General features: G+C 42.8%; 1 protein-coding gene across 1 annotated transcript; it reads right to left on the bottom strand.

The window, feature by feature from the left end:
* Positions 1–43937: 43937 nt before the first annotated feature.
* Positions 43938–71518, bottom strand: TEAD4 (TEA domain transcription factor 4). The gene is made up of 10 exons (XM_075708100.1): positions 71453–71518; positions 70459–70521; positions 66537–66671; positions 65645–65688; positions 62736–62791; positions 61820–61950; positions 60677–60850; positions 48399–48539; positions 46787–46939; positions 43938–44051 (listed from the first exon to the last, which is right to left on the bottom strand). Exons 3-10 carry the CDS (start codon positions 66645–66647, stop codon positions 43938–43940), a joined length of 924 nt encoding a protein of 307 aa, XP_075564215.1. The 5' UTR covers positions 66648–66671; positions 70459–70521; positions 71453–71518.
* Between the last annotated feature and the right edge of the window lie 571 nt (positions 71519–72089).

Here is a 72089-nt window from a genome sequence, read left to right as displayed (position 1 = left end):
ACAGGTTCTTGATTTGGTTTGTTCATGTCCACTGAGAGTTCAGCACGGTCTAAATTCATCTGGACACACAAAGGACATTCTTTCTCACTCCTCCCAACCTTTCTCAAATTCTAGCAAAAGGATGGGTTGGAGATTAGGGCTGACTGACTTATAAACAGTCCTTTTACTTGCATTTCATTTGTCAATAAAGGACCTATACCACAAAGTATGCTCTTATAGAGTTTCAATAAACACAACCTTGCTATAAAAAAAACCCCAAAACACCAAACAAAACCTTTTTAACCAAAAACCCTTTACCCATGCAGATATTCTGACCATCTCAGCTGACCACTAAAGCAACCGAGAGCACTGGATTTCACTTAGTAGTTCCTCTGTGACAATCATCACTTCTAGTTCAGTTTTTTGGAAAAGTGTTTTGGAAAGAATTGCCAATTTTGCTTTAGTTACTTCCAGTTAAAGATGTTCAAATCCATTTTGAACCAATACAATCACCAGAAATTCATTAAATCACTAAAGGAATAATTAGCACATAAATCACCCACTATCCATCCCTATAATCACATAACTGTCTACGTATCTCTTGTTTTATACGTAAGAATGTGATGGCCCCTTTCAACATAAAATATAGTTTACATCTCCAGTTAAAACAGAGAGGTGCCACTGACAATCCTGTTCTGTTCCTCTAACAACATGTAATTTAAGTGTATTATAAAAATGCAATAACCTACCTCTTGAAATATCTTCAAATGCTTCTACACTCAAAGCTTCTAATAAAATCTTTTTAAAAACCACTCAAAATAATTTTCATTATTAAAAAAATGAATTATTTTTTTCCTCATTCAAAACACTCCCACCATTTCCCTTCATTTTTATAACCTGCAGTTAAAAAAATCCCAGATATTTCTTAAAGTCTAAGCTATTTCCTACAACTATTTTCCTATGACACACAGGTCAGATTTTAAGCAACTGAATAGATAAATTACAAGCAGATTTATCTTTGTACAGAAGAAAGCTATAGGACTACTTTAGGAACAGAGTCACATAGTACAGATGTGCTGATCCACAGCATCCTATCTCACAAAGAAGCAGGTAATATCTGAGTGGTTTAGATACCAGCATTACTACTACTGATTTCCCCACATTCTTACATATGGGAAATACACTAAGCAACCATAACAGAGTTCATCTGTGAGAAGCTCACACACTGTATGACTCATGTCAAAAAGAAGTCTTGTTGCAAACACATTTATTTTGGGGTTTTTTGATTTTTATTTTTTTTTAATATGGTTTACAATCATTGTATATGACCCAGAATAAAACTCACTATGACAGGGTTGGTTTTGGGAAGCTGTAACTAATCACAAGTCAAAGCTGATCAAAAATAAAATGCTTGTAGTTTTGCCTCATTCTTAGAGAATGACCTTATTGTGCAACAAATAAACCTATTGTGCACTGCTCCCTTTTCCCCCAAAAATCCTCTACAAAAATGAAATGTAATATTATGCCACTTGGCAATATATCAGGATTTATTGCCTGTAAAAGGACAGCTACAGGCTGTACCAGATGCTTCTTTATCAGAAACCTAAGAGAAACTGAAGCAAGACAGAGGAAGCTTTTGTTATTGCTAATGCTTCCATGTTTGTTCTCAGGAGCTTGACACCCTTAGGGAGGAAGAGACCATTACATTAGTTCCTCACACACTTAACTAACTTATAAGAGGAATTTAAGCTATTCACATCACCAGCCAAACCAATGCAGTGGTGCTGCTACAGACAGCAGTCCAACTCATTTTATATTGAAAGAAACACAGGGGCAAACAAGCAGTACCTAGTTGCTGCTGCAAAGTCTTCTACTGGGAGAGTGTTTCTCAACTCCTGATCTTCCAGGGATGGTGTGATTGTGGAGGAAAGTTCACATATTTCACTCCTATAACCTCCTCATACACAACCACGCCACGCAGTACAACAGAGGAAAAATGGCTATTGCCCCGCTGTCCCCATCCCATCCAGACAGACTGCAGTGGAGTACAGGAAGATATCCAACATCTTCCTCACACTGTGCAGAGAAGACGTTTGAGGTGGAAAACAACAAGACTCATGGCCTACCACAGGACTTTTTCACCAGCTTGATTTTTTTCACTGCTCCTGACTGCCCCGGTCTAGCATGCTTTATAGAATCATAGAATCATAGAGTCATTTAGGTTGGAAAAGACCTTTAAGATCATCCAGTCCAACCATTAACCTACACTACCAAGTCTACTCTAAGCCAATCAAGAGTAGACTAGACTAAACCATGTCCCGAAGTGCCATGTCTACCCGTTTTTTAAACACTTCCAGGGATGGGGACTCCACCACCTCTCTGGGCAGCCTGTTCCAATGCTTGACCACCCTTTCCGTAAAGAAATTTCTCCTAATTTCCAACCTAAACCTCCCCTGGCACAGCTTAAGACCATTTCCTCTCGTCCTATCACTTGTTACTTGGGAGAAGAGACCAACACCCACCTCACTACAACCTCCTTTCAGGTAGTTGTAGAGAGCAATAAGGTCTCCCTTCAGCCTCCTCTTCTCCAGGCTAAACAACCCCAGTTCCCTCAGCCACTCCTCATAAGACCTATGCTCCAGACCCTTCACCAGCTTTGCTGCCCTTCTCTGGACATGCGCCAGCACCTCAATGTCTTTCTTGGAGTGAGGGGCCCAAAACTGGACACAGTATTCCAGGTGCAGCCTCACCAGAGCAGAGTACAAGGGCACAATCACCTCCCTGCTCCTGCTGGCCACACTATTCCTGATACAAGCCAGGATGCTGTTGGCCTTCTTGGCCACCTGGGCACACTGCTGGCTCATGTTCAGCTGGCTGTCTACCAACACCCCCAGGTCCTTTTCGGCCAGGCAGCTTTCCAGTCACTCTTCCCCAAGTCTGTAGCGCTGCATGGGGTTGTTGTGACCCAAGTGCAGGACCCGACACTTGGCCTTGTTAAACCTCATACGGTTGGCCTCAGCCCATCGGTCCAGCCTGTCCAGGTCCCTCTGCAGGGCCATCCTACCCTCCAGCAGATCGACACGACCACCCAGTTTGGTGTCGTCTGCAAACTTACTGAGGGTGCACTCAATCCCCTCATCCAGATCATCAATAAAGATATTAAACAAGGCTGGCCCCAAAACAGAGCCCTGGGGAACACTGCATGTGACTGGTCGCCAACTGGATTTAACTCCATTCACCACTACTCCCTGGGCTCAGCCACCCAGACAGCTTTGTACCCAGCGAAGAGTACACCTGTCCAAGCCATGAGCTGCCAGCTTCCCAAGGAGAATATTGTGGGAGACGGTGTCAAAAGCTTTGCTAAAGTCCAGGTAAATGACATCCACAGCCTTTCCATCACCTACCAGGCGTGTCACCAGGTCATAAAAGGAGATCAGGTTGGTCAAGCAGGACCTGCCTTTCATGAACCCATGCTGGCTGGGCCTGATCCCCTGGTTGACCTGCGCTTGCCTGTTGAGTTCACTCAAGATGAACCTCTCCATAATCTTTCCCGGCACCAAGGTCAGGCTGACAGGCCTGTAGTTCCCTGGGTCCTCCTTCCGGCCCTTCTTGTAGATGGGCATCATGTTGGCAAGCAAACATGGCACAGCAGTGTCCGGGTAAGCAAAGCTCAAACTAGATCAAAATAGAAGCCGATGGTGTAGGAGAGGTAAATGGTAACGAATGGCAGCACAATTTCCTATGTCAAAAACATCAAAGCTTTATATTTTTGGAAAAGAATTGTTTCCTTTAAATTCTCACACACTAGAGGAAGCTGTAATGGACTATCAAAATCTACACTTCTGTAAGAACTTTTCTCCTGAGAGCACAAAGTAACCGCTGCCAAGACATTGCATAACCAGGCAAAAAATGAAGCAAGCTACTATAAGAGGCTAGTCTCCCAATCGCTCATATTTTAAATAGGAAAGGAGCAAGGGGAAAATACTGAAGCAAACCTTATTTATCTACTAGGACCTTTAAATATAAAACCTTCATATTAAAATATAGAAAGTGCCTACTACAAAGTGATTTCTTTTACAAGAGCCACATCTGAAGAAGGATGGCCTATTAAGCAGTCAAGCTCAAATCCAATCTCTTCTCAAATGTCATCAGAATAGCAGTGTCTTTCTACCAGGTCTATTCCCTACATACAGCTGCAGTTTCATCTATTAAATATAAGGATAAAAAGAGCCAATGAAGGTTTATCGCTCCTTTTTGGCCTATGAACGCAATGCAGTTCAGAGAGGGAGCAGAAGTTTACCCTTGACTGTAAGTCATCAAAATAATTTACAGCTAGTTTAATTTCTGCACATCTACAAACAATGAGATTGCATAGTGACAATTCAGGGTATAATCACAACCCAACAATTAAGCCTCACAGGAAAAAAAATTTGGCCCTCAGCAACTTCTCTTCTATTGGTTATACATAAAGCCTACTATAATCTCTCAATCTGCAAGGCTGGCAGTTAGGAACAAAATAAAAATTCTATGGTTTTGCTCATTTTAATTGGTTCCCTCTTGTGAACCAGAACCAATAAGAGAAAAAAAAAGCACTCTACTAATGCATTTTTTTTAGAATCACTTCTATGGAAATCCATCTCTTACTAAAGTAGTACTATGGCACTGTCCAAAAGCCAAGCAGCTCTGTACTTTGCAAAACCCCATATGAAAAAATTAAGCAGGCATCAATCAACCATTTCCAAAATCTGTCCAATCAATCAGCACAGGCTGGTGAGAATGCTTATGTTATGTCCACAAGTGCCAAGGAAGTGTCAGAGATAATTGATATTCTCTGCAACATAAAAAGAAAATGATGGGAGAAACCAAGCAAAGGCACAGAATCTGAAGCACTTTCAGGATATCACAATTAAAAAGAGATAAAGCCATTCCATTCTCAGTGACTCCAGCTCAGGCCTTTCTCTCCTCAAACCTGGGAAAACTGCAATACATAGTTTTGCATCAGTGTCAGCATCACAAGCCAAACCACCTAGTCCACTGTCTGAAACCAGTCTTTTTTTTTTCTTTTGTCTCCAATATAATAAAACTATAATTTTTTTTTCCTCTTATTGCTTGTGACTATAGCTTAGGTATTTTAATGCTTCTCTCCACCTCTGAAAGCTAAGGAAAAACTGTTCATAAAAATAGACAAGATTTTCTTACAACTACACAATTCCAGAAGCTTAGTTTGAAAGAGAAAACACTGTGTTCTTACTGTCACTACAAAATTGCTAGGGTGCAGTATGTCCCCAAGAGAGGCACGGGTTACTTTTCCGATCACATAATTTGTAGAGAAGGAAACAAATCATCCGACACCAAGTCAAGGAAAAATCAGATCAACCTCTTACATTAATCACAAGAGACAAAGAGTTGTTTTCTTAAAGGCTTACTGATACTATTTTGTTACTGTTCCAAACACCATTCAAAGTTCAAGTGCAAATAAATATTTGATCACTCAGCTGCTGTTCAGCACTTGCAGTGAGTGTAATGCATTCAAAATAGGAAAAGGGGGGGGGGGGGGGGGGGGGTGCAAAAAGATACATAAGCAACCAACTGACAAGATTCTTACTTCACAGCCAGAACAGATGAGTATCACGTCACTGACAATACACCCTTGAAGCAACTTACAGAGAGTACCATGTTTCACTATGTATTTCACCACACTTTCTTAATAAAAAATTAAACATTTCCAATTTTAGGTTTAAGCTAAGAACAACTGTGGCAATTTTCACATGAGCTCTGAAAAGAATCGATTTTAACTCTTTAGACCTTTCCTTTCTAAAGTCTTCATATTGGATTATGTTTTCTGATTCCTGAGAGGGTAGAATAACCTCTGGAAGGACAGACATTGCCATTTTGAAGCTCTGCTAGGGAAAAAAGATTAATTTGAAGCAAAGCATAGAATAAAGAAAGATCAACTAAAGTATTTTGGAATTTAATTTAAAATTATATACCAACTATATCACTACAAAATGAATCGGAAGTGCTATAAAACAAACTTCTTCTTTCTTGAGAAAAATTAACAGCAGAGATCTTTAATACATTCCTATCTCTGGCATCTTCTTGTTTCTGAAACAAAGTGGTTCAAAACACCCATCTAATAACACAGGAAGTATAAGCAGGATGTCTTCATAGCTAAAATGTGAAACTATTCTCCTTCCTTGACTGCTGATCAGTCAAACTGTATGATAGAGCTATAAAAGCACATAGAAAGCTAGAAAGTTAAAAACTAGATTTTCAGTTTTTAAAAGGACTGAAATAAATAAAGCAAATTAATTGCTAAAAATAAACATTGGGCAATAGGTGGTTAACAAAACTCCTTTCTTCTTCCGGTAATGAAAAATGAAAGCTGTTCTCCTAAAGTTGGTTTTCCAAAAGAACTGAAGTGTTTCAACTGCCCTCTAGCGTTAAAATTAATGCAAAGGCTAGCCAAGAGGAAGACAAAAGATACTTGAGTTAAAAAATTATTATGGTGTCTTGTTAACCACTGTAAAGCTAAAAATTAAAAAGCAGATTTTTAATAGAGCAGTGGCCCAATTTTGTCTTTAAAATAAAGGTTTTCAAACATCTTTGTCAGATGCAATTCTGCCCCACAGCACCTGGCTACATGAAATTATGGGAGGTTTTTTTACTCAACTTCAGACCTATATTTCTATGAAAACTAAAAACCGTGGCCAAGGAAAAGTTCTGCTTGATGCTAAAGAAGGAAATTATTAGAATTTTAAAAGAGAAAAAAAAAAAAAAAAACCCAAACAATTATCTATTTCCATAGCCCAAGCTGTAAGATAAGGAAACATTAAAACTAAAGGAAAACTACGGGCTTTTATAGTTCACTTTACGTAAGATATGTTCACGTATAAGCACAGCTGAAAAATTCTCCTTTTCCTCCTCAGGCCCCCACATTGTAATTTTAACTTGAGTTTAACTAGCATGCAGAGAAAGGAAAGCTCAGAGAGAAACCACCTCTGAAGGGCATAAAGTCCTTTAACAGCAAATTAAATGAAATCTTGAGCACCAATAATAAAGAATAAAGTACATATGCCAAAAAACAAGACTTTCCTAAGAATATTAGGTACTCATAGAAGGAAGATAAATGTTGTAACAGATAAGCTCTCAAGATAAGCTATCTAATGGACTAGAAAAGGAAAATACAGATCAAGGATTTAATGACTAGGGAAAAAAAAAATCACCACCACACCTGGACTGCTACATCAAATTCAGCCAGGGTTACTACTGAAGGAGTCAGGGCCCAGTCTAGAGCAGGATATAATGCACACAGAAATCAGCAGGTCCATTATTGATGGGTGGGTTTGTTGTATGAAACACAGAGCTTTTACTCTGATCTAGTACTGACAAAGTTTGCTGCAGAACCAGCGACAGCATAATTGCACTAGGACAGTGCCGTTCCTGATCTAATTAATCCTGCTGAGAGATAAGCGTGATTAGGTCAGTTGTAACACTGTAATAACACATCTACTCCAATTTCAGGGCTTAGATAGTATCTCCACATTATACCGTAGGTGTACTACTTCAGTCAGCAATAGCTGAGGATTTTCTGAACACAGTGTCTGATATTACATGTGTACTACTGTCTTTGCAAGATCAAGGATTGTATTTACTATAGCCTACCAGCAGTCCTGTCATATCACTAAAACCTGTATTACACCTAGTCCAGGCCTGCAGTCTCAGGGAAGTCAGGTTTGGAATGAGTGGCCTTCTAGCACTTAACCCAGTGAAGGAGAGGCTGGCAGGTCTTTGACAGAAACCTCCTCAAAGCACAAGAACAGTCTGTTCTACTACTCAGGAAAACAAGTATACATGTAGGAGACTGGCTAAGCTAAACAAGGAACATAGGACTGAGCTCTAAGGCAAACAGGACATTCACAAAAGACAGAAATGAGGGCAGACTACACAGGAGGAATACAGAAGCCCTGCCTGTGTAGAGTACTGCTAGGAAAGCCAAAGCTCACCTAATGGTGAAACTGGCAAGGGACATCAAGGACAAACAAGAGAAGCGACATTAGCAGCAAAAGAGTAGATGAGGAAAACACAGGCCTGCTGGTGGGCAGATGATACAGTGTCAGCAGATACAGATAACGCTGAGGTTCTTAATGTCGTCTTTGCTTCAGCCTTCACATGGAAGGTCTCAGGCCTCTATGTCTAGAGACAGGGTTCAAGGAGGATAAGAACTATCAGTAGCAGAAGAGAACTGAGTCAAGGATCTCTTAAAAAAATCTCAACACATAGGAGTCCCTGAGACAAGATAGGATGCATTCTAGGGTGCTGAAAGAATCAGTCAATGTAACAGCGAGACTGCTTGCTGTTTGAAAGCTTGTAGAGATCATGGTAGGTGTCCCACAAGTGGAGAAAGGCAAACATTTAACCTATCCTCAAAAAGGGAAAAAAGGACAATTGAGGCAACTACCGGCTGGTCAACCTCACTTTGGTACCTGGGAAAAATCACAGAATCACAGAGGTTGGAAGGGGGCTCTTGAGATCATCTAGTCCAGTCCCCCGCTCACACAGGGCCAGCTACAGCAAGTTGCCCAGGATTGCGTCCAGCTGGGTTTTGAGTATCTCCCAAGATGGAGACTCCACAACCTCTCTGGGCAACCCATTCCAGTGTTTGACCATGCTCACGGTAATTTTTTTTTTTTCTTGTGTTCAGATGGTACTTCGTGTTCTAATCTGTGTCCATTGCCTCTTGTCCTATCAGTGGGCAGTACTGAGAAGAGTCTGGCTCCCTCTTCTTCATTTTCCACCCAGCAGGTACTTATACACATTGATAAGATTTCTTTCCCCCTTGAGCCTTCTATTCTCCAGGCTGAACAGTCCCAGCCCTCACAGCCCCTCTTCATATGAAAAATGCTGCAGTCCCTTAATCATTTCTGTGGACTTCTGCTGGACTAGCTCCAATATGTCCATACCTTTCCTTTGCTGAGGAGCTCACAACTGGATACAATACTCCAGATGTGGCTTACCAGCGCTGAGCAGAGAGGAAGGATCACCTCCCTCGACCTGCTGGAAATGCTCTTCCTAATGCAGTCCTGAATGCTGTTGGCTGTCTTTGCCATGAGGGTGCCTTGCTGGCTTATGGTCAGCTTGTCATCAACCAGGACCTCAAGGTCCTTCTCTGCAGAGCTGCTTTCCAGATGGTCAGCCCACAGCGTGTACCGGTGCATGAAGCGGGGGGAACACTTGGAACACATTTCTGGGCCTATGAAGATGCTGTTGGTGAGTGGGAACAGTCAACACAGATTTACCAGTGATAAATCATGCCTGACCAACTTGATTGCCTTATATGATAAAACAACTGGATTTGTGGACAATGGGAGAGCACTGGATGTCATTTACCTCAGCAAGTCTTTCAGTCTCTTGCAGTACTCTTGTTATCCAAGTTATGAATTACAGTCTGGATGGGTGGACATACTAGATAGGTAAAAAGCTGGTTGGAAGGTTGGGCTCAAATAATAGTGGTTGAAGTGTCATACTCTACACTGGAGGCCAGTAACAACTAGAATACTGCATGGGTCTACCTTGAGGCTTGTCCTGTTTAATGTCTTTATCAATGACCTGCAGAAGGCGACAGTACCCTCTCACCAAGTTTGTAGATGACAGCAAACTAGGGGATGCAGTGAATATGCTCCACAGCAGGGCTACCATTTTGAGGGACCTAGACAGGCCAGAGGAACAAGCCATCAGGAAAGGACTTCTGCTGAAAAGGATTTGTGGGTCTTGGTGGACACTAGGCTAAACAGGAGTCAGAATTACCCTGTGACAAAAATAAAGCCTAAAGGCTTACTGGACTGTACCCATAGGAGCATATACAGTAGATAATGGAAGTGATTATTCTCCTTTACTCAACACTGTACAAAATCTGGGTTTGGGCCATCCAGTACAAGAAAGATGTTCATAGACTTGAGCGAGTCCCGCCAAAGGCCACCAAGATGCTCAGGGAGCTACAGCACTGAACCTGTGAGGAAAGGCTGAGGAAACTGGGCTTGTTTAGCCTGTGAAAGCTTTGGGGGAATAGAATAGCAGACTTTCAGTTCCTAAGAGAAGGTTACCAAGAACACAGAGCCAGGCTTCTTACCAAGGTATACAGCTGCAGAACAAGAGACAATAAATTGAAGTTGCCACAGGACATAAAAAAATCACTGCTATGAAGTACTGTAACAGGTGTCCGAGAGGTTGTAGAATCTACATCCATCTAGATTTTCATGACCCACTTGGGCAAAGTCTGAGCAACCTAGTCTGAGGTCAGCATTGATCTTTCTTTGAGGAGGATCTGGGCTACATAATCCCTGGAGGTCCCTTTCAACCTTAACGATTCTGCAAGTGACCTCACCTTATAATCCTAACCACAAGGGAGTCAGGGGTATCATAGATTCAATGCCCTTTCTGATAGTAACATCACAAACATCAATATTTATTTATTTTTATGTGCTCACCACTCTGAAGCAATTGCCTTTATAAATGTTTTTAAAATGGTATTTGAAATGGCATTAATATCTAGCAAATGCCTATACCAGGGTTTCCTGTTCTGCATTCACAAGGAGTGCTGGCATATGTTTGTAGCACTGAGGAATGTTTGGGCTGCTCACCCACAGCTTACATGCTTAGTTAGCAGCATTTGTTTCAAGAAAATTTAAATCAGTGTCCCCACTCCCTCCGTATGCTTCCTTCAGTACCAACATATTGATATGGGTACCAAGATGCATCGGGTCGTATAGACACAAGGCTTTTAATCAGGCTGGAAGCAAGTCTTTAGAAAGTTTTCATGATACAGATGGGCGCCCTTGGCCTGTGTATCACCTCTATAGTGCTATTACCCTTACCGTATCTGTTCCATAAGAACCATCATTAGCATGAAGGCTGCCAGTTGTAGAATAGTGTCAAGTATCTGACCACAATAGTCAATGATGGGACCCACATTTAATGTCATTAATCTAGATTAAAACTTCATGTCAGTCATGAGTAGACTTGCTGACACAAACTCTGAGAGCAGCAATAACCCAGCAGGGCCAAACCAAATCGCTGCCTGGTATAGAGAGTCTGATGTAATACTTGGCTTCAAGTTGCTCCCATGACTCTCAGTTACACATACAGAAACAGTCACCCACATTACACAGCTACTTTTGTTCAGTAGTTTTGTGAAATCTGTCAAAAAATTCTATGCTGTTCACACCAGTATCAGCAGTAGGCATTATGTCACAGTAAGCACGCTGGATCTCTGAAGCACAGTTAAATATTTAGGAGAACAGAAGATAAATACAGTTTTAAAACAGAGAATTATGTTTATAAATATTTCATGGGAATGCCAAAGTCTCTAAAGTAGAGGAGACCAGAATTCATCAAGTACAGAAGTTTCAAAATCAGTTTGCTCAGCTACATAAGCTTCATGGCAATGCTGCTGCCTTGTGGCATTATGCACATTCTCAGCATGATAATATAATTCTGCTGCATGGGCATGCTCACATATCACAACCAGTACATGTACCATCCTTTGGGAATCTCTGAGTTAGTACAGCAAGTAGTCTGGCATCCATCCACTTTTACAAAACTACTGATCTAACCTAAAGGCCATTTCCCATCATCTTTGTTGGCTGTCCCACAGCTGTGGGCAGACTAATTCCCCACGGGCCTGCAGCCTGTTTCCTTTCTCTCTTTTTCCTGACACTCCCATAGTGCACTCCCTTTTCATGGCAGAAGTTACTGAAATGGGAAGAAAATGCCCCTGTTTTTGCTGAATAATAAACACGCGTCCAATCTCATGCGACAACCTTCCCGTCACATGGTGATGCACTCATGTGCATGTTCTTACAGTACCAGAAGTTCACCGGTCCCTTGACAGGAAGTTTGTGGGCACCGTGGTCAGATCAGAGCAGACACACCATGATGCAGAGCCTGCTGGTGCTTCACTTAAGAAAATATAAGATCATGTGCAGTCTTGAAATGCCAAGTGCTATACTTTCACAGGAAGGAACAAGAATCTCATAGCAGTCAGGAAAGAGAGAAATTCTTCCCACTTGAAAACCTCTAGTTGAACTTAATAGGTGGAGAACAGACTTAAGAGCTGAAATCAAACTTGTAGTATCCCTCTCCAAGTAGGATTTCTTGAGTATTCTATTTAGGTATTCACTACCTAACTGTACCCCCAAACCGTTTTAAATGCACTAAACTTACAGCCCCACCATCAACCTTATTGATGACTTCTAGAGTCTATAATAACGATATGCTATATGAAAAGAAGTACATAATTTTCTTTCATTGTTTTTCCCATCTTTGAGTTTCAGTGAATCTCCCCTTCTTGTACGTGACAGAAAGCAATCAAAAGCTTTCTTTTAAGAATCTTGGAAGACTACCAAATCAAAAGATAGGACGGCATGTATAATACTACTATATATTTTCAATTTTAAGTACTTCATATGTTTGTTCTGAGTGGGTATCTGACCATGGAATTATGACAATTCAAATAAAAGTGCATAAGGTGAATTAACAGATGTTACTTTGAAACAAGGGTACACAAATGTATCTACACCTTTCTGTAAATTGCGTGCAGAGAACAAAAAGTGGACAACCTCACTAAACAGTGTCAGGATTTTAACCTATAAAAATCTTGAAGACTAGTCTTTTTGTCTCTCTTTACACACCGTCCCTTAAAAGAGAAAATTTCCATGCCCATACTACTTTATTTCTTTCCACATACTGCTACCATCTTCTCATTCATCTAAGGTTCATCAGCCTCATTTAATACATTTCAAATTCGGTAGCTGTGGATGCTTTAACAAACAGGAATTTGTCTGAGCTTGGCTGGATTCCCTCAACTGCACCCTTATCCACCAGTTGTAGATGACTGGTACTAGCCAACTGTAAACCACTGTTCCTGAACAAGTAACAATTGTTAAAAAAAAACCCCACACCACACCAAAAAACAACGTAGAGTTTAATCTGTGTATTGTTCTGTGCTGCTATCAAAGGAAGCACTCACATGAAAATACAAAAGCAGGAAATATTTAAAAAGTACATTCCTTGGCACCAGCTCTTTGCCGGTTTAAGTCTTCATTGCATAGTGCATCATACCACTAAATAAAAGATGCACTGTGGGCAGCTTTAAAGCAAAAACAAACAAAACCAAGCCAAAACAAAAACCAAACCAAACAACCACCCACCCCCCCAAAAAACCAAACCAAACAACAGGCAGACTGAAGACTAAAGCAGCAACCACTTGCGACTTGTAAAAAAAAATCTTAACAAAGGTCAGTGTTGCCCCCAAGATTTTTACTTCAGCCATTAGCTTTGAAAGCCAGACATATACAAATGTAAGTAAATGCCAAAGGTAATAAATAGTACTCTTATACACCCATACTCACTGGCTTTCCACAAATTATCTTTTTTTTAATTAAGCAACAAGTTTATAATAATAAATTACAAGGAAGGATACCAGTTTTGCTAGCACACTAATTTTCTTACTCAAAACTGCAAAATATCAATAATCAATTCACTCCTGGAGTCCTCTTCCCATCTTGCATGGATGGGAATGACCCAAACAGCACCAAGTATCATAGGTGTGGCTGGACAAAGAGTACAACTGACAGTTTTTCTGTGTAAAGTCTCCCATACAAAAATCAGCTCTTAGCACGTCTTCACTCTCCAGTAGGTGAACAGAACTTAGAATCACAAGCCACAAGAAAAAAAACAGGTTTAATGCATATTTTAAGCAACACTGCTCACAATGCTTTAAATTGTATAGCAACCATTAAAACTTAACATATAACACTTAAACATAGATTAAATACCCAATATTATTTAGGCTAAAAATAAATCCCTGGAGACAAAACTAATTGTTAGACAAAATTAATTGTTAGACATTATCTTTTTAAAAATATGCTTATAAAAAAGCAAATATATTTTAAAATGTATAAAAAAAGTATAAAAGACCACTTTAAAAAAAAATGACATCTGAAACTACCTAGTTTTCTGTTTTCACCTTAAATTGCACAAACACTTTAAAAAGATTATAAAAATTACTATGACAAAAAGATATATGTTGTGATATGAGTCTTGCCCACTAACTGGTATTAACATACTTGTTATTTTCAGCAGTGCTGTGCGACAACTCCATTACCCTTCAGCTTGTTTAGGCTGAGAACAATCCAAAAACTCTGTGTGTGTTGATGCTTATGTCAGAGACAACCCCTGCAAAGTCTGACAGTGCTTTAAGCTTACATGCTACTCAAATTCAAACTAACTTTTCTGTAAGGATGAGTTCGTGCTTTTGCAACTGCTCCCCACAAATCTGTGTCATCTGTCCTGCTCACAGCTGCAGGCACCGAATTCCGTTTCTGTTCTTAGCCACGCACAGTTCACTCTCGATGCCCACCGTGTCTCCCGTCATTCTTACCACTGCTGGCAATGTACAGTCAAGCCTGACTTAATGCTCATCCCTGGAACAAAAGGTAAAAATAAACACACAAAGGCAAACTAAATGCTAGCTACCTTGAGTTCAAATTTTACCTATCTTGCATAGCATCAAATAGGCCAGCTCAAAGTGTTTGCTGCTTAACCTCCTCCTGGGTCCATGTGATGGGCTTTTGTCAGTTGGTATGTCTTTCAGTTTCCATCTGACTTTATTCATAGAATCATAGAATTGTTTAGGTTGGAAAAGACCTTTAAAATCATCCAGTCCAACCATTAACCTAACATTACCAAGTCTACTCTAAACCAATCAAGGGTAGACTAGACTAAACCATGTCCCAAAGTGCCACATCTACCCGTTTTTTGAACACTTCCAGGGATGGGGACTCCACCACCTCTCTGGGCAGCCTGTTCCAATGCTTGACCACCCTTTCCGTAAAGAAATTTTTCCTAATTTCCAACCTAAACCTCCCCTGGCGCAGCTTAAGCCCATTTCCTCTCGTCCTATCGCTAACTACATGGGAGAAGAGACCAACACCCACCTCACTACAACCTCCTTTCAGGTAGTTGTAGAGAGCGGTAAGTTCTCCCCTCAGCCTCCTCTTCTCTAAGCTAAACAATCCCAGTTCCCTCAGCCACTTCCCTGACTTTGTAACTGAATACCTTTATCAAAATTCAAACAGGTTTTATCAACTGTCAATTCAATCAAATAATTGAATCAGATAAGGGTCTGGAATTTGCTTGATGCAGCCCCCTCAGAAAAAGAAGTTTCCTGGTGAGTTACTTTGGGGAATCCCTCCATGAGTCTCTGAAACCCCCTACTGAGGGCAAATTAGAGGAAATACAATAGGCTTTCCATCTCTCCCATCCTGAGCTCTATATAGCAATAGTGCATTTATGGCATACTTTCCCCATTAATAGTATTGCTTTGTGTTCTCTGTCCTCAGATGTTGTGGACCAAATACTAGCTAACTGAGCATTTGTTTCCTAGTTCCCCCTTTTCCTTCTTAAACATCCCTGGATTGAGGACTTTAAAACAGGAAAAATTCTACCATACTACGTCAATCAATCTCCATGTCAGCCTGAGGGTAACATAGAGGCAGGCAGTGAAGGAACTGGCAGGATGGAAAAGATAAAAACAGCTGAATAGCATAGTGTCCTGGTTTTGGCTGGGATAGAGTGAGTTTTCTTCCTAGTAGCAGGCATAGTGCTGTGTTTTGGATTTAGTAGGAGAAGAATGTTGATAACACACTGATGTTTTTAGTTGTTGCTAAGTACTGCTTATGCTAGTCAAGGACTTTTCAGCTTCCCATGCCCTGCCAGGTGCACAAGAAACTGGGAGGGGGCACAGCCAGAATAGTTGATCCAAACTGACCAAAGGGCTATTCCATACCATATGATGTCATCCTCAGTATATAAACTTGGGGGGGGTTGGCCAGGGAGCAGCAATTGCTGCTTGGGAACTGTCTGGGTATCGGTTGGTGGGTGGCGAGCAATTGCATTGTGCATCACTTGCTTTGTATATTGTTGTTATTATTATTATCATTATTATATTGTTACTATTATCATTACTATTTTACTTTATTTCAATTATTAAACTGTTCTTATCGCAACCCAGGAGTGTTTCTCACTCTTGCTCCTCCAATTCTCTCCCCCATCCCATCGGGGCAGGGGGAGTGAGTGAGCGGCTACGTGGTGCTTAGTTGCTGGCTGGGGCTAAACCATGACACATAGTTTAGCCAACAGCACAGGGCTGAGTACAAGCTAACAGCCTCCCAGTACTGCAATGGTCGGAACATGAAGAGGAACATTGTTTAATTAGCTTGATAGAAGGGAAAGAACTAGGATTAATGGCTATTCTCGTTACATACATATATCCCCAACTTTTGAAAAAAAAAAACAAACCTGAACTGTCAGCCCAAGCGATGGGCTTGGCAAAAGCCTTGGCAATGACTTCTACAATCCATAATGATACGTTATACAAGAAGTATAGACTATATCAGGAAGAGACTTCTGTGCTTCCACGGGGGGAAACCTAGCCGCCTGAGGGGCACGTAGCTACCTGAAAATCCACAGCAACTGAACCAAAGTGCCAGGAAACACATTAAATAGGAAGCAATTTGATATTGGCTCTACAGAGGACTGGAAAGTTTAATGTTTTCCCCTCACTGCCATCTCTAACCTCTGTGATACTAGAAATGCTTCTGCTGAGTGAGAGGTATCCCTTTGAAAATGATGGGGAGGAGATCAGGGCTACTAGCAAGGAAAGTAGTGCAGCTCCCAAAATCCCACCTACGTCCACATGGAGCTACAGATACATGACCTAATTTCTTTCCTACACTGAAGGAAATTGTTCAGAGACTAAGGGCAATAATTTTATGCAAAAGAATAAAAAGAAAGAAAGAAAGAATCCACTGATAATGAAAGTTTTGGTATTGTGATAAGTTCATTTGCTTGGTTCTTTAAGACAAATACACCTAAACATCCATAGCCTTTCTGGAGCTGAGCAGCGTAAGTACGATGTGCAGAGCAGACATGAACAGCTGGGTCAAGAATTTAAATACAGCAGCTGAAAAATCAAGAGTGCAAAGTGGGTTTGAATTGACTGTATCCTCCAGCAGAAAATGCTTAAGGTCTGATAATAGAAAGACTGAAGACTACTGCTTTAAGAAATTAAATTTAGTTCACAGCTGTCCAATAGGCTAGCATATGAACATATACACATCACTATTAAAAATTAGGCCTTCCCATTTTATCACAGAGATGCAGACAATAGGCTGCATGCAACAAAACACGTACCATGGACCAGCTCAGACCAGAAGGAAGCACCTCCCAGCTGCTTTCAGAGGCAGCCATGTTCAAGAACTGCTGTATGGAAGGCAGCCGGGGACCACAGCTCTGCAGAAGCTTGGTGACAAGCAATAGGGACAACAAGCTAAGGAAGAGCAGAAAATGGTGCTCCATCAGTGATCACATTCCTCCATGCCTTCTCTCACATGACAAATGAGTAAGACAGCCTCACCTTATCATTCATAAGGAGATTTGGTTATACATGTCACTAAAGACTCAAGTGAAAATTTTTCTCTGTATTAAAAAAAACTTTTAAAATCTGCCTGTGGGAGAGAGCCACAAATCTGATCTTCCAAGGGAGCAGAAGTAGTAAGAAAATGGGTTTTCTTGGTGACAGTGGTAGCACCAAAAAGAACCTCTGAAGTTAATTAATGATGGAGGCAAATATTCCAGGTTCAAGCAACCTGAGAAGAGCCAGTGATTAACTCCTAACATCTCTGGGACAAACCATTTTCCTTTCCCCATAACTAATTTATCTTTTGCCAGTGGGGTGCTCTCATACATGGAGATTTAAGTTTATGGCATATTAAAGCTTAGCTATATCATATTACTTAGTAACTTACTGGACAGGATCATTTACAAGTTCTGCCTCAAGCCCTCAGAATCCAGTTTAAAACAGACCACTGTAAATGAAGTTACCCTGACCTGGCCAAAGGCCAACGCCAAGGCCACTGCCCAGAGGAACTTGCTTTTCCTCATGCTACCTTAGCAGGGCTTCTAATAATGTTCCTGAACACCTGATCTAACATTATCCATTTAATTGGACAAGCTCTTCATATGACAAAGAACAGAGACCTATGCCAAGAAGTCACTCAAATCAGATACAAACGAGGTGTTGGCCTAACTGTGGAGCACCCCAGCACATTTTATAAATATGCACCTTTGACACAACTGGGTCATCAAGTTATTTCTGTAACTGTAATACAGCCAAATAAGTTAATGAAATCTGTTTTCATACTTCTCTTTCTCACCTTGCTTGTCTGATCTCATTTGGGATTAAACTTTACAGCCCATATTTGTACAGTACTTCCCAGGCTCTTGCCTCTGCGCCTCACTCTGCCAGGCGCAGTACAAAGAATTTGGGAGTAATAACCCCACTCACAGTCCAAAACAAACTAGACAAATGAAAAATAGACCTGTCCCAATGAGGTATCCAGGGTCACCCTAGAAGATCCCACAGTCCACCATATGGGTAAGGCATAGTGCCAACTTGCCCCCATACAACAGCACCTCAAATGTTTAAACCCCATTATTCAATACATCCTATATGTTAAAATGTCGATCTTATTTAAGATGGCTGCCTGCTAAAAACATACCATCACAAAGCATCTCACAAGCCCTTTTTGATTCCATTATGCAACAGTGAGAATAATTAGGGTTTACAGTGCTTTACAGACATCTAAAAAAAAAAAAACAAGTCAAAGTGGTGGTTTTAAGATATAACTGAAGACCATCTCCACTAATCATCTAGGTCTGACTTCTCTGCTGAGCAGCTTCCTACAATAGCTTTTGCAATACACTGCAGTTAATTTTGAGTGATGAGTAGGAGTATTTCACTCAACTTCAACACCACATGCTAGCAAGGCATTCAATCATTTTACTTTAACAACAAATTTATTGTTCAGATACTAGAAATTCAAGTCTGGCAAGCTTTTTAATACACATAAGTACCTTTCATAGAAAGTAAAAAGCACATTTCCCATTCTGCTCAGCATGACAAAGTCCTATCTTCTTAGTAGAAATGCACACCTTTGAAAAGAAAATCCTTGAATTACAGTAAAGGGTATCTGAAATCCCATAGTTAACGCTGATCAACAAGGTAAAGAAAGTGAGGTAATTTCAAGACCTCCATTAGAGATGGGATACTAATTTTTCAAACTGCTGTGAAACTGATTCCAGTAACATAATGGAAAGGGGAGAAAATTGCGTATTACCATGCATGCAAGAAAAAAGTTTGAAATATCCTATTTATCTTCTCTCTCTAAGGGATGTGGATTCTTTTGTACTCCTTGATGATGTGATTCACAGATCAGCATTCTGGGAATCAAGCCTGTGCCCATTTACCAGCGTAATAGGATCATTTAGCGTAATTAGCATATGATATTTTGACACTGCCATGGACTTGGACCAGATTTGAAATGTAAATATTTGCCAAACAGTACATCCTACTGCCCAGTGCAACATAATGATGTAACTTAAGACACTCACTTGATGTGCTTTCTCCTCTGGGGGCAGAGTTAAGGCTGCTGTGGGAATTCTCACTTTCATAACATAAGGCAGTTTAAACATTATAGATAATGTTACATTAATTTCTGCAGTATCAAATTTTAAAGGGGTGGAAACAAAATGAAAGAGCTGACAATACAGCAATCATTTCAAGTGGCACAGGGATGAACAAAGGAAAACTCCTGGAACAAATAACAACCATTTCAAGCTTCCCCAACTACCTTTTCCCTGACATACTCCATCACCCAAGAGCACAGCCCAGCTTTCCTAGGACACAGGAATCAACACAGCACCACTCGGTATGATTCAGAGCATGGCACACACACAAAAAGTAATAAAAAAAATCATTGCAAGATGTAAACGCACAGCAGCCTTACAGGACAGACTTCTTATGCCTAAGCCAAGGCTTTTTATAACTGCCTTAAATTCTACAGCATGAAATTTCACAGGTTATCTTACATAATGTAACGTTTTGTCTCATCTACTACAAATACAGATGTTACCTATATCAATGCCTAAGACCCCCCAACTGTCTCTTCATTCTTTTTCTTGCAACAGAAATATCCAGCAGTTCATGTCCAATAGCAAATGTACAGATTTTAAGCTAATTGTACACCTCTTATTAATACATCTTATTACTAATTTTTTCTCTCAGAAACATACAGGTCCTACAAATGAAATCTTCCACGGCAGTTAGACAACAGAACTACTGCCTTGACATTGAAAAATCCCTCTCAGTATATTTCTCAGTTCTCCCTTACATAAACAGTATCCTAAGGTCAATGCATCTTTGCCATATCCCCAAGACTGAGACATTGCATGGCATCACCTGTAATGATGACTTACCCAAGAGTAAAGGAAAGCTTCAGCGTTTCTTTTTCTTAGCCTCACCTAACATGTTCTTAGCCTTTTTCAATTGCATGGAAATTTTTTTCCTTCACAGACCATAATCACTCATCCCAAAACGTACCACAGTAGATGTTCTTTGCCTGAAGTTGTTTTTACAAGTTTTACACAAAGTAGCACAGAAGTATGCAACAGTCCTTGACAAGCCAAGTGCATAAGTGGACTATTATCTCTTCTGCTGCTCCCATTGCTAGGGCCTACCAACCTGCACTCCTTGCAGCCTTTGGAAGAATACGTGGCATTCAGCAGAAAGGTGGCTCTCACCTTTCCTTTCCCTGAAGGGCCAGAAGTTGCTTCTTCTATTGTCAGAATCACAATGAAAGGTAGGCAGTGCCACATTTTCCACTCGTTTCTTAGCCAAGGATAAATCCCTGAAGAACATAGGGAATGTAAAAACACAAAGCAATAGGCTCACAGCTGCACTAGGACACCAGATGGGAGGGTAACAGTGGGTTCCTCCAAGATGAGTCTATTTTTCCAAGCCTGTTTATAAAGTTACGCTTGCACAAAAGGACAAAACTTATATGACTAATGCTATCAGCAGGAACCTTGTTTGGTTCTTCCCTGCTTCCTTTCCCTTCAAATGTCAGAGAGGTAAGGAAACAGAGCAAGAAGAATATTTGTATAGAATGAAGAGAATTACTGTCCTCCTCTGTTACATTTCCTTGGGTACCTACAGCAGCACTTGGAGACAACCCCAACAACCACCACATTACTCTGGACTCTCTCAGCATTTGTGGCAAGAAAGTAGCAGATCACAAGAAGGTTTCATAAGGGCTCAGTGTTGGCCCAACTCATCTCCCCTTAATGTCAATGTGAGCAGCATTAAAGATCAGATTGACTGATTCCGAGTATCCTTCACAGAGATTTTACTTACTTGAGGTAATTGGATGTATGCCAATGGAAAAGTCTCATAGACCAAACCTAAAGAGATGAAGACCACCAAAGTGAACTTTGTTGCCTTTTGGATCCACCTCCCATCACAAACATAATTACCTCAAGAGCACAGGATTGGGCGGGGTGGGCAGGCAGGATGGGGAGGACAAGAAAAGTTACGTCAAATCCCACCACCTTCTGAACAAAAGGAGCAAGTCTAAACACTGGTCTCTAGGGCATAATATACCAATTTCACCTGGACTTTAATTTAAATAATGACAATAGGCAAAATATTAAAACAGACTCACAGAAACTAAAGGAAAAACAGAGATTAAAGGGAAAAGCAAAACTTGTGTGTCAATTAAATCAGAAATACTAGTCAGAAAAATCCAGTGCTTCTTCCCCTTTGCATTTAGGTCCCACATCATCACCAAGACACATGATGACCTGTTTACAGCAGCAAGAACAGAAATTAAGCAAGACCTTTCCTGCTGAACTCTCCTGCACTAGTCCCACTTTCTGAGTAGTCTCATCTTTGCTTCTCATACAACCAACCACTCCTGGAGTGGAAAATCACACAAAACCACAGAATTGCAGAATCACAGAATGCTTTGGGTTGGAAGGGACCTTTAGAGATCATCTAGCCCAACCCCCCTCCAGTAAGCAGGGACAGCTTTAACTACATCAGGTTGCTCAGAGCCCCACCCAACCTGACCTTGAATGTTTCCATGGATGACGCCTCCACTACCTCCCTGGGCAACCTGTTCCAGTGCTTCACCACCCTCATTGTAAAAAATTTCTTCCTTATATCCAGTCTAAATCTATTCTTCTTTAGGTTAAAACCATTACTCATTGTCCTGTCACAACAGGCCTTGCTAAAAAGATTGTCCCCATCTTTCCCTTTAAGTACTGAAAGGCCACAATAAGGTCTCCCTGCAGCCTTCTCTTCTCCAGGATGAATAACCCCAACTCTCTCAAGCCTGTCCTCGCAGGAGAGGTGCTCCAGCCCTCGGATCATTTTTGTAGCCCTCCTCTAGACCAGCTCCAACAGTTCCATGTCCTTCTTGTGCTGAGGTCTCACCAGAGCTGGATGCAGTACTCCAGGTGAGGTCTCACCAGAGCAGAGTAGAGAGGCAGAATCACCTCCCTCGACCTGCTGGCCACGCTTCTTTTGATGCAGCCCAGGATTCGATTGGCTTTCTGGGCTGCAAGCTAACATTGTTGGCTCATGTCCAGCTTTTCATCCAACAGTACCCCCAAGTCCTTCTCTGCAGGGCTGCTCTCAATCCCTTCAACCCCCAGCCTGTACTGATACCGGGGGTTGCCCTGTCCCAGGTGCAGGACCTTGCACTTCGCCTTGTTGAACCAACAAGATAAAGCACCCTACTTTCTCCAATTCATACTGCTACTTTCAGGGCTGTAACAGCACCACCCCAATGTTAGAAGGGTGCTGCAAAAATAGCAACTCACTCTGACAAGAGTGAGACCAGGGCTTCCTCCAACCATGTGGAGGAGAGACACAGAACAGTACCATCTCCAGTGTTTAAAACCCCATAAAAATTATTGCAGCTGCATACAAGAAGTACAGGCTGATTATTAAAAAAAAAAACCTGTGATTATTCACCAAACTTGGTCAACAGAAACGTTTTCATTATTCCATTGTTGTTGCTGGTTTTCAAATGAATGCTTTCCCTCAGCCTGCCTCACTGTATCATGTAAGATTCTGAAACAGTTTCCAGAGTCTAGAAGTCACAAAAAGTACTGAAGCATTTCTACAAGAAAATAATTAATTTCTAAATGTTTTCAGATTTCCAATATAAGGCATTTTTTAAAGGTGGATAAGAAAACCTGATTGCAAGAATAGTGTTTTCAAAACTAACTACTGCCCCTTTCAGAGCAGTTAACATGGTGCTAATTAGTTGCCTTCAGCTTCAATATTTTCACATTCAGTTTTAAGAATTAATTTACCTCAAATTTACCATTGCCTTTGTCGCCAAGAGAAGGTCTTGTTCATTTCGCAGGTCACATGGTGTATTTACTATACCTGCTGGAGCACATGGACACCTCAACATATCATACACAGCAGTTCTATGCATCTTGCATAAAGTGAACACTAGGCTCATTGATGATGTCAGGCTCTGTCAAGCACGTGCAGGCAACCAACCAACCAAACCAGCTCCCTAGAGACACAAGAGACAACTTTATTTCAGCAACTGAATTAACTGTATTGAAGTCAAATGTGGCTTAGCAAAAAATAAAAATATTTTTAAAATCTCAAGAATTAAATAATCCAAGTTTCCTACAGTTCCACTGCATAGATGTTGGCTAGTTAGTCAAACCGATGCCACACACAGTATGCTGTCAACTACATTTAAGGATTAACTTCATTCACTGCTGATGTAAGCCTGTTACAAATACAGCATGATCTGTGGCAAAGGCAGAAATGGTCCGAGAGGAGCCCTTCAAGTCATGTAATCCAGTGCCTGATGGTGGTCCTCGCCATATCACAAGTATGCTGTTTGGCTTGATGTAAGCCAGGTCTATACAGTAAAATTAAGAAAGGAAAATCAAACACTTGCAAGAAGACTGTAAGAGGAAAGAGGTCTTGCTGTTGACTTGTTGATAACAAACTCAAAGAAACAAGAATCGGACCAGAACTGGTGGGGTAAAAATTCACAGGCAGATGCAACTGAAGAGCTCAGTTCATGCCCTCCAAGATTCACTACACGGCTCACATAAGTACAAGGTTGCTGCAACAAACAATGATGCAAGGAACAGACATCCTGCGAATCCTTCCAAAACTTGCATCTTTCACTGTGTTGTCTACATGAGTAGGGAACTGTACTCAACAGCCACGCAATCTGTCCAATCCACTGTTCACAGCAGAAGGAGGTCAGGAGACAAGGCTGCCTTCCAAACCAGAAGTCCTATTAACATGATGGCTAGCAAAATCTAGAAAAAATGTAGATCTTTTTCTCTTCTAGAAAGCTCAGCAATTGGTAGGCACTTATAACCGTTAGGTACATCACATTTGGTCATCTAAAATAAAGCATACTTGTCTTTCAGTTCCTCAAATCACGTCCCAAGGGCAAGCAAAGTCTGTCTGCTTTTGTAAACGGATGCCTTGGACTAATGCCATCAGCACCAAGTAAATACCTACTTTGGCTGTCACTGAGTTTTGAGTTTGCTCTGGGGATATTTTGTACTTGAAGCATGGGATGAGTGTATGTTATTAATAAAATTAAGACCTACACCTCTAACCACTTTCAGATCTTTGAAACAGTAACATGGCTGTCTAGTGATCCAAGCAGAAACAGCCTGATAGCTATCTTCTTCTACTGACTTCAGAGGAACATGGAGCAAAGAACATAACCTCTCAGTGTCTCCTTAAGAAGATTTTGAGAAGTGACTTTCAAGTTTAAAAAACAGATGAATTCAATACTATTTGCTAAAGGAGGAAGAAAGGTAGAGATTCCTGATGAAGCAACATTTCTCTTTAAAGCTCCTTAAAAAGCAGGTCAGAAAACACAGCTGCATATCTAAACTACTTGAACTAGTTTTGTTTCCCGTGTTGTGGTTTAATATAAAAACAGCAAGGAAGAAATGGACTACAGACAGCTAAACAGAATGTGTGGTTCTCTTACCACAGAACAAACTTCCTCAGCTCTTCAAACAGGAATTGATGGAGAACAGAACGAGAAGTAAGAGTTGAAGATGGAGACTACATAGCTGGGAAAACCAAGCTATAATGACACACAAGCAGGAGTTTTTGCTTTCATAAAAGAAAGCAAGACATAATAGAGATTGCTTGTGGGTCCCTGGACAGTAGGAAACTTCAACTGGTGGAGTAAGAAAAGCAAAGCCTATGAGCAAAAATGAGAAAGAACCTAATGAAGGTAAATTTTTCAGGGAAAACTGACTGCTTTAAAAAAAGATGTCTCGAGAAATTATTTAAAGACAAACAGAATGAAGCAGGGAGAGTTTCTTGTATAACTCATGGGAGGCATTTTCTGGTGACCATCCCACCAGGAAAGGGTGGGACAACATGGAACTTGGAAAATTGAAAGCAATGCAGATGAATTTACATTGGTATGGGAACTTAAGACTCTGTCTGTTCTCATTTCCTCCTCCTGGTTCTCCCTAGAAGACCCCTTCTCTGCTTCACAGTCCTTTTCAATTTGCCTTCTATATTTGGAATAGAGAACTCTTCCAAAAAGCTCCTGTTCACAACGAAGTCTCTTCCGCTCTTTCATATCCCTCTACGGATCACTGGTCCCAGCAATTTTACCACGGCTTTCTTATCCTAATCTACAACCACATTCACCTGAAATACTGTCCTGGGTCTTCCCTGTTACCCACCTGAAACAGGAGAAGCTTCATAGCGTAGGATCCAGTCCCTCTTCCATCGCGAGTGGTTGTGAGGGGAATAAGTTGGAAATTTTTCTAGAGTTGCAGTTCTTCCCCCTTGCTCTTCATCTTTCATAGCACCAAATAGCTCAGCAGTCTACACAATTTATATGCTCCTCATAGCTGCCTTTGCTGCTACCAATAGTGTCCCAGGTGCTATGAAATGCAAAAGTCTTGCCTGTCCTGCTACTTTCTCCATTGTTGGGAAACAGATCAGCAAGAGCCTTTTTAACACTCAGAGCCACTGTTACTTGGCAAAACTTTGTGAGATAGCACAGCAGCACTGGAGAGATCCAAATGCTCTACTGTATGAAAGAGAATCACTTTAAACTATTTATATTTGGAAGGTTTCCTTTACAGGCTTTTAAGACAGCCATTTGCGTTTTTATTTTACAAGGAGACATGCTCCTGTCTGCTTGTTAGTACACATCTCTTCTATTGCCAGAGCCATTATCCCATTCCCCTGATGGTATTTTGTCCACATGTATATAAATACTTATAAACAATACTCTGCACCCTGTCCTCAAGTGCAAACAACATGCTAGACATTCTTAGAACGTTACTTTTGATCATTCATAACTTCAACTGCACATTCTTCAAACGAAGCAAAGCAACAACCTTCATTCACATAAGGTTACAGTCTTAACATAAAATGCAATGCAAAGCTGATTTTGGGATAAGTACATAGCTGAGAAATCAAAGAACTGTTCAAAATAAAGCTAGCTGAACATCCTGGGCAGAACCACCGTACACTGAACTGTATGCAGAGTTATGGGTAAAAAACAGCAATAGACACAGAGAAAGGAAAATATGCTTTCAAAAACATTCTTGAATCATTCAACCTTTAGAAATGAGCAAATCCAAAGAGAAAGTCTCCTTGCCTGTGCTCAGGATGAGTTTCGAGTATGGCTGCAATCACCATAAAAAGTGTTTGCCAACATACTGCCATAAGGCACTTGAGGGGACAGCATTCACTACCAAATCGCAAAAGACTAGGAACTTGGGTTAGTAACACTAGACTATGCAATGCTGTCTCTCAGGCTTTGCCCCTCTACAGCCATCTTGATTTGGAAATTAGTAATGATTACCTAGAGGTTATAGAGAACAGTGTAACCCCTGAATACAGATAAAACTACCAGTCAGAAAGTACTACTCATCTAGCTTTGTCACAACATTTTCTTTCCTACCAAGTCCTTCCCACCAGTGTCCTAAACCCAGGATTCCGTCAACTTCAAGCCCTGCGTCTCTCAATCCTTCAGGTCAAATGACTTCAGTTAGGAGCTAACTTGAAGGGCACCAAATACAGGAGAGCTCACAGAGTCCTCCACTCTCTAGGAGTTGAGTTGATCCCTGTTCCGTAGGACAGTCTCGCAAGATTCTGAGCTAAGTCTCCTTCAAACCTGCTGGGTGTGACATTTCAACTCTCTGTTCAGTGTACCACTTCATCCTTCCTTTTCAGACCTTCCTCCCAGGGGAGGGCCGCAGACTTCCTCTCCCTTAGCCTACTGCCTTCTCAAGACTCCTGCATTTTCACTTACCCCCCTCAGCTCCGTCTCCAGTCTAGCCCTGCCTCCTCCCCAGACATGCCACATAAGGGTAATACACGTCTTGCAGTCCTGTGCCTGCATGAGGTTGATATACTTCATCATATCCTTATTATGAGTATACACAGACCAGTCCAAGCAACTATAAATCAAATAAGGCTGTCCAGCTCTACTTTAACAATATCAGTGTAGAAACTAAAGCTCAGTTCACATGGTTCAGCTGATTCTAGGGACAGGCAGTGACTTGGCATCAGAAATGTAATTGGTTTTTCACTAGTTAATGCAGTTTGTTTCCTTTTTTGCATTTGTAACAGGGATCATGGAAATAAACACCCTAGCTATTAGTCACTTCCACCTTCAGAAATATCAGGCCTTAGAACAGCATGACAGAGTTTGCATCAGAAAGAAGAACTCTGACAGCAGAAGGAAAAAGTGCTTTCAGAAGAACTTAAATAAGAAAAATTTTCCTGTTATGCCTTTTGAAACAAAGATTAATGCAAACTTTAAGTCTTTTAAACTGATGTTATTACTTCAATATTATCATAATATCACAACATCATATTCACATCACTGCAAAGAAATGCTAAGCTTAATTAACACCTTTGTCCACTTAAAGGCTCATTGGAGCATATGTTTATGATTTAGTCTGCCTCATCTTCCCGGATCTAACCCCAGAACACACCTATCTGTTTTATAGTCTTGATTTTAAAAGCTTTTCAACAATAGGATTTTTTGACCCCTCCTCAACAGGCAGTTTAACAGCCCAATACATCTCAGTGCCATCAAAATGCAGTCCGTTACCTATTGAGGAACACACATTTCCTATCTGTTCATTCTTCTGTGTGAAGCACAGAGGTCAGATGCCTCCTGTTTCACTGTGCTTGCAGCCAAGGCAAAAGCAGCAGGGTTCTGCCCAAGGATCGTGCCTTATTCTACAAACTCTAGCCCTCAAGGTTTATTTTTTGACAGCAATGAATGCAAGTGCTTGGAGTATCAAAAGAAACAGTTTAATAGAGCTTGCAGAGGAAATGCTTTCAAAAGCAGGCAGAGAAGGAAAGGTGTGGTAGGGGTTGAAAGAGAGCTGAAGCACAGTGCTATCTACTGGCCATAGACAATTCACAGAGATGCATGGCATTCCCAGAAACACCTGCACAGTGAGGAAAGGATCCAACATCTTTCACTGGAGAACAACATCCTGCCTCATTACAAACACACCACAGAAAATATGTCACTGAACCAGAGGAAGTGACCCACGAGACCAATTTAATGTTTTTTTCCCAGGAAACATAGCACTGACATTCAGCAATGCCAGTTTCATCTGAGAGAGGCTACAAGGAGCAGCAGAAACAGTCTCTGGAAGTCAGCTGTAGGAAACCATGAGTGATGAAGAAGAAGGACAGAGTGCACTAGTGACAGCTCTTTTGTCTCCAATAGAGCATCTTGTTACACATGAGCAAAATATACCAGTTTGTATCTTCCCAGTGAGCACTTCTCCTCAAAATTAAATTCTAGCATGCATTGTACTGAGTGAAGGCAGTTCCTCAGCACAGCCTTACTTTACCACAATTTCACTGCCATGTAGAAAGGAAAAGACAAAGACCTATTTCTGATCCACTCACATTCTCTGGGTATTGCTAAGCTGGCCCTAGCAGCTTGACTCAACCCTAAGGTCTGTAACAACCGTGCCACAAATGGGGGATCCTGACACATTTATTCTATTTTCTACAAAGAGGGTAACCCTCAGGTAAGAACTCTCCCCTGATTATACACTGCCTTTTCGCAAGCTCAGCATCATGCTGTATTGTCATCACACTTCCTACATGAATTTTGAAAGAACACAGCTTGACCTATTCCAGAAAGCATCTTTAAGTAATGTTACAATACACGCGCCTTCCCAGCATAAGCCCTCAGCATAGTGAGGAAAATTTTTAATTTAATTTTTTAGAATTCCTCTACTAAGTATCTTAGCAACACATCGGCATCCTAAAACCTTTCTCCATTTCTTCATCTGTGGTGCTTACAAGTATTGCCATAGTTTTACACACCTCCTTCCTTCTCAGACCAAATGGCTGCTTGATCTTAGGACCAGAGAATTTGTGTTGGAGCAGGCCTGAGGATGTGATCTAGTTCCACTCCTGCTCTACTCTACATAGGGTTGGCTATGAGGTCACAACAGCACATTATCCACTTTGGTCTTAAAAACCTGTGAGGACAGACATTGTACAACCCCTCTGGGCAACCTGTTCCAACACCTGACTGTCCTCATAGCAGAAAAGGTTTTCATTATATTTGGCTTGAACCGCTTCTGTCAAGTTATATTTGTTGTCCCTCATCCAACCACCACATACCAACATGAAGAGCCTAGCTCTGTCTTCTTGATAACCTCCTCTTAAGTACTGGAAGGTTACTAATAGGTCCCATCAAAGCCTCCTCTTCTCCAGGCTGAACAAGCCCAGTTTCCTCAGCATACTGTATCAGGGCCTCAAGCACAATGAAAGGCCTTTCAAGGCCCTGATCGGCCTCACCTGGTGCCTCCACCCCCACTCTCTGCCCATGGTTCCAGGGACTCCATTCAAGACCTCCCTTTGGCCTTCAGTCCCTGCCCAAGCTATGTTGCAGCTGTGCCTGTTTCCAGTCATACCTGTGTATGGTCACAGACCCTGTTGATCCAGCCCCGACCCATGGTGCGACTTTCTCACTTGACCTCAGCCCTGCCACACCACTACAGACCTGCTCAGTGATAACTGGACTGTGTCTGACCAGAATTACCATCACTGGGCCTGATCCTGACCTGCTCCTGACATCTCAACTTGATCTTGGACCTGCCTTATCACCACAAACCTGCCTGGCAATCTAGACTCTTGCTTGGCACTGCCTGCCTCACTCAGTACCACGGGATGAGGCCCTGGCTGGTGGGGCACCTGCCTTGCCATCTAGGTTACCACACTTGGCTCCCAGCTCCCCACCTCTTACCAAGGGCCCACTACACAGTCCTAGTGGCCCTCCACTGGACTACCTCCTGTTTATCCATACCTTTCTTGTCTCTGAGGGCAGAAAACTGGATGCAGCATTCTAGACTTTGTCTAACAAATGTCTCTTCTGACCAAGGCCCAACCAACTTCATACCAGCTCTCACAAGAGTAATGGTGCAAACTTGCTAGTTTCACATGTGCCACAAATGTGAAACTAACTCCTCCAACCAGCGCTGCAGCCTCAAGTGTTGTTCTGCTATTTCATTTTTGTGCTGTTCCCATGTCTCACTCCTTTATTGCAATGTTTTAGTTTGTGTATTTGGGGAGGGAGGGGTTAAACACTAAAAATACACAGTTGTGTTGTAAATACCCTCATGTACAGGCTGAGGTTTGGCATGCTTTGGAAGAAAATAACATAAAATAGCAAGGAAAGCAAAGACTGTGGGATATGCATCTCTGATGGCTATTTTCTGTTAAAATAACCACAATAACTAAGGTAACACTGACGTTCCCAGTTAACTCTACCCTCCTCAAGAGAGATGAACAGGAGGATCATTCTAACCTCCAAGCTTTGTCTGAATAATGCAAATAATGCAAATGTTAGTTATATTCCAACCCCAAGGTCTTCTCATGCAACTTTATTCATGAGAATTAGTTTTAAAGAAAGTGTAGATGCCCAAAACCAAATTTGCCATAAGCTCTACAGCCCCATTATAGAAAAGGGCTTGTCTGTAGGATTTGCAATTTGAATAGCACAGGTCTCAAAATACGAAAGAGAAAGATTTGGAGGTAGAAGCTACATTACCTCCATCGGTTTTCATTCTTGGAGCTCAGAAAAAAATGCAAAATGGAAGCCAAGGCATAGCTCGTGAGGACTGATTTTTCTCCTTGGTGTTATCAACCACATGCACATCACATTCATAATGTATCTTTTGATATTTTTTAAATTATTGAGTGCTAACTATGGCCCCATATTCTATGCTGATATAAACTCACATGAATGCATTCCTTCAGTGACTATTATCCTTTGCCATTCTACGCCCTGGCTATAAAGAACTTCACCTATCAACTTAACAAACAAACCATTAAAACTACCTGTGGCACCTGTTACTAAGAACTTTGCTACAGTAATACGTTAAGTTTTGGCATCCACAGGTAAAGCTTAGGCACATCTACGAGTAACAGCGCAAACAAGCTGCATGATTTGACTCTCATGGCTGTTCAGAAGAATATCCAACTCCTTCCCAGTCAAATCCCAGATGACTTACCCCAAAGTCTTAAAATAAGTTCAGCGCAGTCAGGTAGGAAAATCAGGTGCCCCCATTCCTAGCCCTGTGCTTCAAACCACAAAACCATGCAGAGCAAAAGCATAGGAAAAAAAAAAAAGAGTCGATAACAGGACTAAGTACAGAAATGCAGCTTTATTCACCCTTGTAGTCTAGTTTTTCCCGCAACACAGCATCCCCACACCACAGGTCCTCCTCTCTGCCCATCTGAAACCTCCAGAGCCAAAGGCCTTTTTGAGAGAGGCAGAGCTCACGGAGCTCCCACCTCCCCTCAGGAGCACAGTGACAGGCGGATATCCAAGATTCAGCAAGAAAAGTTTCCAAAAGCTTCAACAGGAAAAGGCAAAGCTGGAGTCAAGTTTTACATAAGCAGGGGGGGAGGCAGGAACTGCTGGCACCACCTCTGCGGGCGGCCCACCGGCCCAGCCGTGGGCTTGCTCCCCCATCGCCCCGTGGACTGCAGCCCCCCTCTTACCCCCCGGGCTTCCCTCCCGCAGTCTCACGCGTGCTCTGCCCCCCGCGGGGGCTTCTCCGCGCTCCCACCCATCCAAGGCTCGGCTCGGCTCTGCGCCCTCACACCCTGCCGCAGCCTCGGGGGGTGTGCAAGGGGAGAAAAAAAGGAAGCCCCAGCCTGCAAGCGACGCTGCTGCAGGCGCATTTTCCCCAGTGGTGGACAGAAACTCCCAGCCGAAGCCATCTGCTCCCGTGAGGGGTCGGCAACGCGGGCTCTCCGGCGGAGAGCAGGACCTCGTACGCAGACGCCGCTGGGCTCGCCTCGTCCCTCTGAACTAACTTTCCTGTTTCCGCAAAAATATGCGGACGGCGGCGGGGGGAGGCTACTGTTTCCACCGGACACTCCTTACCCCCACGAGCCTCCCGCTCCCCCGCCTCGACCCCGCCGCTCCCCAGCGCCTCCAACCGCCAGGCCGGCACCGGCTGCCCCCCGCCGCCCCGCTCCTGCCACCTCCCGCGGCCGGGAAGCGCCCGCAACTTTCCGCCGCCTCCTGCCCCCCGCGGCGCCGAGTCTCACCCGCCGCGTCCCTAGGCCGGGCTGGGCCGAGCGGTGGGGAAGCTGCGGAGGCACGGCAGGACACGGCTCCAGCTCCTGCCAGCGGAAACGGGAGGAGGGGCTCGGACCGGCGCTACCGAGCGGGGAGGAGCTGGGGGCGCTGCCCAGGGGAGGCTCCAGCCTCGCGGAGGCGGGCAGGGAGCGTAGCCGGCCCGGTCCTGCAGTGCGCCTCACGCCGCCCGGAGCCGGCTGCGCTGAGTCCGGAGCAAGAGGCCGCCGCCGCCCCGCGCCGGATCCCCCTTATGAGAGCTCTGCGTGCAGCCTGCTCGCCCGGGGCCTGCCCCGCTCCCTGTGCCGCCCACGCACCCCAGGGCAGGCCCCCGGCACCCCGTCAGGCGGACGCCAAGGGCGTCCCCCGCCTGCAGCCTCCCGGCGTTGGGGGAGGCACCTACCGCCTCCCCGCCTCGGCTGCCTCCCCTGCCCGGAGGGGCCTGCGGGTGGACGTCTCCTCCGGGTTCGCGGGGGCGGTAGCCACGCTGAGCTGTGAGCCAGCAGGCTGGGATGCGTGTAACCCATCGGCGCCGAGACCGCTGCTGCAAATGGCAAACCCATGGCTAAGCTGCCTGCTGGTCCCAAGCCCCCGACTGCCGGCATATTGCTGTGGCTTCTAGCACAGAGAGTACGCTTGTCTGAGTGCTCATCTGAGCGCTCTGCTCTGGCAGCAGGAGACAGAAGCCTGCGCAGCATGTTGTCTGTGATGCTATGTGAGAGAAGGCCATGAGGGACGACTTCTGAGATCCTACAGAAAGTCCCTACCTGCCTTCCCCTGGGTGTCAGCGGAAGTGCAACAGAAAGTCAATGGAGTGAGCTTCAAACGCTGTGTCTTAGCACAGCTGGGGAAGGTTCTGGCACGGACCACTAAGCGAAGCCTCATGTGAGGGGGAAGTGGCCTAGAATTGGGGCAGATACCTACAGAAATAGACCAGTGCAGTTATGGACATGGGCCTGCTGGGGGGAACTGTATTTTACAGTGTGGGAAGAGCAACTCAAGGCTCTTCTGTAAATATTTCTGCAGAAGGAAGATCTGCTTCACATTCCTAGGTCACCTGTGTAGTCTCATTTCCTTCTCTGGTGCTGCTGTTGTCACACTTCTCAATTCAAGGGCATGTTCACATCAAATATATTCTCTCATACCTTCCATTCTGTCCTGTGTGGACAGACTTTTTATAAACTCAGTTCAACAGACTCCAAGCATCCTGGTGGTAGTGCTGCCAACAACACAACTGTTGCGGGCCTCACGTTTGTTCCTCTTTTCCCCAGAAGAAAAGCATGTGCAGCAGCGTTCTGTTCTTCATTTATTTATGCACAAAAGTACACAAATGTTGCTGTGTGTTTACCTTAACGCAGGCAATGAAGGAAATTTCTCTTGCAACGCAGCAGGAGATAAAGAGATCTGTGGAGAGAATTTCATTTGGCTCTTTGGTTCTAGGCCCCAAAAAAGGTCCATCTTCTGGATGCTGTAGCTCTAATGGGATAAGGCCCATTGTACCTGAGGACTGAAGGATCTTCATTCCAGAATCATCATCAATCTTTAAATAATTCAGGCTCAAACTTTGGAGATAAAGAACCACTTCCTCAGAGATGAGCAGTGCAGGAAGCCAATGAGGGCGACAGTGAGGCCAAATTTTATAGTTCTGGTGGTGATGGTTATTGGTGTTTGTTTGTTTGTTTTAACAGAGACAGCATGATGTTGTGTTCTTTACCTGTTGGCATAAGCACAAGCAGCTTTATACCAAATCTAACATGAGGACGCTCTGATGTTGTTCATACAGTGAGGAACAGAAAGAGTTGCACCTCATCAGCAGTATATTTGAATCTACAGCATCTGACCAGCAAACCTAAAGGCTACATACAGCTTTTGAAAACAGCTTTAAGTAGCTATGTTTGAGGCATCTAGAAATGGACACAGAGCTTTCTGGTGTGATTCACTGGGTATACCCCCTCTACTGTAACAGACAGACTGCATTGGGTCCCAGCCACCAATTTCAGATTAAATAATAGCATGGCAACAGTACTGAGTACTGTGAGGAAATTAGGGAGATTGAACATGAAAGCTGGTGCTTCTCTTTTTGGCAGAAAGAGATCATCCATGTAGACTCTCTAGCTTTGGTGTATTCAGGTTCTTCCCATCATTATTGCTATATTGCCCATTTGAAGGAAGTGAGGCGGGTGCTTTTCTGTAATGAAGCACCATTTATTTTCCTCAGAATGACCACCAGTACTTTGTGGCTCATTTAAGAGGCCAAAACCGGTATGGATCACAGACCTGTAGTCTTGACTAGTTGCCGAATCAACATGTTAAATTACCCAAAGGCAGACAAAACATGGCTACCAGTGTAGTAGATCTGGATGTGGTGTCCAACAGGAGGATTGTCCAAAAAAGCAGATCTTTGCAAGGTGTGGGACACACCATGATGAGAGGGGAAGCTGCTCTTGGGGTCTTGAATGCACTAATAGGCCTCAGGTGCCCTGACTAGTTTTACTTAGGGTTTCCATCTGTGCACCCACTGCTCATTAGCCCAGGAGCTTTATCTATGGTCAGGTCTGGGCACTCCAGTTATTGTCTGAACTATGTTGTAGGTCTGTCTGTGTCTAGTCCTGGATTGACTTCAGCCCTGACTCGTGGTGGTGCATCCCCCCCTCCTTTTCTCTCTTTGACCGCTTTATGATTTCAGGAATTCCTAACAGACCATGGCCTTGAGTGTAGTGAGTTGGTCAGCTAGGTGCCCCTTAATTGTACCAGAACCTCCTACATGGTTGACACAGAGAGCGGCCCTGTCCTTATCAGAAACTCTGTATTATGGTTAACAAGGGGAGTGAGAACAATCAACTACCCCTGACAGCCTTGAAACAGAGTGGTATTATTGTTACTGGGATTCCAGTAATTATGGACACGGATTGTGGTTCAGATGGAAATTTACTGATGACTAAAGCCAATCATCTCATGGTCCTATAAACAGCATTCCTAAGTGAGGCCCTTTGAGCTCTCCTGGACTGCAGTGGGCTCCACCAACATCTCGCTTTGAGTGGGATGCCTCTCAGAGCTAGCAAACTCTTAAAGTTTGCTAAAATTGAAGGTCCATCACTGAAGACTGATGGTGGAGCCTGGGCTGAAGCCCTTCACTCCTTGAGGATCAACCCTTGCCCCCTGAGAAATGCCAAGACATTCAGCGTGAGTATTTCACTGAACTCGAGGGGAATTTTTAACAGGTATACCTTTATATATATATATATATATATATACGCGTTTGTGTGTATGCATGTGTAAATCAAAGTAGTCTATAGATGTATGATTTAATTACAAAGTGAGTCTTATGCTGCTGCATTATCCTTATTCACATAAACTGTTGACCAAGTCTGAGACTTAAGATTGGACCTAGCTGCACTTAGACTCCTCTCTGAAAAGGAGTTTAGAAAGCAGGGGGGTCTGTTCTGAACCTTGTGACTCAACAGGAAGGTCCTCCTTATCCCCTGCATACATGATCTCTCTGTGAATCATTCCAAGTCAGTGTAACTTAATTTTCCTTTATGCACTTCCATGTAGTAATAGAGTGAACCTTGCCATCTTTGAATCTTTAACTAAGTTGCTGTTTTGATCAATTTTCTCTAAGCACTTTGTTAATCACTGATGATTGAGTGCTATTAAAATATCACAATCAAATCCTGCGATTTGCCACAAGTAAATTCTAAACTGATACTAAATCAAACTGTGTAAAGTCACTCATTCACAATAAATTGACATAATCAGCAGGATTCACAAACCTGCATTCGCGACACTCATTACAAGGCCTTTGTCTGACAGTGACTGGACTGTCAGCGGAACCTTCTGCAACCCTTGCTCTGCTCACCTGCTTAGGTGCTATGGGACTATACCCCAATCTGTGAGGTTACTGACAGAGCTGTGGTCAACCTAAGCTTCTGGCTAGCCTTCCCTTGTAGAGTAGCCTTGCTCTTGCTGTTCCATTACAAGCATGCCAGTTGTCTGCTGCCTTGCCACTTGGTTTTGATGTAGACTATGCTTGTAGGACTGATGAAGCAGCATGATTCCCTGGCAGCTTCTTGGAGGCTCAGCATGTGTTCTCTGTGCCTCTGCTACAGCTTTAGAGCAAGTTTGAGGGTGTTCTCACCTGTATAAATCAGTTCTTATTCTTTGCTGTCACCACTCAAGTTCTTCAACTGGTCCAAGATGTCAAAGAACCAAGGAAAAATAAGCTGGATAATGGGGAAAAGTCACTGGAAGACCATTGCACCAAAGGTTAAAGTGTGTATGTAATACTCAAGGAAATAATGATCCTTGGGTCTAGAAACTGAAGTAGAAAGAGATTTAAATTCAATCCCTACCTCTGCCTCTGGGCCTACCTGCATGTTTTCTTTATTGGCAATGTTAGCTTAAGAAGTTCCTACCCCCTCATCACAGATAAATTAATTAATTCAAATGAACTTGTCTTACCTGAAGTGTTTCTTTTGGCTTTGAAGTGAAAATAAAGGGAAGGCTCCTGTCTTACCTAGTTCTGTGTTGCTCAGACCCGTGGTCTGTTGTGTCTTATCTCAGAAAACTATCTTTAAGTGGATTCATTTCAGTAATCGAGTTTGACATGATTCTACAAGCAGATGTAGCTGCACAACTGAGGGCTGATAAACTGAAGCATGTGGGTTAGAAAAGAAAGGAGCCACAGCTGAATGGAAACTTTTGAGCTGCTTTCGTCTACAGAAAGCATGGATATTTAGATCCCTGTTTTGTCACTTTATCTTCTAATGCCTCAGTGTTATGGCTGTAAAGTGATCAGGGGAATCAGCTTTTGCTGTTTTGTCCTTTGATTTTACAGCAAGTTCTTACAGGCTAAGGTTAATATTTCTAGTATTTCTGCCCCAACAGAAATTACACTTGTAAGACACTCTGATATCCTTATTTATTGTTGGTTGTTTAGAGTTCAATTTAGCCTTCTCTCTTGAAACTAGGCTAGCTTTCTTTCAACATGTGCTGCTTTTTGGTGTTTGCTTTCCTTTATTTTCAGCAAAATTGTAGCTGGCTCTTAGTTTTGATGTACTGTCTGGTTTCTTCTGGTGAAATTCCAAGAAAGGAGGCCTTGGGGACAGAGATAGAATCATAGAATCGTTTAGGTTGGAAAAGACCTTTAAGATCATCCAGTCCAACCATTAACCTACACTACCAAGTCCACACTAAACCAATCAAGGGTAGACTAGACTAAACCATGTCCCGAAGTGCCACATCTACCATCCTTTCAGTCTTTGAAGTATTTTGCATGGATCTCACCCAGTCTGAAAGGGGACAGAAGCCTTCTGGTCCAGAACAAAATTTCCAGTACTCCTTTTCATACACAGCTTTATTAAATCTTCTTCATCTGGTAGCCTCCATAAAAGTGAGCTTTCCCAGACACATGAATTTTCTGTTGGTTTCTCCACCGAGTTTGAAAGGTAGGTAGATGTCTCTTGCGGACCCTGGTTATTGACACCAAGGAGCTGTGAACTCCAAGAGCAAGAGTAGAAAAGAACTAAGTGAAAAAAAGACCTGCATGAGTGTCCCTAAATCAGCTGTGCTAAGATTTCTTCTGTTCTTCAGCCTGTTGGCTTGTATTTGTTGCTTTGATAACATCTTACCTGTGCTAATGTGGTTTTATTCATGATCAGCTGTCTGTCAGACTAAGCAGACTTCTAGGTTTCATTTCCTTTAGGGACTACTCCAAGTGGTCTGCTGTACCGGTGTAAACATGCAGTGGATGCATGCAAAGCACTAGGTTCATGTTTGCAGAAGAGTATTAACACACATCACAAGCAGCACTGCGCTTGCACGGATTTTTCATGTGTAGCACAGAACAGCAGGCATTTTGAGATGCTCTGGTTTCTAGGATTTTAAAGTACTTGGCTTGTCTTTCTCCAAGCTTGACTGATTCTGGTTACCAGCCATACGGATCTTATGGAAGGCTGTTGGCATCTGTGTTCTGTGTTGCTGTTTGGAAGTCAGTTCTTGAAGGCATTTTTTTGTCTTGGAGAAAGTAGCCGCAGCAGGAACTTTGTGCACAGAAAGAAGGTGTAGATTTTGCTTAGTAGGTGCAAAAAGTGTTTCTGTCCTTTACTAGCCACTTTTGGCTCCTGCACAGAGAAGGTTAACAGCACTAGCCCTGCACAGTCCTTAAAAACAGCCTCTGAGAGTGCAGGGTCTGCAAGACTGGGGGGAAAAATACTTCATTATATATAAAAAATAAATGGAGCCCTCTTCCCATAACAAGAACCAAACCATCTTTTCCAGCTCTGAATTCATGGCATCATCTTTGCTATCCTTACCCACATCCTTTCCTTCCCATGCTTCAAAGCATAGGTTATGACCTAGACGCAGGCCATGAGCAGCGAAGTGCAGCATGCACGGCAGAGGCAGTATCATGTCAGCTGCTCCACAATAATGTCTGGTGAAAACTCATCCTCATGAGGGACCTCCTACATGTGAACAAAAACCTGCACTTGGACAGTTACAACAGATCAACTGGCATGCAATAGCTTAATGAGGAAGTCAGTTAGTCCCCGTTCCACATCAAACTGGTTGTCCAGGCCCACTGGGATTCCAGCAGTGCAGGGATATGCGTTGTAAGGCTAGTCCTGGTGCAGCTCATCTTTACCTGAGCACAAAAACTGGAGGTCCCCACGGACTGGAAGCTAGCCAATGTTATTCCCATCTGCAAGAAGGACATGAGGGAAGACTCGGGAAACTACAGACCTGTTAGTCTAACCTCAGAACCTGGAAAAATTACGGAGAAGATAATACTGGGTGCTATTGAAAGGGATTTAAAGAGCAATGAAATCATCAGGCACAGTCAACATGCATTCACAAAGGGAAAGTCCTGTCTAACTAGTGACTGGTCACTGGCAGTGTTCCTGAGGGCTCAATTCTAGGGCCAGTTCTGTTCAGTATTTTCATCAATGACCGGGATGCAGGTGTAGAATGCACCATTACCAAGTTTGCTGTCAATACTAAACTGGGAGGTGCTGTTGACTCTCTGGAGGGACAAGAGGCCTTGCAGAGGGATCAGGATAGATTGAAGCATTGGGCAATCATCCATGGCATGAAATTTAACAAGAACAAATGCTGGATTCTGCACCTGGGATGGAGTAACACGAGATACAGTATAAGGTGGGAGAGGAGTGGCTGGAGAGCAGCCCTGCAGAAAGGGACCTGGGGGTGCTGGTCGACAGCAGGCTCAACATGAGTCAGCAGTGTGCCCTGGCAGCCACGAGCGCAAACTGCACCCTGGGGTGCATCAAACACAGCATAAGCAGCCGGTCAAAAGAGGTGATTATCCTACTGTATTTAGCGTTGGTACAGCCCCACCTTGAATACTGCGTGCAGTTCCAAGACCCATGATTTAAGAAAGGTGTTGAGGTATTTGAATGCATCCAGAGGAGGGCAACAAGCTGGTGGAAGGGCTGGAAGGCATGTCCTATGAGGAGGGGCTGAGGACTCTGGGTTTGCCTAGTTTGGAGAAAAGGAGGCTGAGGGGCGACCTCATTGCTCTCTACAGCTTCCTGAGGAGGGGAAGTGGAGAGGGAGGTGCTGATCTCTTCTCCCTGGCATCCAGTGCCAGGACGTGTGGGAATGGTTCAAAGCTGCGTCAGGGAGGTTCAGACTTGATGTTAGAAAACATTTCTTTAGCAAGAGGGTGGAACTGGCTTCCTAGAGAGGTGATCAATGCTCCATACCTGTCAATGTTTAAAAAACATTTGGACAATGCCCTTAATAATAGTATGCTTTAATGTTTGGTCACCTGTGAAGTGGTCAGGCAGTTGGACTAGATGATTGTTGTAGGTCCCTTCCAGCTGGAACAACTTTATTCTATTGTATTATAAAATTGTACCTGTATATGAAGTACATTCAGTAGGGCTTTGCATATTCCGGTCTTCTGTTTGAAATCTCTGTTGAAGTGGAAATCCTCAGGATTCCTCACATGCTAGGCCAAATAAAACACCCTTTGTAGGTCCTGACATCACCTCTTCCACGGATAGTGAAATCTTCATCCTCCAGTATATGTCTCCATTTCATTGTGTGAGTAGCACCGTGAGACTTTCATCTGACTCTCACATTCATCTCTGTCACTAAGTTTTGTATTTGTGCATCTGTCCTTTGACAGTTACACGTTACACAGTAACAATTAGTTACAAAATGCTGTCCAATTTTGGATCATGTTCTGACTATGTACCTCTCAGGCACTGGTTATCTTTCTGATAACTGACCTTTCACTTGCCATCTTTCTCTTTTTCTTTTAAGGACATTTTAAACCATATTTCAAATCATTCTTATAATGTATTCTCCCAGTTCAAGCCTAGCATTTCAATTGTGTTCAAGTTGCTCAAGTTCTCTATACATACTCAGCTTGCAAAAAAATCTCATTTAGTGCTATCTGCAGATTAATTTACCCTGCTGATTTCTCCCTCCTCCAGACCACTGATGATGTTAAAAGAGAAGGGGGTCTATACTCATCTTTTTCAGTACACACCTTCCCCTTAGTTAACACCATTACCTGTCATCTTTGTTAAAGGTCTTTTTAGTCATTTGTTTTTCATCTAACTGCTGAGAGCCACACCAATGTGAACTCATGCTTCAGACAAAAATATTTAGGGTGTCCCATATCAAGATTTTACCACAATAAACTTGTCTAACTCACTTGATTTATAAGTTAAATTTTAATAGTTCATTCTTTACTGTTTCTTGAATATTAATTCCTTGTGAGGAATCAACTCACCTAGTGGCAACACAGTCAGAAAAGGCAGTATTGAATCCTAACATCATAAGCTAAATATTACAAACCTAGAGGCAGCATTATAGGCTTGAATAAGTTTTACACAGGCTTTGGAAAACAGTTCAGATGATAAAGAAACTCCATACTATCAGCCAGCAATGAGCCAGAGGAATACTGAAGATTTAAGTAATTGAGGAAAACACCGCATGTTTCTCTACACTTATGAGCTAGCAAAGAACAATTGCTCTCAATACCAGCTTCAAAATAAAACCATGATCATTCCAATGCATCAGCAGATTCCTCAGAAGTATTGCATGGAGTGGTTGAAGCTACCGCTATCTAGCTAAGTTCAGTGTTTACCAGAACTTGTTTAAAGCTGGGTAAGAGAAAGCACAGCTAGTGAAACACACAAGGAAGCTTGTGAACATAGTCAAGAAGAGCTAGTAAAAAATTAGATTGCTGAAACAAGCATCTAAAGCAGCAGATTGCCCAAAGCATCTTGTGGGGAAAAGCTGAGGAGCCTGAGAATCCCTGGGAAGTTAAAGAGCTGAGAGCTGATGTGAAAGATGACAGTGCTTTCTCTGAGCATAATGAAGAGTTTGGAGGAGATAACTGAGTACAATAATACACTATGTTTTAAAAGGAATGTGTTCCAGTAAGGGAATCTTCCCTCCTTTCCTCTCTCCTCCTTCCCACCACCCCCAATCTAATATACCAAGTAGAATTGATGCTGATGGTACACTGGAAGGTGGCTAGCTGAGCATTTTTCATGAATTTCAGTGAGAGGATGGGGAATATCCAACAATACTTGCAAAAAAAGCCCAGTGGAGACTTAGACATTCAAGTACTCAAAGGATTAATCTGAGTTCATAAAACAAGGGAAGATTTAAACTTTGAAGGGAGTTGAGATTGAAATGTGCAGGAAAGAAAATCACCAATCTGTGAGAAGACCCATGGAGTACTTTGTAAATGCATACAACTTGCAACTTCAAATACAGAAATGAAACATTTTAAAGGACAGGAAGATGGTTAGGAAGCTGGAGGAAACACGTAAGTCTGCAGGCCTCTACATATGCTGTAGGAAGAGTTGTACAGAATCTTCATGGAATCCACAGAGCCCTTTAACCAGCAGACTCAAAGCTGTAGGAGGGAGTACCAAGCGGCTCATGACTTCTTTCAAGAAGTCAGTTTTCATCTGTGTTTGGCTGAAGCCATTACTTTCTGGCATTCTAATAAACCCTCGATTTCTGATGGTATCTCAGATTCCTCAGGTACCCATGGGTTCTTTTCTCTATGCCAAAAATACAAGGATGGAAACATCTGAAGTAAGTGTGAGAGTTGTTTCCTAAGGTGTTGTGATACGTTGTGGGAAGAGGAGATGTAACACCATATATCCAAGTCTGTACCATGGGACTGTGCGTGGCCACCCAATAAATTGCCTGTTCAGTGGCTGCCAGAGAGCATCATGCAACCCACTTCTTTCCTCAGAGTAACATGAATGACTGTATCTTCCCCCACATCAGCAGCATTTTGGGGACCAAGATTATTGCCTCTCAGTGACTCTTGAGTAAACAACCTCAGTTTACAGGTAAAGCAGAGAGAGCGTTTGATTGCCTTGGAAACATGGAAAGCTAACCTCTTTTCACTATTCTCTCTCATCCTTTTCCTGCAATTTGTTGTCCAAATGGCATTTTTTGCAATACTTGTGTGCCTCACTGTCTGCAAATAACAGGTGGAACAATTTGGTCCCAGTAAACAATTATTTTGCTGGTGCACATGAAAAGAGCAGAGTCTAGCTCCCTGAGCAGTGCTAACTGAAGCAAAAGCAGCAAGAATTATTTTAGTCAGTCAAGTCAGCAGACCTGATACATGGAGGAAGTCTGCCGGGCAAGACAACATGATTTAACATACCCAATTTTCTAAGCATAACTTCATTTAAAAGGCAAAAGAAAGGTTGGTCCCTCACTATCATGCATGGAAGACAGGGAAACAGTATCCAGCCTCCAACAGGAGGAGGATTGAAGGAGCCTGTGACTGCACACCTGCTAAGGTGGACAGCTAGACAGGCAGATATGTAGGTTATACGTGCAATCTCTATGCACATGCATGTGCCCACACAGGTCTAACCCACATCTATATAAATGTATGGTAAGCATGTCTGCACATGTGTTGACCTACAAATGAATGTATATGAGTGCACACACTCAGACCAGATGTAGCATGAACATTTTCAACCTGTTCATATGTGGTCAAACTTTTTGAAGCTACTGCCATTGCCCTACCTGTATGCTCAGGTGCATACCACTCCTTTTATGTGTATGATCACACCCTGTGTATATGCTCTTGTGGGAAATACATTCCAGAGGATGCTGTTTATGGTGAAACCCTTAAGCAGTTATTTGCCTGCTTCTTTGACTCTAAGTTTTTTCCCCTTTTGCACAAACCTGGAGATACAAATTTATTTGACCCTGTCAATCACAAAACAGCTCAGAGGTGCTTTTCTGAAAATACACAATATCTGCAGTTTATTTTTCAGTTTGGTATGAGGGGGCAGGGGTTGTTCAAGCATGGGCTTTTTTTCTTAGACATGCATCCCATGGACGACTCAGGGCAGAGAGTCTCTAGTCCTTCACCAGCCGGTAGATGTGATGCTGGGCACCGTGGTCACTAGTTGACACCTCAAAAACATATGCTATGCACAGCAAGGTCTCCTGTGTGTCCCTGTTTGTCACAACCTAGACAGAAAAGGAGAAGAATCTGAGATGGCAACTGCTGTTCCTCTGCTTACACATTCCACCACATTTAACATAGAGCAAAAAGTCATAATAGGCAAAGAACACAGAAGCACAGGAACAATACACAGCTTGGCCACCACAACCCCCAATCTACGTGCCCACACACCCAAGCAAAGCACTTTTGCAGCATCAGGACTACAATGCAGTGAAGAGACAGGGAGGTGAGCGGAGTCCACTTTGGAGACAAGAAAGTTGTGACCAAGCATTGACCACATAAGTGGAAGCAGGTCCACTAGGTCCTCTACTCTCCACCCCCTGGTGTTGCAGATTTCAGCAGAGAGAAGGTGTTTCACAGAAAATTTTTTGCTCTGTTTGTTGGGTATAGAGGCCACCTCCTGTGGCATATCCACTCCTGCTCACATATGTGTTGATCTATCACAGCCGCGAACAGTTCCTTCCCTCCATCTGCTCCTGCTTGTCAGTAGTAGACATAGACCATGAGAATTATACAGTATAACTCATTTTACAGAAGACTTATCGGTTTCACTCCATTATGCTTCCCATTCCATACACTGCAGATGTCAGGAGGAGGATGGCTGCTATACTCATGCATTCTTACAGAAGCTCCATTTTTTCTATTTCTTTTTCTGTGGTCCCTCAGGAACCTTAGCTTCTCTGCAGTGTGACTCAGTGTCAGCAGCATGGTGATAGAACAGTGTTGGCCTAGTTTCAGAAGCATGCACTGCCTATACTACATGGCAGGGACAAGCAAAATGTTGCACCCAGAGCTCCTAGCTCAGCTTCCCTCTCTCTGTCACTGCACAACTTTGCACACTCTCGTCATCTGAGTTTGTGCCATAGCTAAAGCTTCAAGCAGTTCTCTCCTGCTGGAGGAGATACATTTGTATTTGTAGCACCAACTCAACTGCAGAAGAAAAACATACCAGCTGGAGGCTTGAACTGTACCAAAAGCCCAACCGTTCTTGTGAAAACAGAAAGAAAATAGATGTTTTCAAACTTGCTTATTAATTTTAGCAGCCTGATTTTGGTCTATTCTGTTTTCTTTTCTTACTTCATGATTGGGTTTGCAGCTGAGCTAACCTTTCTCCTTTCTTCTGCAGGCCATTGTGAGTTACACACATCCAAGCGTGGTAAAGCACCAGAGCCTTTTCTGAAAAATGGGCTCTGAAATCTTGGAGGGCTAGATCCAGAGCAATGTGCAAAGCAAGATAAATCATGCTTGCATGATTAGGAGTATCTAAGCTCATGAAAGGGTCTAGAAAAAATATAATTAGACTTGCCTCAGAAGTTGGTAGTGGGGACTGAGGACTAGCAGCATGCCTTGCCTTAAGCATGACCATTTTTCAGCTCCACAGTGGGGAGTGGGGGTGGAAAATGCTCAGCCTGCTGCTCAGGGAGCAGGACTGCAAGGCAATATATAAAAGGCTGTGCCAGCACCAGCATGAGATGCCTCTCTGTGACAGGAGGTAAGGGAAGGACATGAGACTACTCAAAACATAAAGCCCCAGAGGAAATATAACTATAACTAACTTTGTTCGTAAAATTTATAGCAAGTGCTGGCCTGACTGAGGAATGAAACATGCAGAAAGCAGTTACAGTGTTCCTTGGTATGGATTACAGCACACAGGCCTTCTCTCTGTCCCTGCCCTCTTCATGCTTTTGCTCATCTAAAAAAACTCTTAACATTTATACTCTTCTTTTCTTCCAGATGCTAAAGATCTTAGTACAAACATGAAAGAGTAAAGCCTCGTAAAGCCCTGTGAGGTATATTATTAACTTTGTGTGAGGTTAATAATGTGAGGACATTATTAACCTTGTTTTATAGCTGAGGTACCTGAGCCACAGAGCAGTGAAATGAGTTGCCTGAAGTCCCACAAGATCTCCAGAGGATGAAATGAAGACCACTTGATTTCCATTCTTTCATATAGCCTCTAGCATCTCTTCTACTTACCCAAACTCGGGTTCTCTGGGCAAAGATCTGTGACGCATCTTGTAGAGCCAAGCACAGAACTCAGTCCATTAGGAAAATCCAACTTTTAAGCTCTTTGCCCTATTCCCAAATTTAGACTGCATCTGAGCCTGGAAAGGCTCCTGGTATAACATAGACACTAATGCAAATCTAGTTGCTGTAGCCTTGTAGTACTGCCCTACCTAGAGATTGCAGTGATTCATGAATGTGTCACAGAGCTTCCCCCAACACGCTCCTTCCTTTACGTGTCTCCATATTCTTTCCAGGTTCAGGAGGTCCTGAGGAAACAACTTTTTTTTTTCCCCGCTATCTATCTGGTCAGTGAAGAACTCTTCTCATGACAAAATTATATAGCCACTTAACAGTGTTCTTGTTTTTTTTTACCTTGCAAAAAGGGCCAGGACACAGAAAGAACTTCAACGTTCATCCAATATGGAGTGAGCATTTCCTTGACTGACTTTTGCATCTTTCTCCTTCCTTTATCTCTCTGCCTCATGAGTTCTCCCTTTATCTTTCTTTTTTTTTTCTCTCTTACTCAGGCCTCTCAAATTCTTCTGCTGCTTCTCTGCATGAGTTACTATCTCTAGAACTCCATAAATGGTCTTGAGGTGCAATACATGTGAGAGATACTAAGTTCAATTAGATGCTGAGCTGTAAAAGAAAATCTGCTTTGACTCACAACAGTGAACTCCTGCATGGGGCTTACATGTTTCCAAGCTCCAATGAAAACAGTTGAAAGTCCCACCTGTAAGATAGTAAAGTTCTCCAGCACACTGTTCATCATATACTTCTCAGGAAGGTGCTTGAGTTTATGAATGAAGTTTATCATGTATTCGCAGAGAGGGGAACGGTGAATGCGATAGGAATAGTGTCCATTTTCATAGCGTGCATACTCTGTCTGCAATGTAAAACACAAACGGGGCATATGGAGCTAATGTTGTCACATTAGTAGCATTAATCACATAAAAGGACTCAGAACAGAAAAATTATGATGGCATTTTCAAGTCATTTTACTAACAGTAATGAGCTGATTAATCATTCCTCTACAGTACTTCACACCAAGGTCAGTCTCCTTGAGCCCTCTAAATTCTTTGGATTGATTCCCTTTTTCTTTACAACAGTGGGTTCCAGTTTATGAGTAGCAAACTGCCAAGGAGCTGTGAAAGGTAACTAAGAGGACCAGACCAATTGTCAGCTATACTATGGTCTGCATCTCTACTGGAAAAATATCAGGTATGGATAAACTGAAAAAGTTAAAAAATGCTGCTTTAGCAAGACCAGGAAGCTCCTAGTAATGATGGTAATCGTACGCTCAGGATGCTTCACAGCAGGAAAGGACTAAAGCCTTCGTAGTATCTCATAGTATCTCTGCTCCCCCTTAGGAGATGGTCTGGCCAATGTTACACAGAGGGATTTTTTTGTTCACATTCACATCTTAGCTCCTGCATACTTCATCTTCCTTTGAACAGAAGCTGAGGTTGGATTCTATCATTTCACAGCAGACTGTTAAATGCCTGTTACCTCCTTTCACCCCAAGAGCTTGGTCTTCCCTGTGCACCATGACACCTTTCTTTGGACTATCTATCCCATCATGCAAATACATAACCAGGTATCAGGCATGTCTATCATATGACTGGAGAAGGGTCTTGGGGAAGGATGTAGCTTGAACTGACTGCTGACACGAGAACACCTGGTGTTCTGCACACAGCCATTCCTCCTGCATCTAAAGGCTGCTTGAGAAAGAGCAGCAGGAAGCACATCAGAGCAGCTCTCTTAGCAGCTGAATGTAGCATCAGAAAGAATTTCTTCAGTGCCAGATATATGCATAATTATGCAGCTCTGCTGTTGCTCAAGCTGTAAGTGTACAAACACTAAGATAACCCTCATAAAATCATAAGACTATAGTCTGTAAATTATTACAGTCTATTAATTAATGGCTATAGTCTATAAATGATCTGTTTAAAAACACTGATGGCACTGAGGTGTTGCCTATTTGTTTTCATCTTTTTGGACTACAAAACAAGGGTCCAGGTTTCCTAGCTTTTCTTTGCTCCCCCAAAAATCCGAGAGAATCACCAGACCCAAGAGTCTCACATATTCACATGTCTTCAAAAACTGAGATTTAAGGAAAAAATAGCAAACACTACCAGACCTTCAATGAAGTCCTGAGACAAGGCCATGCTGCAGGCTGGAGCAATCTTATACCTGCATGTCTCAGAAATAATAAGCTATGGCATTCATCTCCCTGACAACAAGCATGGGATGTATTTTGCCTTGAGATATACGCAGGATACAAATACTTGAAGTGACAAAACAGCAGCCAGAGACAGCCTTGCACCCAGGTATCTGCTCCCTACCTCCACTTTCTCCACCACCTGCTTTCCAAAGGAACACACTTTGGTGGAACAGGTAATGACCATGTTTTCTGGGCTCTCATATTGGCTGGAAACGCCATAGAAAGATCTGGATTCATCTTCAATATTGGTGTTCAAATCAGCCTGCCAAAACAAAAGACAAGAAAAATAGATGGTTATCAATAGATGGTTGTGGTGGTTTTTTACCATTACCTAAAGGGGTCTTCTGTAGCCAGGATTGTAAGGTATTGAAGTGTCCAAAGCTCCTTAAGCAGATCAGTGTGCATCAAGCAAGCAGGGAAAACCTGAAGAGTATGCACTGAAATCCAGTTCCCACTTTCAGAAAACGGTGATGGGGATTTGCATACACATTGGGGAAACCTGGTGGACTATCCTCTTAATGTTAAAAACATATGACACAGCCCCTTGCCTTAGCTGATATTTACCATAACTGAACAGTGCCAGGACAGCATGGAGGTACTCACAAAGCATGTGGAGAGCAGACAGGAGGGCAGCGTAGAGACAGAGCAATGCAACAGACAGGCTAGACTGGGCTGCCTCACTAAGGAGGAAAAATAAGGGTACACCAACTGTAATGAAACTTTTCCACCCTGGATATACAGGTACGGGGAAAGAGAGAGAGTAGAGAGAAGGAATGTGTGAGTACACACACACACGAGGCTCAGGTGTTGTGATACGAAGAATGTAAGTAGACAGGATGCAACATAAGGAATATAGGTTGCTGATGGATCCAGCCCAGCTCCACCTGAATACAAACCCATCTCCATTAGCAGCCACAGTTTTCAAATGTGCATGCCTAAGGTTGGCCAACTGAAGCCTCATGTTGGGACCTAACTCCTAACAATCCTGGTTGACTGAAGCTTCCACCAGGGGTCATTCAAACCACACTTATGAAAAGAAGAGGCGGTTCCCTTAAGGTCTGAAAACACAAAGCGGGTGTGGGAATGCTCAGTTCTGCTTCCTCCCTTTCAAAAGCCCAGGTGCTAGCTTACATCAGCAGAAAAGCAATGATCAGTTCCCATAGGCTACTTCAGACTATTCGATTCTTCCTGCTGATCTGAGGGAAACAGGAAACTGAAGAAAGTGTATTCCTGCTACAGTGGACACAGTGTGAATAGGACTGCATTAGATGCCATTCTAGCATGGTTTTTTTTAAGCTGATGTCAGTGAAGGTTTTTTATTTGAGATCTAGAGCAGCACTTAGGACAAGCAGTGCTAGCCTTGGAACTGGACCACCTCAAAAATGAATCCCCCTTTTCTTTGCCATACAAAATACCTGTCTCTTCTCTGCCATGAGATAATACTGTTAGCTTATTTCTCTTAAGTAGCAATTTAACAAGAGGTTTAAGTCAATCTAGAAAGTGCCAGTCCAGCCTTCTCCCCATCTGTAGCCACACAAGCTTGCTGCTGCCTTTGTGCCACCATTAGCAATTGTATGACTCTGTGGTTAGCCAGATGAGAGCGCTGATTCCAACCAAAACAAATTTTGTTGTGGTTTTGGTGGGTTAGTTTTCAGTCAGACAAGAAAGCTCACTTGGAACCCCACAAAGCTGTAGGGGCTGGAAGAGGTGAGAACACACACAAAAGCTGAGGGCACAAAGACTGTTTTTGTTTTGATAGCAACACATACTTGGGTTGGCTTGAGCCTCTTGGGAAATTGCACCTCAAAGTTACAATTTGATAACACCAGGCTGGTCCTGACACCAAGAGAGAGTGCAGTCTCACTGTCCCAGAGCAGTTTGTGCCTCCCCATTCCTCCTGTACTGACACAAATGTTTCTGTAGCTGTATTACAAGAGTCACTGAGGAATTGCTCAGCTAGTTCTCAATGGGATCAGTTCCCTGACCTGATTCAGAAGCACTTGTGTGTGTTCAGACAAAGAACATGTGTTGGGAGGATGGGCAGCAATAGGGAAAGCGGAAGGCAGGACTGCTTCTTCTAGTGAATGCTGGGCTTGAGTAGCTACAGCAGTAACTAGTAACCTGCTAGAAGCCACACTTTGTTGTCATTCCTTTCAAGTTAAAAGGTTTGCCCTTAGACAGTGGGCTGGGCCATCTCTGTACGACACTCACCAGCAACTCCCATCACACAGAGTTATCATCACAGAAGAATTCATCATTCTGCCAAAAGCACTAGCAGGAAAAGCAGCCATGTAATAATGTGCAGTATTTCCATTCAATCCAATTCCCATGGCTGTTAACTTGCCACTTCAGGTGTATGGAGGAGGAGGTGGTAAAAGAAATAAAATAAACCATCTCCCCATTTATTTAAAAAAAATCCAGTTCCATTTTCTACTTAGCACAACAGTGCGGCATTGCTGCCACTGTGCCATTGTGCGTACATATTTCCACCTAGAGGAAAACTACCATCTGCATTAGATAAATGATGCCACAGCAGATCCAAGCAAACAAACCAATAAAATCCAATTACCATTATTCTTTTTTAAAGTACAAACTCAGAAGCAAGTGAAAGACAGATTTAGGATAGGCTTTTCATGAAGTACAGTGGGCAATGCATCTCCTGGGGTATCTCCTAGACTAGCAGATGTAGCATTCAGATAATTGTAGTGGGACAAAGATTCAGCAAGATGACAGAATGTTCCAATGTTCGCATCAACACTGGCAGCATTAGGGTTGGACATACAGCTTTCCCTCTGCTGTTAACGGAGAGCATAACAGCATAGTATTTAAATACATGATCACAAATCACTCTTCAAAATGACTGTGTTGTTTCCCACAGTTTCTACAAAAATCCTTAACAGTTGTACCACCTTCACCACAGATTATGTCCCCATACTCTTCTGCCACCTCACTGAACTGAAAACAGATTTGGGTACATGTGTTAATATATATCAGTAAAACAATTTGGATTTAAAACTTTTTTAAAAGTCATTTTACATCATTCACATTTGCACCACTGAGGTAGTGGTAACTTTTGCACAAGACTTGGAAACAACAGCTGGAGGAAGATTGGAAGCTTTTACATTGTCATGACCACCTAAACAACTGTAATGCAGTGTTACGCTCTGATGGTTTGTCTACACTGGAGTAGCGTATGTGGGCAAACCCAGGCTAGCTTTAAGCTGGTAGCACAGGTACTAATAGGAACAAGGCACAGGCATTATAGACTTAATCATAATTCAGGTTGCCAAGTGAATTATTATGGTCATGCTGAAGTCCTTGCTATCAAATTTTCCCCACTATAGTTATGCAGCTACTTTGCTTGCACCACAAATGTACATGTATTAGAGAGTAGCAATGCTACTCTATTCTGGTTTAGGTTTTTATTGAGTTATTGTAATACTTATTTACATGCCAATGCAACTAACTGTATTGTTTATTTGACCCATACTCCAGCTGCCTGAATAAAGATTAATTCCTTCCCTTCTCCAAAGAGGAACTAGACTAGGAGCCCTCACAATACTGTTCAGCTATTTCCCTTAGGGGTGATAAACACAATGTATGGACCCAACTCCACTTTTCCAAAGAGATTGTCCCACTGAGTCAAAAGAACAAAGGGTCAAGGCTACAGAAGCTTGGTTGGACCACTGCTGCATAAACATAGTGGAAGCCCTCACTGCAGAACCAGACAAACATTTTCAGGGTTGCACTAGTAAAGTTAAGGTTACATTCCCCTAAATTCTTAAAAAATAAGTGCAGTCAATATAAGGCAAAGCAGAAAGGTACTAGTTCCACTTCATGAGAAAAGCTTCACTAGCCCTAAGAAGCCACTTTAGGTGCCTCCACAATTTGGCAAGTCTCCCATCAAAAGACCAGACTGTAGAATTTCACAGCTAGTTAACATCTAATTAATCAACATTTGGCAGTAAGCAAAAATTATGGTAATACTATTTGAATTAAGCAGTCATTGCCATTCACTAACATTATGTACAATCAAGTTCCTGGAAGCCCTGTTGCAGTGAAGCAATGGGGTCATGTTGGAACTCCCCGATGTTTACACTGCACCTTTTATTCTAAAGCACATCCCATATTATGGGCTAAGACTGCCAGACGTGTCTTAGGGTGGTCAGTCAACAAGAGCTGTGCACCCAGCCCCTTCTGTCACATCTGAAAATCTCAGCCCATAAACATGGAATTTCAACAACTCCAGGGAATGACAGTAGCAGCTAGCTGAGGGCTCCAATTCACATTTGCAGCTGCAGCACCTCAGAGAGATACTGCTGGCCTCACAGTTACAGCTTATTTACTTACAGCTGCTGGTTCCCATCCTCTCGTGGAAGTTACTGCCCCCCTACCAGAGAATATTTAGCACACACGTATCTGCTTTTGAATTATTTGCAACCTGGTTTATTCATGTAAACTGAAAATGGCAATGATGTACATGAATACGAGACCAAAGAACCGCTCAGGAGTGGAACTCCAATCTGTTCGCTTTCCCTGCAATGGAGATGATTGCCTCCTGAAGGGAGGCAAGGCGGAAAATTGAGGAAAAACACTGTTATCTGCCATAGCCAAATTAACTTCTAAATGTCAGATGGACACTGAGGTAAATCACTAATGGATGCAGTTAAACTTCCCAGAACTGCACCAGGACAAAATCACACTGCACATCATGGGGTCTCTAATGGCCAAAAAACCTACTGCTTTTAACTTAGCATCTAAAAATGCTATGGCCTCCATGCCTAGATTCCTATGAGCTCCTAACAACACCTAGACCATCAAGACTGGAAACCACATTGCTGCTTTGGGGAAGGACTTTTCCTTTCTCTTCACTTTCAGAGTTTCTTTCTCTAAAGAAAACCTTGTGTCAAAGCACACCCAGTCCTGGTGTGAGCACCCAAGGTGAGCAGAGGAAGGTCTGCTTTACTCTGTCCAGTACATTCCATCCGTCAAAGATGCAAGGGAAGGGGAATGTTGCACCCATTTTTAAAAAGGGTAGAAAGGAGGACCTTGGGAACTAGTGACCTGTCAGCCTCATCTCTGTGCCTGGGAATATCATGGAACAGATCCTCCTAGAAGCTATGCTCAAGCACATGGAAGACAGGGAGGTCATTTGAGACAGCCCGCACGGATTCACCAAGGGCAAGTCCTGCCTAGGAGTGACTGCATCAGTGGACAAGGGAAAAGCAACAGATGTCATCTATCTGGACTTCTGTAAAGCCTTTGACACAGTCCCCCACAACATCCTTCTCTCTAAGTTGGAGAGATACGATGGATTTGATGGGTGGACTGTTCAGTGGATAAGGAATTAGTTGGATGGTCACATCCAGAAGGTAGTGGTCAATGGCTTGATGTGGGTGGTGAGGAGACCGCTGACAAGTGGAGTCCCTCAGGGGTCCATACTGGGACCAGTGCTGTCTAACATCTTCATCAATGACACAGACAGTGGGATTGAGTGCACCCTCAGCAAGTTTGCAGATGACACCAAGCTGAGTGGTGCAGTTGACACGCCAGAAGGATGAGATGCCATTCAGAGGGACCTGGACAAGCTGGAGAGATGGGCCTGTGTGAACCTCATGAGGTTCAACAAGGCCAAGTGCAAGGTCCTGCAGCTGCGACAGGGCAACCCCCAATATCAATACAGGCCGGGGGATGAAGGGATTGAAAGCAGCCCTGCAGAGAAGGACTTGGGGGAACTGGTAGATGAAAAGTTGGACATGAGCCGGCAATGTGCACTTGCAGCCCAGAAAGCCAACCAAATCCTGGGCTGCATCAAAAGAAGCGTGGCCAGCAGGTCGAGGGAGGTGATTCTGCCCGTCTGCTCTGCTCTGGTGAGACCTCACCTGGAGTACTGCGTCCAGCTCTGGAGCCCTCAGCACAAGAAGGACATGGACCTGTTGGAGCAGGTCCAGAGGAGGGCCACAAAAATGATCCGAGGGCTGGAGCACCTCTCCTGCGAGGACAGGCTGAGAGAGTTGGGGTTGTTCAGCCTGGAGAAGAGAAGGCTGCAGGGAGACCTTATTGTGGCCTTTCAGTACTTAAAGGGGGCCTATAGGAAGGATGGGGAGAATCTTTTTAGCAAGGCCTGTTGTGACAGGACAATGAGTAATGGTTTTAAACTAAAGAAGAATAGATTTAGACTGGATATAAGGAAGAAATTTTTTACAATGAGGGTGGTGAAGCACTGGAACAGGTTGCCCAGGGAGGTAGTGGAGGCCCCATCCCTAGAAACATTCAAGGTCAGGTTGGGTGGGGCTCTGAGCAACCTGATCTAGTTAAAGCTGTCCCTGCTCACTGGAGGGGGGTTGGGCTAGATGATCTCTAAAGGTCCCTTCCAACCCAAAGCATTCTATGATTCTATGATGACTATGACTTCCAGCACGTCATCAAATAGGAAGGCTAATCTTCAACTTTACACTCTGGGAATGCATGGACTTGTTGAATATATAACTGAATGTGATTCAGACCTGGAGACTAGAACGTAGGTGCCTCAGCGCCTCACTGGCAAATGCACTAGTATGTCCAACAACAAGTGAGATAACTCCTGAATACATTCCTTACTCCAGCCTCGGCAGCCAAAGGAGACATAGTCAGGATTTAGGAAAGTCCATAGCCAATGGGCTGAGTTGCCTTGCTCCCCAGGCTCTTACTAGCCACAACTAGCAACAGGGTGGGACTGCAGCAGGGGCAGCAGCAGCATTCAGCTGCCGGTGGTGTCCAGCACTCAAACAGCTGTTCTCTGTCTCTTCAAGGGCAAAGGTAGAAGAACAATATATCAGGCATATTACAAGCTAAATCTGAGTCATGAGCCACCAACTGGACCATACTACTTTATCTGACAAAGTCAGGGTTCTGGCTTTCTGTCCAAGAAGTTCTAGATGCAAAAAGCTGTGCATGCTCTAGCATAACAGGAATCTAATGTGTCTGGGATGCATTCAACTTCCTGTGCAAGCCTAGCACAGCTGACGTACTTGTCCATAGCTTGCCTGATGACTTCCAAACATACTGAAACTACAATCACTGAAGTATCCATGATCTAGCGCATCTCAGAGGTCTACATACTGCATGCAAGATAGCCAATCTGCCTGTTTTGGGGGAAACATCTGAGATTTCCTCCTTTCCCCAGAAGTGAGCAGAATTTTTAAATACCTACAACAGAAGATTTCTAGATGGAAGAGAAGGGAAGGGCATAGTAGCCCTCAACAAGTTAGTATTACATTTTCTGGTTTGCTTTGGTTTGGTTTTTAAATCATATTGGTGGTCTGAGTCTCTTAGCAGCTCTGCTGAAAACAGCTCTGATGAGCTTGAGTGTATCACTCAACTTCTGCAACCCCAAGGAAGAAACACATACAGAAAAGTTGGCATTGTGCACTGTCCTAACCATATACTAAGCCAAGATTTTTGTCTGATCTTTGGTGGGAGTGAGTTTCACAACTGATTACCAAGAAAGGCCTCATTCCCACTAGGATAAGACTGTGAATCAAAATTTCTCTGAACTTCTTTAGAGGGAAATGTGACCTTTGAGAATCGGTCTTCAGCTTATCTGAGGCTTTGAAAAGCAATGATTGGACAAGAGTCCAAATGGCATTACATGCCATGAGAAACCATAGCTTGCTGATATCTTGCACACAGGTCCCATGTCATCAATGGAAAGGCATATGCTGAACAATTCTTTAAGAACAGTCCAAAACTTGTGCCACTGAAGCTTCAGCCTCCAAGAAAGTGGAAAGGGGAAAGTTTCTGAGCCAGCCAAAGATAGTAGAAGGCCTTGCCAACAGTATGGGTAGCTGCGACTTAGCTAGCGCCCAGGATTGTGTTATTTTGACACCCAGCAGACAGATTCCCTCAGCAATCTAGTCTTTCAATTGCTTTTTGCTGCCAACAATCTCTATACTGTTGAACACTGTGGGGAATAACTTTGGTCAAAGAAGTGCCATTGACAGAGTCCCCTTACATAAGGTAGTAACTGGTAGGAAGCGGTGCTGGTGATTGCAGGTGAAATTAATGGGCTGTCAGATCCATTCTCAGAAAAAATGTGCAAAGATCATAAAAATCTCTGTTGCTAGCTGCTGTCTTGTTTGCTGCCTCAGAAGAAGTGCCAAGGACAGAATGGGCATGGAGACCAAACTACCATCTCCTTGTTCTCCAGGCAGTTTCTGCCAGGTCAGGATTGAAGGCATACAGTGGGCAGGGCAAGGTGCAGAGGGGAATTTGCACTGCTGCTGTTTTGACTGGATTTGCTTGGTACAGGAGAGAAGCCAGGTGCAGGACAGCAGTCTGCAGCCCACCCCTTCAGCCCCTTCCACAAAAATATAATTCATTCACTGGAAAGAAAGCACTCAGTGATTTGACTGGTCCAGCTTGCCTATCACTGAGGAGAAGAAATTACTACATATATTCATCATTGGCAGGAAAGGTGTCCCAAGCAATTCCCCTGATCCACCCCTCTGCAGATGGCTGGTCTGGACAAAGTACTGCCTGTCCTGAATTCCTCATTTGTCATTTTCCTTCTATCTTCGATGCATATAGGAGGAGTTCATAGGGAGAACCAAGTAACAGGTGGTAGAGATAATATTACACTGGAAAAGAGCAGAGCTGCCGCTGCCCATGTGTTAGGAGGCTAATGTCTCACATTCATTGTCGTGTGCTAGAATACACTTGGAGCACAGAGAAATGTCACACAGATGTCATACACAACCTGCCAATCCAAGTCCAAGAGTCAGTTCATTGTACCAAACTCCAAATGCCAAAATCAAGGAAGAATTGCAAACACTGCTTATGTTTCAAACTAATCAATTTTTAACTCTTAGCTATTGTATAAATAATTTAAAGCACCATTGAACAAACATGAACGTCTCTCTCTCAGTCACACTAGATCCTAAATGCTATCAGTGATGTCAAGAAACCCCAACCCCGGTGTTTAGATTAGGCTTCTGGTGCACAACAGATCATCTGGTATACTGAATGCTTAATGTAGTAATGGCAGGTTCCTGCCTCAGGTTCTTCAAGCCTAAAACATAAACTCCTCCTATATGCATTGTTATTAATAGTTTGGGGAAGAGGCATTTTCAGGGCTTTGCAGAGTAGTAGAATGGTGCACTTGCATCTTAAAGTTTTCAGAAGTTGTGAGACTCTGGGTGGAAGATAGAAGGAAAATGACAAATGAGGAATTCAGGACAGGCAGTACTTTGTCCAGACCAGCCATCTGCAGAGGGGTGGATCAGGGGAATTGCTTGGGACACCTTTCCTGCCAATGATGAATATATGTAGTAATTTCTTCTCCTCAGTGATAGGCAAGCTGGACCAGTCAAATCACTGAGTGCTTTCTTTCCAGTGAATGAATTATATTTTTGTGGAAGGGGCTGAAGGGGTGGGCTGCAGACTGCTGTCCTGCACCTGGCTTCTCTCCTGTACCAAGCAAATCCAGTCATATATACAAAACCAACTTATTCAATGCCTTGATTTTTAAAGTCTTTGTCACCTGCAACCACCACTTCAGTTCAGAACTTTTGAAGAATCAATCAATCAATCATATCTTCATGTCTCAAAACACCCCTTCAAGTATTTAACTCTACTCACCAAGTTTAAGGTTATCAGTAGTTTGCTTTTGGATAATACTTTTATCCTAAAATGATGCTATGAATTCAACAGTGTAGTAATGGCTTTATCCAACACATCTTTGGACATCAACAGTATATTTGTATAGCTGTCCAGAGCAATCAGGCAGCAAAATGAAAAAAACACCATAGCATATACTGTTACAGAGGTATAAAAATGCAGAGTGGTATAAAAATCTCAGCTGAAATCTAGTTTTCTTCTGTTAGACTGTTTCTTTAAATTGCATTGCCTTATCTGTGAAAAATGTTGGGGGGGGGGGGGGGCAGGGGTGTTGTACTACACACATCTATTGCAATACACCAAACTCAGGAAGTCCCTTGACATGTGTAGCATGTTGCATTACAGGCATGGCTCACATGCTTTGTTTAAGTATAAGACTGCTTTACCAAAATATTTCAGGCATGTTGAATACAAAATTTTGCAACAAAAAGGTTTGGATTTTTCCTCAAAAAAGTCCAAATTTTCTGGAGCAAGAAGGTTTTTTTAACTGCTTTAGTTATATTGCTTTAGAGGTCCTAGCTGAAAGCTTACAACAGGATTAATGTAAGTACTCCTGTGAAACGCAGCACAAATCACCAAAGTGCTCCAATCCTTTCTCATCTAGAATATGGCATCAGGAATGGTGTTTTCATCCCCTACTATTGCCTACACTGAGAAACAAATACAAGACCGAATGATTTACTTAAAGGCAGCTTCCATTCAATCAATGGCTTGACTTGCAGACTGAGCTTATTTGTGACAGCCTGTAGTGTTTCCACCAATAAAACCTGATTTAACTCCAGATGGTATTCAACAATGCAAGGGTACCAAAAAAAGAATCAGAAAGTCAAAATATTAAACCAAGCCCAGAAATATCACTGTCATTATAAGTGTACAGATGCAGAGTCCCAGAGCATCAAGTATATGTTGGACTAAAGGTGTTTCAAATCCTATGTCACATGTCTTTATGCAAGCCAAATTTCAGTGAGTTGATACCCTCTGAACAGCAGACACCTCACGTTGGCCCAGAAAGAGTCCAACTTAATGACATCCCACCACATAAATCCTTCAAAAGCCTAACTTAGGTTGGTCTGACATGATGCGTAGGCCACATTTATCCTTCTAATATTAAAACCCAAACACACACAATCCCCAAACCCAAGCCCACAAGCACACTAACAGTTTTGATAAATAAAATCACAGTTGCACTAGATCACAATTTTATTATGATTTCTCTCCTCTTAAGTCAAGGATTCAAAGTGTTTTATTGTCTCTATTGTAACGTGTCCCTCTAAGCTCTTTCTTTTGGTTCCTGAAACTTCCAAAGCACTTCAGAGTGATACCACACAAGAGCCAGTGCTCTTCACCTTGACATGAAGACTTTACTGGGATCTCTACCCCACAGCAGGAAGCAGCTGTTGCAGCTCCTACTTTTCCAAGGACCATTTCTTAGAAGGTATCCCCTCTTACTCTTTTTCCTTTCTGTTGCCACATCAGACTTCTGTTTCCTTTTCCAGACAGTTCTTAATAAGGCAATCACGACTCAGATTTTGTCAAAGGATACCCTTCTCAGCAAGGTGCTGCTGTCTCTCCCAAGTATTTCTCTTCCACCCAGAACAGGGCTGGCCTTTTACTTTTTGTTTTGACCTTCCCAAGCAGGCTTTGTTGTACTCTGACAGAGGCTGACATGAGGGACCCAGCTCTGTAGCACACAGTCTGTGGGTAGTAAAATTATATGTCTCCAAGAATCACCAATAACTAACACTGTATGCACCAGACACTTGAACAGCAGACATTCTCCAACTTAGTTCTGGAAAGGCTAGGCTTGGGACAGCTGGGAAGTTGCATCTCAAGGCACTTAAGTTAACTCTTCCTTCTCCTGAAAGCACCACTTAAGAGGCTTTCTAGTGCCAGTTTTTATGGAGAGTATGAGAAATGAAAGCTCATTTCTCATCATCTCACTCCTGACCTGGAGTTGAATTATAAGTGGTAAACTCAAGACGAAAGGCTCCAAATCCCATTACACATTCCCTCAGCCATCTAGCATGCAACTGCCCCAAGCTGCTATTATTTTTAATCTTGTAATACCTATGACAATATCAGTCACCAAAACTATTTTGTTTGTACCCTGAAGCACAATGGCACAGTTTTTGCAAATTTCAGCTAACTCAGAAAAATCCAAACTGAGAGAGTAGGCTTTTGCCAGGCTGATTTCTGCCAACTTACCAGAAGTCATTTCAGTAATACATTATCAGCATAATCCAATTTCATTATATGTCTCTCTTATCTTTTGTCTGTCCTTGTGCCTGCAGTAAACATGCATCTGTAAATTATTAGTACTTGGATAACACAAAATGAAGCTAATGAGACAGAAGAGATGGAAAAATGTTGCCTCTGACTGAGAAGTTACTCAAGACTGAGAGAAGTGAACACATAAGAGTACGCAGATAATAATTTCATCTGAATTCTTCTCTTACACAAAGTTTTAAAGGGCCCAAGTCACCATTAGCAAATAAAATCACCAGACACTAGTCAAGAACAACTATACAGATGACATTGTGAATGATACATCTTGCTCCAGGCCAAAATGAGGGCCTTGTGCAGTCAAGGAAAGATCTCCAGTGACAGTCATGACTGTATTAAGTTGCCTGCACAGGGAAAATTTGCTGGGAGGCGGCAGTCTTCTAACAGCTAGCAAGGCCACCGCTTTTAAAGTGAGAACTTCATAGCAAATGGGTACCCTACAAAGCATCCTTTCCTTACCCAGAATTTGACAAGGAAGAAGGCATTAGCTGGCCCCCTTTCAAAGAGCTCCTTCAGGCCCCCTTTTTTCTCAGGGAACTTGTCATAGATCTGCCGGATATCCACTGCCTCGAGGTAGGGGTCGTTGTAGCTGGGGCTTGACTGCCCAATGTGCACAAACAGGTGTTTGTTATACTGCAAGAAGAGCAAAAACATGGAATCAGGAAATCACTCAGTACTGTTCAGCACATATTGAACATTCATGATTCTTCACAGAAGACTACTGGAAGTCATTGAAGATTTGATAGCACTTTCTAAAAGAGCAGAAGTATTAGCAGAAATATCTCTGTTAATACCAGCTTATGCTGTTATTTCTTTCCTATCAGTATCCATGCTTCTTGTGAAACATTATTGTTGTTTTTTTCCCATATTCACTCCTAACCATTGCCTCATGCTGCTGCTATACTCTCTGAAATAACCTGAGATACAGTGTTACCTGTCACAGGTCACTCAGTCAAACATCAATGCTCCTGTCCTATGAAGAGCTGCCTGAAATCCCACAGCAAGGTACCAGCCAAATACTATCATCTTTCCTGAACTTTCCTATCTCAGACAGAGGAAATGTAACTGGCCCATCATCAATGTATGTGTCAAGATGCAGTATCACAAGGTTTAGTGAGACAGGCAAATCTTACTACTTCCATTTTATAGGTGGCACCATGGAAATACATTGATGCAAATTCATCCCAGTTGCCCCCAAATTTAAGTTCCCAGCATACCAGAGAAATACATGGCTTCATGTAATCTTACCATCATCTGACTCTGGGTCTATCCTCCAAGGCTGAACAGGACAGCTAGAATAGCCCGGCAGGGACTGTGCCACTGCCTTATGACCTCAGTGCCTTGAGTTCTGGTATGTGAACAGCCATGACCCTGGAAAGGGAGGCCAGAAGCACATGGCACAAAGCTGGCTATATCACTATAGGCAATTCAATCCTCTAAGACAAGGATATCTTGTGTTTCCCAAAGATGGCTTTCTATTCTCAGTAGAGCAATGAAGCAAGTATTTGCATACACACATAGTAGTATAACATATCCATGATGAACAGGAGCTACCTGAAGACCAAAGATTAATGAGGGGTGGAAGTCAGGTGTGTATCTTACTGTGTCTTGGTCTTGTTGTTGTTCCAAGAATGCAGAGAATTCTAACATCCAAAGTTTAGAGCTAGCAACCCTTCGTCCTTGCCAAGCTGGTGCTGATGGGGAAGGCGAGAGGCCAGCAGGAGACTCAAACCCTAAGCACACAGGATTTATATAAAAAAATTCAGAAAGAGAAAAGTTGGTAGTAGCTTTCCAGTAGAGCACCTGTTGTCAAAGCTGACTAATTACATTTTCTTATGACTTCAGTCATCATGCAAAAATATCACGCACAAGGTCTTCACTCCACCTGTGCTCTAAATGGCTTGTTCAGTTACCCTCTGCTAAAACAGCACTATCAGGGTTGGTAATGACATAAAAGACAATCTGCCTGTTTTTGACACTAGAGAAAACATGTTCAGCAACTTTAAGAGGACCTAGGTTGAGCCCTAAATGAGCAGTGAAATAAACTGCTTCAGTATCAGAATGAAGCATCACCATTAACATGACCATTAACCTCTCAAAATGGGGAAACTGAGAAGTAAAAGACATTTGTTGTTCCACTTAATGAGAAATTGGAAAGACAATCATGTTATGATGGAAAACAGTGTTCTAAGACATGCAGTATAGTGGAAGAACAGTAGAGATATGTAAACTTTTATTTTCTGCTGAGCCACGAGGAAAAGAAACCCCAAAACAACCAATCTAAAACAGGAAAAATGTTTTTTAAAATAAAACAAAATTAAAAAGTTTCAGCTCTCTCAGTAAAAGGACTGGAACTGGTGATAAGGAGAAATTATATAAAAATTAATTTTGGGCTCCCTTAAATATTTCAATAGGTAAAAATATTTTTAAAAAATTAATTTTTAAATTTTTTAAAGTGTTGGCTATTTTTGAAGTTGGAATATAATTTCAAAGCAAGGAACTACATTTCCTTACCTACCTGGTAATGGCAGTGGAGGCTGTACAGCGTAAGGTTGTTGAGAAAAAGGTTTCACGCTACAGAAGTACACAAAGAGAGATGGTTAACAAAAAAACCAAACCAAACCAAACCAACTCTTGACCAACTGTTTGTGCAGATTAGATCAGGTATTTCTCCTGAGGGAGAAAGTGGCATAAGTGTTTTGGGGAAATTATCTTTCTGTGTGGGCAAGAGAGGGTCATGGAGAAAGACTCAAAAAACAGTATGGGGCCAGGACTGGACTGAATAAGATTTCCCTTCAGGTATTCAGCAGGCTTTCCCTGCAGACTTGTTATTCAGAGATCCTTATCAGCCTGTATTAACAGGTGCCCATTTGTTTATCCTTTTCTTTCAACCACAGATAGATTTAAAGAGAGGCTGGATGCCTCTCAGACTTTTAGGCCCAGATTCAGAGATGTTCAACACCCACAAATGAACCTAACTTTCAAGACAGAAAGAAAAATCAGGTTTTAGAGACATCATCTGACATCAGGGGTGGCAGATACTTTGAGTTTCTAGAAGAACCTCTTACATTGATGCTTCCTTGTTCACTTTCAAGCTAAAGGCATAAAATCTACTTTTTATTTCTCCTAGGGTGGCTTCCATTCTTTCACTAGGCATTTTTCCCCACAAGGTATTTTAACAGTATCTGTTCCCTGACCTGCTCCACGAACATTAGCAATAGCACCACAAGAGAGCAGGACCACATGGCTTTTGTGATGACCATACTCTCTTCCAGCTGTTTGTCCTTAAGTTGGCTTAAATTGCTCCTGTTAAGTGTGTCGTGTCCCCTTACAAACAAAGAAGCACAGAAGAACAAAGGCAGGCAGAGCAACCTGAATAATACTCTGACACAACTACACCCAGGGCCATCACTGGTGAAAGATCAGCCCATCAAAGGTTCATCTCCACACTGGGGCAGGGGAGCCCCAGTACCACCACCCACCCCCATAAAAGAAACAGAGCCCCTGCCAGGCTGTCACAGGAGAGCCATCAGCCCCTTTGCCCAGGTGTGAAACCAACCCAGTCAGCCAGCTGGGGAGGCTTACAAACCAGTCACCTTACAAACTGAGAGGGTTATTGCCTAGGTGGTGCAGGACACATTATGGAATGCAAAGGAAAAACATGTTGGGATTGCACAAGATTTATTATGGGGATGTTTAGGGAGAATATGGCAATAAAAGGTGCCAGCCTGTCCTGGTTTCGGTTAGAATAGAGTGAGTTTTCTTCCTAGTAGCAGGCATAGTGCTGTGTTTTGGATTTAGTAGGAGAAGAATGTTGATCACACACTGATGTTTTAGCTGTTGCTAAGTACTGCTTATGCTAGTCAAGGACTTTTCAGCTTCCCATGCTCTGGCCAGGTGCACAAGAAACTGGGAGGGGGCACCAGCCAGAATAGTTGATCCAAACTGACCAAAGGGCTATTCCATACCATATGATGTCATGCTCAGTATATAAGCTGCAGGGAGTTGGCTGGGGAGCAGCAAGCTCGGGAACTGTCTGGGTATCAGTTGGCGGGTGGTGAGCAATTGCATTGTGCATCACTTGCTTTGTATATTATTATTGTTCTTATTATCATTACTGTTTTACTTTATTTCAATTCTTAAACTGTTCTTACCTCAACCCAGGAGTGTTTCTCACTCTTACTCCTCTGATTCTCTCCCCCATCCCATTGGGGTAGGGGGAGTGAGCGGGTGGCTGTGTGGTGCTTAGCTGCTGGCTGGGGCTAAACCACGACACAGCCACATGTAAGATCAGTACAGTAGTCTGTCCACACCCTGCACCTTGTCAGTGCAGTCTGTGCTATTTTCTCACTAAATTCTATTTGTAATTTTTTTCCTGCATGAGGAGCTCTCAGGTCTGTGGGTTTGTTTCTGGAGTGCCAGCAGCAAGTGAGGGTGTGATGACCAGCGATTATCAAGCCAGACTAGCCAGCAAGTAGATGGTTAGGAGCCAGCTGTGTGTGTCTCCAGGGGTAAGGATGCTTTCAGAGGGACCAAGAAGTTCAGGCCAAATGACAGAGAGACTGTGGAGTGTGGAGGTCGACTGAAAGATGAGTTCGTGTGTGTTTTTCTCTGCGGGAGGCAAACCGGGGAAAGTGAAGATCCAGCTACTGGGTGGACTGTGTAACTATGCATCTAAGCCCAGTTACTGAAGAAATTCACACTGTGCATGTGTGCACATGCATGTGTGTTTGTATGTGTGAGTGAGAGGCCTGCACCAGCAACTGGGGTGGGGCTGTGGCCTCAGGGGCTCACCTGCCTGAGTGCTAGCACACAGGGAGACAAGGGATCCCAGGGCAGCTACAGGATGGACCCACAGTGCATGTGTATTTCCCACTAATACACTTTCATCCTCATCAGCCAGAGCGGGGTACAGGATGAGGCTGTTGGTGCTGTTTGTATTCCTGTGAGTGCTGAGCGTTGTCTGTCTGTGCTGTTCTGTGTGGCCAGCCATGTGTGTATGTGGAACGTATATGCATATTTGTGTGTGTGCCTACCAGTAAAACGTGATCAGCCTTGCTACTGGTTGAGCTTGGGAGCATGGAGCTGCAGCAGCGTCACTTCTGTCAGGCTGCTAGATTCAGCAGCTCCCTAAAATAACCCATATTAGGCTGCTTGAGTCATGGGAGACATTAAAGGGGTGTAGTCCATGTTGAAGGTACCATATGAAGACGTAGGGTTTATCTATTTAAAATTCTCTCATGACTCAGTTTGTCTTCAACCATGGGCCTTCAGTCTCAGATCTATGATTAGGGAATTTGCCTGAGAGCAAAGACTACGTCATCTTAGCATTTTATAAATCTTGTAATAGCTAATGGTGCTCCTCAGGCAGCATAGAGGAAGCAGCAGAAGCACCTGTTTTGGATGCTCACATGAAGGAATACTCACTCTTGGGAAGATCCGGCTTGGCCTGGCAAAGCTCCTTGCCAAAACTGCAAGAGAACAACATACAGGCAAAAGTCACCACTCTTAGGACAGAGATGAAAAGCAAGGCTTGCTCCTTTCTGAGGAAAGAAACTGCAAGCTCACAGACTTTTAAAGATGTGACTGAGCTATATCTCTTTCTTTCTACCTTCCTGGTTTCATCTTTGTGGAGGTGCTGACTGGTCTTTGTTGTCTTTCTACACACTACTACTAATGACAAGCAAGCAACTGACCCAACAGTAGTTTTTTTAATGTTAAATACTGTGTATGCACCTTGTGCCTCCATCTCCAAAGCTTTAATGATGCTTACTCTTTTGGAGGGATCATTTTCCCCAGGAGAGCTCCACAGGAATATTCTGGCAGAAATCAATGCTCAGCAAAAGCTCACTAGGCCCAACTCAAAGATTAGGGAATGCTGACAGGCTTCCTCTATTAAGGATTTTATATAAGGGCCATTAACTTGTGATCTAAGTACTCAGGATGAGCTTGGGAATGATAAGCTTGAGAAAGGGTCAGGATGGCCCAAACAGTTTTAATCCAACAAGATCCTAGACTACGAAAGTGAAACAGACACCTAAAAATATTTCAAGCAGCTGAAAACCCAAAGGATCTGATTGTTCTCTCACTTGTATAATTTTAAAAAAAAGCACACAGTGAAACTCTATTGGTTTACATCAGTGTGAATAAAGAATCAGACGCAAACTGTTGAAGGCATGCGATGGATTTGCTCTACAAAGACAATGCCTTTTGGCTCATTCTTTCTGATCTTCTCAGGATTTCCCTAAGCAGGTCCCAACACTCTTTCACATACTCAACTGTCTTCAGCCCAACTCCTCCGAGACACTGATTCACTCACCCCAGAAACAGCAGGGTAGGCTGGTCGTGGGAGACCAGGCAAGGCCATTTTACTATGGAAGGCAGTTGCAGAGATAATCTGGGCAGATGACATTGTAGCCATACTCTGCATGGCTTTATCTTTAGCTGCCTGATCCTATGGGCAAGAGTAGAAACAGGAAAAACAGAATTATTATAATGAAAAACAAATTGCCTGGTCTAATACTGCATAACCAGGATTCTCACCAGCTTCTTTGAAGGGAAGAAGCATCTCTGAAAACCTGGACAGCAGACTCACCAATAACTGTCCTAAGAACTCTTCAAAGCATGTAAGTCTTTCACTCATTACTATAGCTTCAGATGTGATTAATCATCCTTTCTGAAATGCTGGGATCACTGGTTTAGAGACTGCTAAGCATTTATCCTTTCTGTCTGAAGGCTTTCAGCTGCACAGCTGAAATGTTTTGTTACGAAAAGTACAATCCTAATTGACTCTTGTGTTTTAATCATTGGTAAGAATATTAAATGGGAAAGACTCTTGCTTATCAAAAAACCCCTCTAAAAATAAGCTCACAAAAGGAGTTTGTCATCATCACTGCAAAAAGACTACCTCAATTTGGGATTGCGTTAGTTTCAAGATAGAGTTGATAATTTTATTCACATCCCTGGAGAAACAGGAGATCTTAATAACCTCCCAGGGCACATATGCAAAGACATTCCTTTTTGTATTTTAGCAGGGCTGTGGAATTGCACACATTTTTACAGGCAATGACAGTGCAACAACTAGGGCATCTGATGCTCGTTTAAAACAAATAACATTCTTCATTTCTTCTTCCAAGGAATAGACAAACAGAAGCACTTCCCCACATTCTGCCTTTCCTCCTGCATCTCCTACAATTAACCTTCATCCTTCAAACACTCCACATTTATCTGTGACATAATTATAATGGCAATGCCACAGATAAATTCATGGCTTGGAGAGACTGCTGAAAGAGGTAAGCTCTTTCTGTCTTCTTCAGGAATCCTCACTTCCCACTTGCATTCATTGAACTCCAGTAAGTTCTCACCCTTGGGTCTCCATTCTGTCTAACCCCTCCGCTTTCTCAAAGGTTTTCTAAAGTTCAAAGCCCATGGATTCTGATGTGTCTAACAAAAACATTTGGAGGAGCACAACAAAAGCTCAAGAATGAATGATAACATTTAAGTGGAATGATCAGTAGCAATGGGCAATACTTACCTATCTTCTTTCTTACAGTAGCTGTGACTCCTGTTAGTACCATTCAAGTGAATGGAAGGGAAACATTTTAATTGCTGAGAAAGTTCCTAAGATTCCCCAAAGCTATGGGAAAGTTTTTCAGAATCCAGTTTAAATGATGTTTTAGGGAATACCTTAAGGATTACCTACATTTTTTAAGGGTAAGGATTCTTTTGTGGTTTGTTTTTTTTTTTTTAAATGACATTCATAAGGACCATTTCCCAGTTGCCATCACAGAAAAAGATTTTTTTCCTCCCCTTACTTTCTCACTGGAAAAATCGTATGTGTCTACCTGTATTAAAGTAAAAAAAAACCCGAATAACCCTGTTGTGTTTTTCTGTTTTGTTTAAATGCCTGACAGACTACTGGAAAAAGCATATTTTTGTAAAAGATACCTCCCTTCTCTTTCAGCTAACAGTTCTGCATTGATTTGTATTGTGTTTCCAGTAAAAAAAAAAAAAAGAAAAATGAAGCAACAAAAACTTTTACCAAACATTTGCAATGTTTGCATTTTCTTTTATTATTCTCAAAATGCATAATAATAATAATACCACCACAATTTCCCTCTTTTTCCTTAGTTACAGGCAATATCTATTAGCCACCCATGACACTAAAAACTACTGACTTCTGGGAACAGATTTTTCTCCAAGCTTTACCCTACTTTCCCACCTCTATCTGTTACAGGCACAGTGCACACTTAGAGAAGACACCCCAATTTGTGTGGAGACAGTAGTATTATAGTAATTGCTCTGAAAAGTCAGCGTGTAGCTGCTCTGATCTCTAGGATATAAATATGAAAACGTATGCTCGCTATGGAAAATGAACAGTGATAGAACAACACACAGCTATCAGCAGGAACTTGGAAGAAGGGCAGCAGCTTTTGTGATTTCATTTCCTTGCTCTATGAAAATGACTAGTGAAAGAAAAGAAGTAAATGAGTTGAATCAGTGCTACAGATATAGCTCTGCAGGCAGAAAGGAACAGTCTGGTACTGGGGAATGGTTCACTGCAGGCAGCTGGGCAGAGCTCAAGCATGGCCTGGGGTGGTGTAAAAGGAGAACAACCAATGGTTCCATGGAGCTCCCTGAGACACCTTCGTTCCCTGAGAAAAAAAACGGCCAGCTCCTGTGTGCTAAGTGGAAACAGGCTCGGCTGACTGGCTTTTCAATCATGCCAAATCCCAGAGCTGTGACATGCAAGGAACGGAATCAAGGGTACAGATATAAGCAGCAGTAAATCTTTTAACACCCCGGACAGTTGTTTTTTCCTACTCGCTCTAACTTGCCTCTGAAGCAGGCCTCCACCTGAATTGACCACTTAACAGCACCACAGGTTTCAAGCTTAGGCAGCCCTACCTAGAAGCACTGAATTTGATAGTTGTAATTTGTGGCTCCTTCTCTTTATCAGAGCAGCTGGAAACATAACAGGCTAATGACAGACACAACACCATTTTCTAAAATGGACCTGGGGATCGGGATGTGGGGGGTGCAGTCATGACTTAGAGTTAATCACTGCTTGCAACAGAGATGCATGCACTTCAGCACTGCTCAAGATTGAGTGCCAACAGTTCACTCACAGACAGTCCACTTCTGCTGCCAGCAAGGAGCTGCCCAGACAGCCAAAAGGGAGCACTAACAGCTGTCCACTCAACAGTCAGCACTGGACTGGGCTGTCAAGATCCTCATCATCAACTGAAGCATGGAAGATCAGGGAAGCAAACACACTTCCCTCCAGATCACTTATTGCCATACCAAATCAGGAAGGTCAGCATGCACCTTTCTTCTCTGACTGCCTCAGTGATGCATAACAAGGACCGGACCTCACATTCGGCTCAGCAAGCCCTTTCTGGATGGCTCACATTCTAACAGGTGATAGATACCCTCTTGTGAAATTGTCACCCATAAACTTGACCTTCTTGACATTTCTGACAATTCAGTCTGAGCACATAAACCAGCTCCCTGCTTCAAATCGGAGTGGAAATAAATGTCAAGAGGTATCAGTTCTTTAGCATGAACTCAGAGCTCTTCCTATAGAAAGGAAAACACAGATTTGCTCAAGCAAGTAGTCAACCATTTTCTTTCTCATTAGCCCAGGCCTCTTCAAATTAGGTCTGAATTAATCAAGGGGCAAAGTCTAGTCAGCTGGCACCATTTTAGCTGAGACAATGCCAGCTGGCTTTATTGCTTCCTCTCAGTCGTTATGCCAACTCAGAACACTCTCTCATGGACGACTCCAACTCCACATCACTACCACTAGTAGAGGTGGAACTAGTACTGCAGTAACTGTAAGGCTACCCTTTCCCAAGGCCACCACAACATCAGGGACTGATTACTTGTCAGCATTTGTAACCATAAACCCATCCTTCTCAGGTAAACCCTCTTCACATACTCCCAAGTCTAAGGGTCTTTCAGACTTGGATGACAGCAGCACAAACCGGAGGTAGAAATCAGACACATAAAAATTAAAGTCATTGTTTCTTTATTCTTTAAATAGAATTGCTCCAGACGTCACAGAGCTACAACAATACAAGTGTTTGCACAACACTTCCTGGGAAGTACTTTTTCCTCCCCAGCTTACTACAGTTCAGCAGCTAATCTCACCCTTTTTTAAGGCTATTCAAAGATGGAATGGATGAGAGAATGGCTGACTCAGGGGGCTTATGTGATATTTTAAAGGATACCCATCATACCTTGAGCTTGGCTTGGATCTCTCTAGCTTTCCGTCTTGCCAGGACCTGGATGTGACTGGATACCTGCATTAAAAGACAAAATCCATCTTCATTCCAGAGGAGTACTTGGTAGCTACTTGCAGAAGTAAACATGCTTCAGGCACCTTGTGGAACAGGGAGTTATTTAGGGTTAGGGGAGGCGGGGTTGAGGCAGCAATGAGATGCTTTTCTGAATGTAACTTAAGTGTCATGAAATGAAGTGGGGGACCAGCAAAGACGGGCTGTTTAAGGCCTTTTCCAATTCAAATGGCTTTATCAAGCCAGAGACCTCCTCTAAAACTAAAGAACCCATCCTTAAATCTAGGCATTGAGAGTCCTGATCTCTTTGCTCCCCATCTTGGCCTCCTCTTGGGAGAAGGGAAACCCATGTTCCATATCCCTGGCCAATAATGATGACTCTCAGAACTTCCCTATATCTAATGTGGGCTGAAACGCATCATAGAATGATTCAGGTCGGAAGGAACTTCTGGATGTCATCCACCAACCCCCTACCCAAAGCAGGTCTAGGTTGCTCAGTGCTTTGTCCAGCATAGCCTGCACTGTCATTCCCAAATTACAAAGATTCCTAAAAAGGAATCCTGTGTGCCAGGTGTTTTCAAAATCACAATTGCTGTCCATCTGTCTGGGCTGAACAAAGAATCTTCACATAGAGGACCACTGATGTTCACTGAAAAGTTCATTAGTACACCAAACAAATAAAAATCACACACCGTTTAACAGTACAAAAATTTGTGTGTCACGATGTGGTTGGCAGACATGAGCATTACAATCCTACTGTAAAATGCCTGAGCTGACTCTTCCCACCGTTCTTATTAACCATCTCAGCACAAACACCTCTTTCCAGCAAAGCCAGAAACCAATAGCAAGTGAACAGCAAGGGATTTGTTCTCATAAGCCCTCATCATGTCTAGTGGTCCAAAGAAGCTAACCTTTACAGGGAAAACTTCACACTTACCTGTTTCCTTGTGCGTGTTTTCCCTGTTCTCAGCTTAATATAGCGGGCAATCAGCTCATTTCGGCCTGGAACAGAGAAATAATGCAAATACAAGTTTAGAAAGCTATGATCCCAGGGAAAAGATGCACAATCTTTATCTATCTATAGAGATCAACAGTGGGATGATACTCTGGCACCCTATTTTCTCTCTTGGAAAGGTACTCATTAGTTCACATGGTAGAGGTCTGAGTTTTAGGAGCAGAACTTTGGGCTGCAAATCCTATTTCCCAGTTTGCATCTGTATAGCTTAAAATTACCAATAAAAAGGAGAATCATATGCTTTGCTTAATAATTGCACTACCACAGTGTGTAGAATCTGTGAACATGAATCAAGATCGGCAGTACAAACAAACAAGAAAAAGGAAAGCCATTTGCCCCAAAACATTCAGAAAGGCAAGAAGGAAGATCCAGGAAACAGCAGGCCAGTCAGCCTCACCTCAATCCCTGGAAGGTGATGGAACACGTAATCCTGGAAACTATTTCCAGATACATGAAAGACAAGAAGGTGATTTGAAGTAGTCCACATGGATTTACAAATGGGAAATCATACTTGACCAACCTGATAGTTTCTACAGTGAGGTGACTATCTTGGTGGATG

This window comes from Pelecanus crispus, chromosome 1 (assembly GCF_030463565.1).
Source record: "Pelecanus crispus isolate bPelCri1 chromosome 1, bPelCri1.pri, whole genome shotgun sequence".
Classification (NCBI taxonomy): Eukaryota; Metazoa; Chordata; class Aves; order Pelecaniformes; family Pelecanidae; genus Pelecanus; species Pelecanus crispus.
This window is presented reverse-complemented; position numbering and strand designations above follow the sequence as displayed.

What these genes read in the sequence shown, in the direction of transcription:
- TEAD4 (XM_075708100.1), bottom strand. Translation starts at nt 66,647, where the DNA reads ATGCAGAGTATGGCTACAATGTCATCTGCCCAGATTATCTCTGCAACT. An exon ending in AGGTGGTGGAGAAAGTGGAG is followed by an intron (nt 46,940 to 48,398) that starts GTAGGGAGCAGA and finishes TTTACATTGCAG; the next exon opens with ACAGAGTATGCACGCTATGA. An exon ending in AGAACTTTACTATCTTACAG is followed by an intron (nt 44,052 to 46,786) that starts GTGGGACTTTCA and finishes TTTTCTGTCTAG; the next exon opens with GTTGTGACAAACAGGGACAC.